The sequence below is a fragment of the Rhinatrema bivittatum genome, chromosome 6 (assembly GCF_901001135.1).
Source record: "Rhinatrema bivittatum chromosome 6, aRhiBiv1.1, whole genome shotgun sequence".
Lineage (NCBI taxonomy): Eukaryota > Metazoa > Chordata > Amphibia > Gymnophiona > Rhinatrematidae > Rhinatrema > Rhinatrema bivittatum.
Genome location: NC_042620.1, coordinates 269,921,325 through 269,993,413, shown reverse-complemented (window position 1 = coordinate 269,993,413; position 72,089 = coordinate 269,921,325). Strand labels below are relative to the sequence as shown.

General features: G+C 46.4%; 1 protein-coding gene across 2 annotated transcripts; it reads right to left on the bottom strand.

Moving 5' to 3' along the window:
- Positions 1–31,746: 31,746 nt before the first annotated feature.
- Positions 31,747–51,111, bottom strand: LOC115093292. Of its 2 annotated transcripts, none has more exons than XM_029604947.1 (5): positions 50,909–51,111; positions 40,904–41,323; positions 39,277–39,411; positions 34,777–34,820; positions 31,747–32,031 (listed from the first exon to the last, which is right to left on the bottom strand). In XM_029604947.1, the coding sequence occupies exons 1-5, from the start codon at positions 50,958–50,960 to the stop codon at positions 31,867–31,869; spliced, it is 816 nt and encodes a 271-aa protein (XP_029460807.1). In that variant the 5' UTR covers positions 50,961–51,111; the 3' UTR covers positions 31,747–31,866. The 2 variants fall into 2 exon arrangements, with proteins under 2 accessions (XP_029460807.1, XP_029460809.1); XM_029604949.1 differs by having other exon boundaries at positions 39,277–39,390.
- Positions 51,112–72,089: the final 20,978 nt, after the last annotated feature.

Below are 72,089 nucleotides of genomic sequence, written 5' to 3'. Positions count from 1 at the left end.
TGCATGGAAATAAATCTCATGCATATTCATTAGAAATATCCTGAAAACCCGACTGGCCGGGGGAGGGGGGGGGGCACACTCCAAGATCTGTTTTGAGCACCCCTGATGTAGCTGTCTGCTTACGGTTGTGTGGAAGAGATGTATGGGTAGGGGTGTGTGTGAGGTTGTGTGTCAAGTTGCTGGGGGTAGGGAACGCACAGTGTTGCAACAGGGTTTGTGGTGGCATGGGTGATTGTGGGGGTGGAGGTATGGTTGTGTTGTGCGGTGGTATCAGTGGCATGAGTGTGTAGTGTGTGGTGGTGGTGTGAGGCAGGACGAATGTTGCAATTAGCTTTCTGGAGGTGCTTGAGGGGGGAGGTTGAATGTGGGTGGGGATTTGGGGAGCTGTGTCTCACAATATGTTTTTGTAACAAGTAGATGATGTCAGTGATATGAGGCAATTTTCAAGAGGATGAATGGTGTTGAGTGGGGGAAGAGGTGTGTTGGTTGTAGTGAGGGTATGGGGCAGCGGCAGAGTCACGATGTCGGACCGGCCCGGGTATTAGCCACCCAGGCCGGACCAGGACATGTCACGTGGTCTGCCGAGCGCGGCTCTGTCACAGCCACGCACGGCAGACCACATGACTGGAGTGATCGGCCCACCGGGTGATGCCCGATCCCCCGATAGGCCAATCCGCCCCTGGTATGGGGTGTGGGGAGGAGTGCAGGAGTGTGGGCACTCTCTTTTTTTTTACTGCACTCCCCTCTTTGTCATCCTTTCTACTGTCTGTCTAATTCCTAATCCTTTCTTCCTCCCTCTTGCACACTGTCTCTGCACTTACTCTCTTGACCGTATGAGCAGCTGCTTGTGACTCAGATTTGCAGGTTGGTTCTCTGCCTGCTGCCTCTCCCCACCTCCCCCTTTCATCCCTGGCAGGAGGTCAAATGTTTTCTTTCCTTGCTTCTCATCTGCCTCTGTACAGCATGCATTTACCTCCTGTCCAGCAGTTTCCCCAGCCTTTCCTCAGCGTTTGTTTCTCCTGCTGGAGCTGCCCTCCCATACTATTTGTCAGTCGCTACTTGCATTGAAGTGTGCACACACGCAGTTGTGCTGAAATGATCACCCAGAACCCCTAATGTGCGGTTTGGCATGTTCTTATGTTCTTCTCTTTTCTTTTCATTCTCTCTCCTTATAAGTTGGTATTGGGTTACTTTAATCTATAAGTGATAAAGCTGATCAAGGGCAAGCTTTTTTACAAAAGTCATCTATGGCAGGATTATTAAGTGTTTTATTGAACAAGGTATCAACTAGGGGTGTGCATTCGTTTGCAACGTATTGGTAATCCGCAATGTATAGGGCCATATTCGTTGTATTAGTGGGGAAGCGAAACGTATCGCGATTCCCCACGAATACAATGAATCTTCACCAAATTGTTCGGCCATCTAAAGGAGCGAATTTAAACAAACCCCCCACCCTCCTGAGCCCCCCAAGACTTGTGGGGGTCAGGAGGGTCCCCCAAGACTTGCCAAAAGTCCCTGGTGGTCCAGCGGGGGTCTGGGAGCGATCTCCTGCACTTGGGCCGTCGGCTGCCAGTAATCAAAATGGCATTGATAGCCTTTCCCTTACTATGTCACAGGGGCTACCGGTGCCATTGGTCGGCCCCTGTCAATTTGGTAGGACCACAAGATGGCGCCAGCCGTCCATTGCTCCTACCATGTGACAGGGGCCGACCAATGGCACCGGTAGCCCCTGTGACATAGTAAGGGAAAGGCTATCAGTGCCATTTTGATTACTGGCAGCCGATGGCCCAAGTGCAGGAGATCGCTCCCAGACCCCCCACTGGACCACCAGGGAGTTTTGGTAAGTCTTGGGGGTGTCAGGAGGGTAGGGGGTTATAGTTAATTAAATTTTAGCCGGAAAACGAATAAGAATGAACGCATGAATGTATCGGGGGCTACCCTTGTCGAATGCAACGTATCTGCCCCCTGACGAATATGAATACCGAAAGCAACGTATGTGGTCCCTCTGCACATCCCTCGTATCAACTAAGAGATAGTAAGCACTGGATGCAAATGGAAGCGAGTCTAGAGTACTTGATTTAATTATTGTGGGTAATAGCTGATTAAGGGTAGGTCATGAAACAGAGAGATTTGGTTGTCCATGGCAGGATTATGAATTTTATTGTATTGATTTTTATTTATGTATATTCTTTATTTATTCATATTTATAGGCCACTAATGCCTTCACCTGAAGCGGCTTACAACTCAACATACACAGTCCAACATGAAGTGACGAAATATAGACACAGAGAAACAAAGAAATGACGGCAAAAAAGGACAAAATAGTTCATCCAGTCTGCCCACTAAGCTTATGGTAGTATCTGCTATGCTGTGTAGGTTACCCCATGCTTATCTGTTTCCCAGACCATAAAAGACAGGGCATTCGTTGGTTGCTGTTTGAATCCAATTCCCCATTAGTGCCATGCTTATCAATTTCCCACACTAATCCTCGTTGATTACTGTGGAATCCAATTCCCCATTATGCCTTGCTGTTGAAGCAGAGAGCAATGTCTGAATTGCATCAAAGTATCAGTCTTATTTGTTAAGGGTAGTAACTGCCACATCAGCAAGTTACCCCCATACTTGATTCCCCAGACCGTAAAATTCAGGGCCCTTAGTTGCTGAATGAATCCAATATTCCTTTTCCCCTGCCATTGAACCAGAGAGCAATGATGGAGTTGCATCAACATGGCTTATTGGTTAAGGTAGTAACTGCTGCACCATCAAGTTCCTCCATGCACTCTTTTCTTCATTTCCATACTTTAGCCTTAGGGTTCCACAGTATTTATTCCATGCCCTTTTGAATTCTTTCACTGTTTTGGTGTTATGGTTTTGTATGAATGTGAACCCTGGGCCGAGGTGAGAGCTGACTCCGCCCACAGGAAGGAGCCCTCTGGGCCTCACTGTCGGTAGGCTTGGTCTCGATTGCACAGAACACTGCTGGAGAGAGAATTTATTAAAGAGAAAGAGGCAGAGCCCGCAGAGCGGGAGAGAAGAGAGAGACACAGTTCTGAGCAGTGGGGGAATATCCCAATGATGCCGCTGATGATGGAGGTCTGGTAGTAGCCCGCACAGCGGGGTATGCCAGGATGTTCCCTTAGGCGAATGATGTACCTCAGGTTACAGATCAGGTAGTGGCCCACAGCGCGGGGTATGCCGAGGTAGTAGTGAAGACTGAGGCAAGGCAGCCCAAGGAAACTGTAGCGACGTGATAGGTTCTTGCTGTGCAGGATGTTCAGGAAGGTTAGCTGAAGTGAAGCGGTAGTGGCCCGTGGAACGGGATACGCTGCAGATGGATTCAGCAAGCAGTGATGTAGTAGTTCGAGTAGTACTCACAGATGAAAGTCCCAGATAGCTCCGAGTCAGTGAGTCGGTAGAGACACTAGCAGATAGGCCCTCTGAGGAGCGGATATCCAAGAGTGCAGGTGAGCCCCCGAGGAGCGGGTACTTGGCGTCGTAGACCCACATAGGAACAGGAAGTCCAAGGTAGAGTGGAATTAGGCAATTAGGAACTCCTTGCTAACTCATCTTAGCCAAGGGCCGATCGGTTTAAGTACAGAGGATGACTGACGTCATCGGGAGGGGACACCCCCAAGGTTCCCATCATAACGTGTACTCAGGAGGCCCTTGTGCATGTGCGCGTGTCCTAGGTAATATCAGGTTCAAGATGGCGGTCGGCAGCGCCCACACTGTTCTGGAGACACTGGGGAGTTCAGCGTTGGCTGGCGGATGCCGCCATTTGACCCAGGGTTAATGAGACAGGGAGAAAAGAGGTGAGCATCAGAGGTCACAGCCATCTGCGACTGACGGGCATAACATTTGGTTTTCACCACCTCCTCCAGAAGGGAATCCAGGCATCCACTACCCTCTCCATGAAGAAATATTTTCTGATGTTAGTTCTGAGGCGTCTTCCTTGGAGTTTCATTTTTTGACCCCTAGTTCTACTGATTTCTTTCCAACAGAAAAGGTTTGAAGTTTGCACATCATTAAAACTTTTTAGGTAACTGAAGATCTGTATCATATCATCCCTGCGCCTCCTCTCATCCAGGATATACATATTCATATCCTTCAGTCTCTCCTCATAGGTTTTTTGATACTGACCCCACACCATTTTGGTAGTCCTTCTCTGGACCGCGTCCGTCCTGCCACTATCCCTTTTGAGATAAGGGCTGTAGAACTGAATACAATACTCCAGGTGAGGCATCACCACTCCATTTTCTTACTGGTTATTTCTCTCTCTGTGTAGCCCAGCATTCTTCTGGCTTTAGCTATCGCCTTGTCACATTGTGTCACCATGTTGAGATCGCTAGAAACTATAACCCTAAGATCCCGCTCTTGGTCCTTGCACATCAGCCTTTCCCTCTCCATCTCAGATGTATGACTCTGCACTTCTTGGCATTGAATCCCAGCTGCCAAATCTTTGACCACTCTTCAAGCCTTTCATTCTCTCTTCTCCTTCAGGCGTGTCCACTCTGTTGCAGACATTGCAAACAGACAAACTTCCACAATGTCGCTAACAAAGATATTGAAGAGAACCGGTCCCAATACCGAGCCCTGTGGCACTCCACTTAACATGGCTTTCTCTTTAGAGTAGGTTCCATTTGCCATTACATGCTGTGTCCTATCAGTCAACCAGTTTGTAATCCACTCCACCACCTTGGCGCTCACTCCGAAACTTCTCATTTTGTTCACAAGCCTCCTATGTGGAACGGTATCGAAAGCTTTGCTGAAATCCAAATAGATGACATTGAGTGTTCTTCCTTGATCCATTTCTCTAGTTACCCAATCAAAAAAGTCAATCATATTTGTCTGATAGGACCTTCCTCTGGTGAATCCATGCTGCCTTGGGTCCAGCAACTTACCAGATTGTATATAGTTCAATATCATTTCTTTCAGCAGTGTCTCCATTAATTTTCCCACCACCGAAATGAGGCTAACTGGCCTGTAGTTTCCAGCCTCCTTTCTGATACCACTCTTATGAAGTGGGATCACAACCGCTCTTCTCCAATCTTGTGGCACTTCTCCTATTTCCAGGGATCTATTGAACAGTTCATTCAGCGGACCTGCTAGGAAATCTCTGATTTCTCATAGTATGCTGGGATGTATCTCATATGGCCCCATGCACTTGTACATATTCAGTTTTCCTAGCTCTTCCTATACATACTTTTCTGTATAAGGCGTTGGTCTAGCCCATTCCCATCTAAGTTCTTGTCAACTAGCAACTGTCCTTCTCCAGGGTCTTCTTTAGTGAACATAGAACTGAAATATTTGTTTAATATATCTGCCATTTCCTTGTCTGTCTTGGCATATTGCTCCTTGCCACCTTTCAATTTCACTATACCACTTCGGGCTTTTCTTCTTTCTCTTATATATTTGAAAAATGTTTTGTTACCTCTCTTTTTCTCTTGGGCAATCCTTTCTTCTGGTTGACCTTTTGCTTCTCTGATTTCTTCATTTCCCTCATTTTCACCAGGTATTGATTCCTGTGTTCCTTTTTTTGGGAACCTTTATACTTCTTGACATTGATCTTTTTGCCTTTATTTTTGCAGCCACCTCCTTCGAGAACCAAATTGGTTTCTTTCTTCTTGAATAACCATAAAATAATAAAAACTCCCCAATACAAAAACTCCCCAATACATTATAATAAATAAATATAAAATCTGTAAACTAGATCACAATTGCTCAAAAGAGTAAAAGGTTAATTCAAGCCATAAGACTTCTTGCTAAAAGATATTATCAAATTAAAAGAAGTAAAAAGCTTACTTAAAAAAATATGTTTTTAATGCAGAATTAAACAACTTTGAGCACCAATTACCCTGACTTCCAAAGGAAAGGAATTCCAAAGCCCGGGTGCTATAATGGAGAAAGCACACTCTCAAGCAGCATTAAACCTTGCCAGTTTAATGGGCAGAATATCAAGTAGTGCCCTTTTTAATGTTTTTATTCATTTTAGTTGTTGTAATGATTTTATTTTATATTCTATTTGTATTGTTGTTCTAGTTTGTCTTGTTCTATTATTTTTAGTATGTTTTTAGCTGATAATTGTTATGATTACAAATGTTACTCTGGGAAAAACCTAGAAAGGTTGATAGATGGTTTACAATGTCTAAGTAAATAAATAAATAATAATCTTATAATATAGAGGGAAGAGATATATTTATAGCTTATAAGTCAGTGAAATAAAATACTGAAATTCTCTATTGAAATATCCTCCTTTTCTTTTGCAGTAGCAAACTCTTACCACAGAGCGGCCTTGTGTGATCCGTGGTCCTCCCCATGTGCCCCGATGCACAACACCAGAATGGCACAGAGGCTATAACTGGAAGAGTAAAATACATAAAGAAGAATAAAAAAATGTGTAAACAGATTTATTGATCCCGTGTCAGAATGTTTTGTGAGTTTGGTTTGATTTACTGCTGTGGTGCACTGCCCTATGGATTCTGTGCTTGGACTTTGTGCTTTGCCCTCACATAGTAAAAGAATTTTGTAGAGATGTGAATCGTGTCCTCGATCGTCTTAACGATCGATTTCGGCTGGGAGGGGGAGGGAATCGTATTGTTGCCGTTTGGGTGTTTAAAGTATCGTGAAAATCGTGAGCCGGCACACTAAAACCCCCTAAAACCCACCCCCGATCCTTTAAATTAAATCCCCCACCCTCCCGAACCCCCCCCAAATGCCTTAAATTACCTGGGGGTCCAGCGGCGGTCCGGAATGGCAGCGGTCCGGAATGGCCTCCTGCAATTGAATCGTGTTGTCTTCAGCCGGCGCCATTTTTCAAAATGGCGGCGCAAAATGGCGGCGGCCATAGACCAACACGATTCGACTGCAGGAGGTCGTTCCGGATCCCCGCTGGATTTTTGGCAAGTCTTGTGGGGGTCAGGAGGCCCCCCCAAGCTGGCCAAAAGTCCCTGGGGGTCCAGCGGGGGTCCGGAAAACGATCTCCTGCCGCGAATCGTTTTCCGTACGGAAAATGGCGCCGGCAGGAGATCGACTGCAGGAGGTCGTTCAGCGGCGGCGCCATTTTCCGTACGGAAAACGATTCGCGGCAGGAGATCGTTTTCCGGACCCCCGCTGGACCCCCAGGGACTTTTGGCCAGCTTGGGGGGGCCTCCTGACCCCCACAAGACTTGCCAAAAGTCCAGCGGGGTCCGGAACGACCTCCTGCAGTCGAATCGTGTTGGTCTATGGCCGCCACCATTTTGCGCCGCCATTTTGAAAAATGGCGCCGGCTGAAGACAACACGATTCAATTGCAGGAGGCCGTTCCGGACCGCTGCCGTTCCGGACCGCCGCTGGACCCCCAGGTAATTTAAGGCATTTGGGGGGGGGTTCGGGAGGGTGGGGGATTTAATTTAAAGGGTCGGGGTGGGTTTTAGGGGGTTTTAGTGTGCCGGTTTTCCTGCCCTCCCCCTTCCCCCGATTTACGATTTTTTGACGATAAATCGGGAGAATTGGTATTCTATCGTGGCCCTAACGATTTTTGACGATTTAAAATATATCGGACGATATTTTAAATCGTCAAAAAACGATTCACATCCCTAGAATTTTGTATAAGTTCTCACCTAATTACTTTTTCTCTTGGGGTTTCCTGTTTTATTCTAAATACCTTGTAGAACTTAGGTTGCCAAACTAAGCGTCTTTATTGATGAATGAACTTGTTGAAGTTTTTTTGTTGACTCTGACTTAGCGGTTTATTTGGGTTTTTTTTTCCCACTACTTCCACACAATGGGTTCATTCTCACTTCTTTATTCAGTCCCTGACACAAGGTTTTAATTTTATGCCACTTCAAGAACAGAAAAAAAATATGCAAGTCAACATTTGCCCCTCAGGTCCAAATTTGAGGATCAGGCAAAACGTTCTGCCATGCACTTGCTAAAAGCTTTTGTGTGCACAATTTTTTTCTGTGGCTTTTTTTTTCCCCCTGCTGCAAGCTGCAGGAAGTAAAACCCTTGGGTAAGGAGAATGCTGTGATTGGTAAAACTATAAAAAGGGCAAGAAGACAGAGTGGCAGAAACTGCTAGCACTCACATATAATGCGCTGCACATCTTTTTCCTTATCTTTAAAATTGGGCCTAGGAGGACAGTGCATTGCTAGAAATGTTTTGTATAAAGGGAAGCTGCATACGGCTTCCTCAAGTGATGTGCAAATATTCTATATTCGTATGCAATGGCCATTGTATACATATAGAAGACAATTTTCAGTAGCCCGCCTTCATGCAAAGTACACAGGTAAATTAGTACCCCCAGGATCTCATAGCTATTTTTCAGAGGGAAAAAAGTAAACTGTTTCCCTTCCAAAATTAGCTACAAGTGCACGTCTACAAAGCACCATACACTGTGCACCTGCAATTTCTGCAGGTGGCCAATTGGGACTTAAAACAGTACATGCACATTTGAAAATGCACACACTGTTTACCCTTCCAGGCTAAACACCTCCCTCAGGAATGCATCTTTTAAATCCAGCTAAAAGCAAGAAAGTGGAAACCCATGCACACTTTTGGCCCTACTCAGAAGGATGATATTCAACCATGGTAATCTACACAGCCAGCATGGATTTACCCAAGGGAAGTCTTGCCTCACAAATCTACTTCATTTTTTTGAAGGGGTTAATAAACATGTGGACAAAGGTGAATCAGTAGATGCAGTGTATTTGGATTTTCAGAAGGCGTTTGACAAAGTCCCTCATGAGAGGCTTCTAAGAAAACTAAAAAGTCATGGGATAGGAGGCAATGTCCTTTCATGGACTGCAAGCTGGTGCCATTGGTCAGCCTCTGTCACATGCTCCTGTGACAGGGGCTGACCAATGGCACCGGTAGTCCCTGTGACATCATAAGGGCAAGGCTATCAGCGCCATTTTGAGTCATAGCAGGCCCGACAGCCCAGAGGGAGAGATCGCTCGCGGGACCCCGCTGGACCACCAGAAACTTTTAGTAAGTCTTGGGGAGGGATCAGGATGGTGGGGGGGGGGGGGTGTAAGAAAGTAAAATTGAAGGGTTGGGTGGGTTTTTTTGTTTTTTTTAAATAAATGTGCCCCTCCCCCGCACTAACCCGAAAAACAAATTTTCCCCAAAGCTTGGGGAAAATCCGTTTCTTGGTTCAGGTCCCCCCGAACCACAACGAATTAGGCAATTTCGTTGAAATTGCCTAATCCGTGATAAACGAATGCACATCTCTAACCAGGACTGGATTGACATATCCTGGAAAACTGAGTCGGCAGTGGCTCTGAAACTGGTGATGCAGTGGTGTCAACTGTGTCTTGGCATGCTCATGAGACAGTAAACCGACCCAGTACAGGTGAATAACTTCACATGCACACATTTCTCAGCTATGGAATGAGGTAGTAAAATGTCATTGAAACCTTTGTCTACCTGTACCTTTAAGCTTTAGAGCTATTTGATATTTACAGCATTTCTAGAGCTGTAGCTCTCCGTGCTCGAGGACCAGCTGGGGTGGCATCACACTTGTGGCACTATCTCATCCACAAGTGAGTGCTGGGATGGGTTCCGCAGGGGAGGGCCGGCAAGCCACACGGCACTAGCTAGGCCAAACTATGAACTCTGTGTTGGCAGTCATTCACAAACTCATGTGCCACACATGCCTCTTTTAGGGTCATTAAGAGGCAGAACACATTATGGTAGCTACATGTATTTTATGTCATCTTTACTTTCAGAACTGTTTTTCCAGTATACTGTACTGCTCCATTGTCAAGACAAATCCAGAGTAGGCATACGTGTTTTCTGTTGCACAGTGACCCAGACAGAAAAGCAGTGAAGGAAAGAAAGATGATAGCGAGGAGAGCAGTAGCTAATAGGGATGTGAATCGTGTCCTCGATCGTCTTAACGATCGATTTCGGCTGGGAGGGGGAGGGAATCGTATTGTTGCCGTTTGGGGGGGTAAAATATCGTGAAAAATCGTTAAAAATCGTTAAAAAATCGAAAAATCGAAAAATCGAAAAACCGGCACATTAAAACCCCCTAAAACCCACCCCCGACCCTTTAAATTAAATCCCCCACCCTCCCGAACCCCCCCCCAAATAACTTAAATAACCTGCGGGTCCAGCGGCGGTCCGGAACGGGCTCCTGCTCCTGAATCTTGTCGTCTTCAGCCGGCGCCATTTTCCAAAATGGCGCCGAAAAATGGCGGCGGCCATAGACGAAAAAGATTGGACGGCAGGAGGTCCTTCCGGACCCCCGCTGGACTTTTGGCAAGTCTCGTGGGGGTCAGGAGGCCCCCCACAAGCTGTCCAAAAGTTCCTGGAGGTCCAGCGGGGGTCAGGGAGCGATTTCCCGCCGCGAATCGTTTTCGTACGGAAAATGGCGCCGGCAGGAGATCGACTGCAGGAGGTCATTCAGCGAGGCGCCGGAACCCTCGCTGAACAACCTCCTGCAGTCGATCTCCTGCCGGCGCCATTTTCCGTACGGAAACGATTCGCGGCGGGAAATCGCTCCCTGACCCCCGCTGGACCTCCAGGAACTTTTGGCCAGCTTGTGGGGGGCCTCCTGACCCCCACGAGACTTGCCAAAAGTCCAGCGGGGGTCCGGAAGGACCTCCTGCCGTCCAATCTTTTTCGTCTATGGCCGCCGCCATTTTTCGGCGCCATTTTGGAAAATGGCGCCGGCTGAAGACAACACGATTCAATTGCAGGAAGCCGTTCCGGACCGCTGCCGTTCCGGACCGCCGCTGGACCCCCAGGTAATTTAAGGCATTTGGGGGGGGGGTTCGGGAGGGTGGGGGATTTAATTTAAAGGGTCGGGGTGGGTTTTAGGGGTTTTAGTGTGCCGGTTTTCCTGCCCTCCCCCTTCCCCCGATTTACGATTTTTTGACGATAAATCGGGAGAATTGGTATTCTATCGTGGCCCTAACGATTTTTGACGATTTAAAATATATCGGACGATATTTTAAATCGTCAAAAAACGATTCACATCCCTAGAATTTTGTATAAGTTCTCACCTAATTACTTTTTCTCTTGGGGTTTCCTGTTTTATTCTAAATACCTTGTAGAACTTAGGTTGCCAAACTAAGCGTCTTTATTGATGAATGAACTTGTTGAAGTTTTTTTGTTGACTCTGACTTAGCGGTTTATTTGGGGTTTTTTTTCCCACTACTTCCACACAATGGGTTCATTCTCACTTCTTTATTCAGTCCCTGACACAAGGTTTTAATTTTATGCCACTTCAAGAACAGAAAAAAAATATGCAAGTCAACATTTGCCCCTCAGGTCCAAATTTGAGGATCAGGCAAAACGTTCTGCCATGCACTTGCTAAAAGCTTTTGTGTGCACAATTTTTTTCTGTGGCTTTTTTTTTTCCCCCTGCTGCAAGCTGCAGGAAGTAAAACCCTTGGGTAAGGAGAATGCTGTGATTGGTAAAACTATAAAAAGGGCAAGAAGACAGAGTGGCAGAAACTGCTAGCACTCACATATAATGCGCTGCACATCTTTTTCCTTATCTTTAAAATTGGGCCTAGGAGGACAGTGCATTGCTAGAAATGTTTTGTATAAAGGGAAGCTGCATACGGCTTCCTCAAGTGATGTGCAAATATTCTATATTCGTATGCAATGGCCATTGTATACATATAGAAGACAATTTTCAGTAGCCCGCCTTCATGCAAAGTACACAGGTAAATTAGTACCCCCAGGATCTCATAGCTATTTTTCAGAGGGAAAAAAGTAAACTGTTTCCCTTCCAAAATTAGCTACAAGTGCACGTCTACAAAGCACCATACACTGTGCACCTGCAATTTCTGCAGGTGGCCAATTGGGACTTAAAACAGTACATGCACATTTGAAAATGCACACACTGTTTACCCTTCCAGGCTAAACACCTCCCTCAGGAATGCATCTTTTAAATCCAGCTAAAAGCAAGAAAGTGGAAACCCATGCACACTTTTGGCCCTACTCAGAAGGATGATATTCAACCATGGTAATCTACACAGCCAGCATGGATTTACCCAAGGGAAGTCTTGCCTCACAAATCTACTTCATTTTTTTGAAGGGGTTAATAAACATGTGGACAAAGGTGAATCAGTAGATGCAGTGTATTTGGATTTTCAGAAGGCGTTTGACAAAGTCCCTCATGAGAGGCTTCTAAGAAAACTAAAAAGTCATGGGATAGGAGGCAATGTCCTTTCATGGACTGCAAGCTGGTGCCATTGGTCAGCCTCTGTCACATGCTCCTGTGACAGGGGCTGACCAATGGCACCGGTAGTCCCTGTGACATCATAAGGGCAAGGCTATCAGCGCCATTTTGAGTCATAGCAGGCCCGACAGCCCAGAGGGAGAGATCGCTCGCGGGACCCCGCTGGACCACCAGAAACTTTTAGTAAGTCTTGGGGAGGGATCAGGATGGTGGGGGGGGGGGGGGGGTGTAAGAAAGTAAAATTGAAGGGTTGGGTGGGTTTTTTTGTTTTTTTAAATAAATGTGCCCCTCCCCCGCACTAACCCGAAAAACAAATTTTCCCCAAAGCTTGGGGAAAATCCGTTTCTTGGTTCAGGTCCCCCCGAACCACAACGAATTAGGCAATTTCGTTGAAATTGCCTAATCCATGATAAACGAATGCACATCTCTAACCAGGACTGGATTGACATATCCTGGAAAACTGAGTCGGCAGTGGCTCTGAAACTGGTGATGCAGTGGTGTCAACTGTGTCTTGGCATGCTCATGAGACAGTAAACCGACCCAGTACAGGTGAATAACTTCACATGCACACATTTCTCAGCTATGGAATGAGGTAGTAAAATGTCATTGAAACCTTTGTCTACCTGTACCTTTAAGCTTTAGAGCTATTTGATATTTACAGCATTTCTAGAGCTGTAGCTCTCCGTGCTCGAGGACCAGCTGGGGTGGCATCACACTTGTGGCACTATCTCATCCACAAGTGAGTGCTGGGATGGGTTCCGCAGGGGAGGGCCGGCAAGCCACACGGCACTAGCTAGGCCAAACTATGAACTCTGTGTTGGCAGTCATTCACAAACTCATGTGCCACACATGCCTCTTTTAGGGTCATTAAGAGGCAGAACACATTATGGTAGCTACATGTATTTTATGTCATCTTTACTTTCAGAACTGTTTTTCCAGTATACTGTACTGCTCCATTGTCAAGACAAATCCAGAGTAGGCATACGTGTTTTCTGTTGCACAGTGACCCAGACAGAAAAGCAGTGAAGGAAAGAAAGATGATAGCGAGGAGAGCAGTAGCTAATAGGGATGTGAATCGTGTCCTCGATCGTCTTAACGATCGATTTCGGCTGGGAGGGGGAGGGAATCGTATTGTTGCCGTTTGGGGGGGTAAAATATCGTGAAAAATCGTTAAAAATCGTTAAAAATCGAAAAATCGAAAAATCGAAAAACCGGCACATTAAAACCCCCTAAAACCCACCCCCGACCCTTTAAATTAAATCCCCCACCCTCCCGAACCCCCCCCCCCAAATAACTTAAATAACCTGCGGGTCCAGCGGCGGTCCGGAACGGGCTCCTGCTCCTGAATCTTGTCGTCTTCAGCCGGCGCCATTTTCCAAAATGGCGCCGAAAAATGGCGGCGGACATAGACGAAAAAGATTGGACGGCAGGAGGTCCTTCCGGACCCCCGCTGGACTTTTGGCAAGTCTCATGGGGGTCAGGAGGCCCCCCACAAGCTGTCCAAAAGTTCCTGGAGGTCCAGCGGGGGTCAGGGAGCGATTTCCCGCCGCGAATCGTTTTCGTACGGAAAATGGCGCCGGCAGGAGATCGACTGCAGGAGGTCGTTCAGCGAGGCGCCGGAACCCTCGCTGAACGACCTCCTGCAGTCGATCTCCTGCCGGCGCCATTTTCCGTACGGAAACGATTCGCGGCGGGAAATCGCTCCCTGACCCCCGCTGGACCTCCAGGAACTTTTGGCCAGCTTGTGGGGGGCCTCCTGACCCCCACGAGACTTGCCAAAAGTCCAGCGGGGGTCCGGAAGGACCTCCTGCCGTCAAATCTTTTTCGTCTATGGCCGCCGCCATTTTTCGGCGCCATTTTGGAAAATGGCGCCGGTTGAAGACGACAAGATTCAGGAGCAGGAGGCCGTTCCGGACCGCTGCCGTTCCGGACCGCCGCTGGACCCGCAGGTTATTTAAGTTATTTGGGGGGGGGTTCGGGAGGGTGGGGGATTTAATTTAAAGGGTCGGGGGTGGATTTTAGGGGGTTTTAGTGTGCCGGCTCACGATTCTAACGATTTATAACGATAAATCGTTAGAATCTGTATTGTATTGTGTTCCATAACGGTTTAAGACGATATTAAAATTATCGGACGATAATTTTAATCGTCCTAAAACGATTCACATCCCTAGTAGCTAACAGTCTATTGGTCTCCTTTCCCTGGAAGGGGATGTGGTGGGTGAGGCCTATCAGGCAAAGTAGCGTTGCATAAGGTTTTGGCGAAGCTGGCTGCCACTCAGCATGGTGTCCTCAGCTCGTGCAGGGACACATGGGGGATCCAGGGGGAGATCCAAAAGTATATCCAGTCATAGTCCATGGCGTAGAACGAGATTATGAAAGGCAAAACAGTGCAGCACTATATCTCCAACTTTGGGTGGGACATACATTAAATTTTCATCCATTTTGTCCAGAGAAATTGACTTTGAGTGTATTAGTTGACACAGTGGGTGGCAACGGGGGTGAGAAGCCAGGTTTTGTCCAAACAGAGAAATTGACTTTTGAGAACTGTGTATTAGTTGACACAGCGGGTGGCAACAGGGGTGAGAAGCCAGGTTTTGTCCAAACAGAGAAATTGACTTTTGAGAACTGTGTATTAGTTGACACAGTGGGTGGCAACGGGGGTGAGAAGCCAGGTCCTGCAACCGTACCCAGAATCTCTTGCGGCAAACACAGATTTAAGCCATAAATCACAGCATTGTAGGGATGTGCATCCATTTTCGACGTATTGGCGATCTGCAATGTATTTTGTCCTATCCATTAAATATGTGGGGAGGAGAAACGCATCGCGACTCCCCACATATTTAACGTATTATCTGTTTAATTCGGTGCGCCCAGCGGCGCGTGCTTTTCTTCGCCCCCAATAGCTACTAGCTACCTATGATTTGCACAAAATGGCAGCGGCCCTGCGGTATCCATGCCAACCTGTTTGACCCTTTCCTGTGAGTCACAGTGACTCACAGGAGAGGGTCGGACAGGTCGGCATGGATACCGGAATGCAGCGTATCCGCGCTGACATTTTCTGACATGCACTGAATGCAGCCAATAGCGCTGTCATTCAGTGCTCTCTGTCGATTTTACTGATGAGCCAGAACTATATAAACATCAGCACGAGGAGCCACGCACTTATTTCCAGCGATGTTGTGGGGAGGTGGGCTGGGTGGAAGAGGGAGGAGGCTGAACTAAGAGAGATAGGCTAGTTAAGCTAGTAAAGGAAAGAAAAAGTTAATTATTCTTTGTTTTGCTGCAGTGCCAGGGGCAGCTACAGCTAGTCCTGTTTCTTTCAAGCTGTTTATTTTGGGCATCTCTGACTGAGAAGAGAAGCTGGGCTAGGTCAGCTAGCACTGACCACCATTTAGGGTGTTGGGCTGGCTTGGAGAGATATATTATTTTCAATTTCATCCATTTTTCTGGAGTGACAAAAACTCCTGCTTTTTTAAACAGATTTTTTTTAATTCCAATTACTTAGTCTCTCAGTGCACTGGGCTTCACTGGGCAGTTTAACAGGCTGGGTCTGTGCAGTCAAGTGCCCAGGGAGTCTGCCTCTTTTGTGCTTACAAGCAAGCAGCTTCTGTGTACACACCACACACATTAGTGCACAGCCAGGCACCTTGATAGTGGACAGTGGGCATTTTTAACAGACTGAACCTTATTATTGAGTGGGTCTATGCAGTCAAGTGCCCAGGGAGTCTGCCTCTTTTGTGCTTACAAGCAAGCAGCTTCTGTGTGCACGCCACACACATTAGTGCACAGCCAGGCACCGTGATAGTGGACAGTATTACTACTCAGTGACATTAAATCCATAATGTCAGGGAAAGAGAGATGTAGTCGAGTGATTGGGACTGGCAGAGGAGGCACCTCAAAAGACACTAGTGCAACACCACCAGTACAGCTAAAAAGGCAACTGTCGTACTCTAAACTCTTTGTAGGGGATGGCAGTTCCATGCCAAAAAAAAAGAAATCTGACCATGATACATCGCCATCACCACCACTTGTTTCTGGCCCTGTAGTTTTGGAGGTGAGGGAAGGGGAGGCAGAGTCATGCCAGACAAAATGTAGACACCCAAAAGCAGCAGGGGGACAGAAGTCTCGACTAACACTTAGCGTTGACAAGGTAGCGCAGTCACTGTTTGCTTCTGATTCAGATGAAGAATCTTCTGTGTGGGATTCTCATCAGAAACGGAAGAAGTAATAGCTGACGAATCTTCGGTAGAATCAGTTAGTCCTGTCTTAGCCTCCACAAATGTGCAGCAGGGGAGAGATGAAAGTCATAATGAGGAGGAGGAAGAGCAGTCAGTACAGGCACAGAGGGTGACTGAGGCCCCCTCTGGCATTGCTTCTCAGGGTGCACCCACCACCTCAGCTCCAGTGCCAGCATCCACCCCCAAGGTGTTAGAGAGGGGAGGATCACGAAAGACATCTCCGATCTGGAGACACTTTAAAGTGACGGAAGACCCGCCTTATGCTCGGTGTAATTACTGTGCCAGGGATATTAGCAGAGGCAAGCAAATGGGACATCTATCTAATTTTGGCAAGAACCATCATATGAAGAGGCAACACCCAACAAGATTACTGGCATCTGGGGATGGTGGCAGTACCAGTGGGGGAACCCCTTCCAACCAGTGTGCAGTGGTAGGAAAGCAGCAGAGTCAGCCCACGCTCTCATCCCCTTCTAGCAGTCAGGTGGCAGGCCAGCAACCCCCTGACATGTGGCAGAAGCGACAATCCACCATGGAGGAAATGGGGTGGAGTGCGGTAACGCTATCCCAAGGTAGGAGGCAGGCAGCCTCAAAAGTTGTAACCAGAACCATTGGGGAAATTATTGCCCTTGATGACCAGCACTTGCAGTTAGTGGAGAATGTGGGTTTCAAGCGTTTTTTGAAGGTCGTACTTCCAAATTACAAAATCCCATGCAGAACCACATTTAGTAGAAAGGTCATCCCCAGCCTGTACAAGCAGTGTCGCAGTCGCATGCAAGCACTGCTAGCTAAGGCAGAGGGAAGAGTGCATTTCACCTGCGATATCTGGACCGCCATGAATGCTGCACACTCTTACCTCTCTCTGACAGCACACTGGTGGGACATGGCTCACTGGCTCACTGGTGGGACATGGCAGGGGCAGCCGGCAGCCCTATTACTGAAGAAGTATCAGGGTGGAGGTGGGCTTTACTGCACACCCACCTGACGGACCAGGCCCATACCGCAGCCAATATTTTAGCATGCATCAGACAGATGCTGGAGGGCTGGCAACTACACCAGCGAGACAGGAAAACGCAGACAGGGTTCTTTGTCACAGATAATGGTGCAAACATGGTTAAGGCAATAACCGAGGGGCGCTTTAAGAACATCCGATGTTTTGCACACACTCTGCACCTGGTAGTGAAGTCAGCTCTGGGCTTGGAGTCCAATGACAAAGAGAATGAATACCTGCATAGGTTAATACAGAAGTGCAGGAACATAGCAGCACATTTCCACAGAAGTGTCAAGGCGGGGCAGGTTCTCCGACAAAAGCAGACTGAATTGGATATGCCACACAAGCATCTCATTCAAGACATTGCCACCCGGTGGAATTCCACCTTTATGATGCTGGAGAGGTTACTGGAGCTGCAGACACCCCTTCATGAACTTTCTGGTACAATGGACATAGGTGTGCAGAATCCCCTAGGGCATCATGATTGGTTAGTCATGAGTCAGCTGGTAAAAATCCTGCAGCCCTTCAAGGATGTCACAGAGGAGCTGAGTTCCAGAAGTGCCACCTTGGCTGACATCATCCCTATAGTTAATTTCCTGGATGAACATTTGGAGGCCTTTAAACGGGAAGAGGGAATGACTGCTGATATGCTGCAGTGTCTGGATGTTTTGCAGCAGCAGGTGAAAGACAGATTAAGACCTTTAACAGACGACCGCACATACATGCTCGCCTCAGACTGTGATCCCCGTGTGAAAGGGAAACTCGCCCTACAGTCCAATTGTCTGTCATTTGTGAAGGAGCTGCTGTTAGCAAAAGTCCATGAACAGGAGCACCATAGGCGGAGACAGGATAGGCTTGAAACAGAGGTGGAAACAGCAGGCACGTCAGCGAGTTGTGCTGCTAGCCCAAGCAGGAGCAGCACTGTGTCAGCGATAGATAGTACCTCCTCCTCCTCCACGTCAGAACGCCCAAGGCATGTTGCCCATAAAGATTCATCAGTTGTGCAATGGGCGAGAGAGAAAGCAGCTGACATGAGTGACTCTGAGCCCGCCCAAGCAAAGGAGACACCAGCATAGCTGTCAGTGACACGGTATCTCTCAGAGCCGATAGAGAAAATGCAGACAGATCCGCTGGCATATTGGGCACACAAGTCCACTGTCTGGCCAAATCTAGCCAAAGTGGCTCAGCGAAATCTGTCATGTTCACCAATCAATGTGCCCAGTGAACGTGTCTTTTCAATGACAGGGGATATCATGAGCCCTCACCGCTCAAGGCTGGCACCAGAGTTGATGGAAATGCTAATGTTTTTGAAAGTAAACCTGCCTTTGCTTGGGTTTCCAAATGTTCCCTGTGAATGGCAAGATGAATAAAAGCAATTCAAAGCCTTGCAGCAGCTCCAATTGCCTCCTATGCTCCAGATAATATAAGCACTGCAGCACATGTACCTGACATGAAACGCTGTGCCTGACTGTCAATTGTCCAGGCCTTATGTTCCTACAAGTGTTTGACCTCGATTGCTGTGCCTGTTCATCCAGGCCTTGTGTCCCTAGGTGGGATTGACTTCTGTCCTCGACCGCTTTGCCTGTCAGTCCAGGCCTTGTGTTCCTACAAGTGTTTGACCTCAATTGCTGTGCCTGTTCATCCAGGCCTTATGTCCCTAGGTGGGATTGACCTCTGTCCTCGACTGCTTTGCCTGTCAGTCCAGGCCTTGTGTCCCTAGGTGGGATTGACCTCTGTCCTCGACCGCTTTGCCTGTCAGTCCAGGCCTTGTGTCCCTAGGTGGGATTGACCTCTGTCCTCGACTGCTTTGCCTGTCTGTTCAGGCTTTACATCCCTACAAGGGCTTGACCTCTAATGCTGTGCCTGTCCATGCAGGCCTTACTTCCCTACAAGGGCTTGACCTCTAACACTGTGCCTGTCTGGCCAGGCCTTACATCCCTACAAGGGCTTGACCTCTAACACTGTGCCTGTCTGGCCAGGCCTTACATCCCTACAAGGGCCTGACCTCTAATGCTGTGCCTGTCTGTCCAGGCCTTACGTCCCTATCAGGGCTCGACCTCTAACGCTGTGCCTGTCTGTCCAGTTGGAGCTAGGATATAGTTTTCATGATCTTCATAATACGGGCCATTTTCCCAAGATGTTTCTTAGTTGCTACATTAATGTTTCTAGTGCTATAGAAAACTGGTGGTAGTGGTACTCTAGTTCATCCTCTGTGTTCCCATTGTTTACAGAGGCACTGTACGGTACAAAGTCAACATAGGTTGATATTGTAGATTTGGACTTGAGTAGCGTTTTCTTATTTCTGAGAGCTCTTCAAGTTCCTTTGTCATCAGCTGAAGTGCGTAAGTACAGTCAGTAACTTCGGGGTATTCAACAGACACCAATGGAAACACCCCACTCTAGGGGTGAACCCGTTCTAGGGAGTCCTTTCCTGCACAAAGGAAAGGGAACTCTCTCCTGGGCCAGCCTGTCTTTCCCCTATCAAAACCACAAGGACCAGACTACCTCCACTCTGCCAGCCTGTCTTGCCCCTATCAGCTTTCTGCCACTCTGCTTTGCTGCCATACACAAGATGACTCACTTAACTCCTTGTGGTGCTCTTGCCATTCTCAAGGTTCCTCAGTGTGTTGGTGCTAGTCTTTCTGCTTGCTATGTTCCCCCTTCATTGTGCTGTAGGATGTCAGTGCCACTTGTCTTGCCGCTTTGCCTGTCGTGCTGCCTTTGATGGTTCATGCATCTGTTATCGGTGCTCTCTTTTGAAGCTGTGGTGTGTTTTTGATACTCTCACTGCTGCTTTGTGCCTCTGTTAAAGCACTCTTGCCACTTCTGGTACCCCTTTGCACCTTTACAGTGCCTTAGGCTATTCATGCCACTTTGCCACAGTCTAAGTACTTTGGAGCTGTTTTCCTGTTCTGATGATTGCTCCCCAGAAGTTTCATCAAAATTGATAATAAAACCCCAATTCTGCAGCCAAAAATAGGCTGGAAATCCTTCCCCCATTGACTTTAATGGGAACCAGAAAACGAATTCACATATCAACATATCGGATGCGCCATACGTCCGAATGCAACGGAAATGACCCCCGACGAAAACGTATCCCGAATGCAACGAAATTTTTTGGCTGCACATCCCTACAGCATTGTCACTTGCAGAACTGGCTTGCAAGCCACAGCATGCTGTATAAGGTAGCCTGTAACTTTCCCCTGAGTCTTAAAGGCTGATTTGCCTAACCTAAGTGCATATCACATTGTTCTGGGCCAGGATATGAGCATGCTATTAGTAGCCAAAAGTATCTCAGCTCTTCTGGACTACTTAATCGCATCTGGATATTCCAACAAAAGTGTGCCATGCCCTCGCAACTGAGCTAAGACTACTGGTGTGTAGCAGTCTGCCAACCTTAAAGCAATACATAAGAGCTGCCACACCTGTGTTAGCTGAAAAACAGGTACCTCATGGTGTGATTGCGAATGTCCCTACCTGCTCTGCGGTATGTTCTCTATAGAAACCAATTTGTGAGCCCAGACACAAAGAATATGCCAAGCTACAAACATGCACAGGACGCTGCTTCTGGTTCAGCTGTGTGAGAATCAAGACAAACTGTGGCCGACAATCCGGATGACTCATCGCTTACCAGCCACATGTGATCGTGCAGTGCCAGCAGTGTGTACACTTCAAGCTTGTGAATAACCAGTGAGATTTAAATAGCTCCCAATGGGACGATAGGAACAGGGCCATTTTGAAAATGAACACATTGAAAGTGTATAGTGCCTGCCCACACTCCAAGCTTCAGGGCAGGTGCATTATTTGCCCTCAGAAGATTAGCAGGCCTGTACAACATGGTGAGAAAAAGCCAGGCCCTAGGGCAATAGCCTGCAGACCTAACTGTACAAGCCACTTGTCATGGCAGCGATGCTGTTATCTGCCCCCAGCCAATCCCCATGTCTGTGCCTTTTGCCACAAACACATAGCCAGAGATGTAATATAGAAAGAAGCATCTCTCTCTTACCTATGAGCCAACTGTCACTGTCCAGGCCATCTTCAAAATTTTCACACAGGCCCGATTGCCTAAATATAAGGGAATCATGCGCGGCTCCAGGGTAACTGGCCCCCACGTCGAGGATGCACAGTCAAGCGTCACAGACCACTTGCACGCTGATGGAGTGGAAGAGCTTTCTGTTGCAGTACATGTACTCCCTGTCACGGGGTGCAATGATGGCCACATGAGTGCAGTCGATAGCTCCCAGAATATTGGGAAAGTTTGCGAAGGCATAAAAGCCTCTCTTCAAGTCAATCAAGTCCTGCCTGTAGCGATTAATAAAGTCAGAGACTGCTGTGATGGCCTGGTCCAGACAGCGGGGAAAAGTGGTTTGAGTCATTCCCCCCCATGACACCTCCACTTATTTGAAAGGATCCAGTTGCCATGAAATGCAGGTGGCCAGCAGTTTGGTGAGGCCAGGCACAGCGTGGGACCTTTCAGTGACCAGATCCAAATCCCCTGGGATTTATTCATATGATGCCAGGATAGCCCGAGAGCGGAGACGATACCTGCAAACCACATAGTCCTCTGGCATGCCCAGCAAGGATGTTCATGGAGGAAAGATGCGCTCCCTGTACCTCCTCCGCCGTGGCCACCTGCGTGCCAGGCGCTGCTTTGGGCCATGACCCTGCTGGGCCTGTGGCTTGGCTTCCAGTGCAGGGACTTCCCCAGGAGGGTTGGAACTGCCCTTGCCTGTTCTTGAGGTTGTTGTTGTTGTTCTGCTTGTTGCTGTCTGCGGCGAGCCTGCCGACGCTTCCAGTAATCCCCAACAATTAAACTTACCACAAACATTATGGCTTTCAGAAGCTAGACCAGGTAAGAACAGGTGTTTTCATTGGGGCAGGTAGGCCTGGTCTATTCCTCTTTTCATCGTAATTGATAATCGCCCCGATAATACCCACGATCCCTTTTCAGGGATATAGTGGTATGTTTAAAACATTATTAAAGTCTACTCTCATGGACTTTTTCAGGAAATTAAACCTTAGAACAATTCTGAATCTACTGAATAGTTTTATTTCCCTACCATTGTTTCAGTCTATTATAGATTTTAATCTAGGTTAATAAACAGCTAAATAAACTTTGAATGCCTTTCTGTGCTCTGTTAGGCTTAGCCACTGTCCAAACCTCGGCAGCATTTAACAGGCTCTTGGATTGTGCCAAACCAAACATATGAACAAAGCTTGTAGATTTAAAAAAAAAAAAAAAGATATTGCATTTAGCAATTTCATAAAAGCTGGAACATAAAAACAAGAACACAAGAAATTGTCATACTGGGTCAGGGTCCATCAAGCCCAGCATCCTGTTTCCAGCACCAATCCAGGATACAAGTATCTTGCAAATATCCAAACATTAAATAGATCCCATGCTACAAATAGCAGTGGCTATTCCTTAAGTCAACAAGATTAATAGCAGTTTATGGACTTCTCCAGGAACTTATCCAAACTTTTCTTAAACCCAGCTACACTAACTGCCCTAATCACATCCACCAGAGGACCCCCGTAAGCCCGGCTCTGAACTGGTCTCCAGCATTCTCTGGCTGCTGTCCTCAGCCTGTGCTTTTGCCTCCAGCAGGGGGCCTCCACAATTTCATTTCCCTGGCTGACCATCCCCCTTCTCTCCTGCCTGTATCCTACCAGACTCCAGCCCTACTTAACTCTGTCTTTCCCATGCCTCAATGCTTCAACATCGAGTCCTCCTTGGCTCCCTGCTCTAACACTCTCTGCCTTGTGACTTTCTCAAGCTATTCCTAACTTTGCCTTGTGGCCTCTGGGCCTTCTGACTCCAGCCTTGCTTTTCCCTATCCCCTGGCCTCCATGATTTCTGTTCTCAACTTGCCTTGATCTTGTCTTGTGATCATCCAGGCTTCTGTTCCAAGCCTTGCTCTGTGTCCTGCGGACCTTCTGACACTTTCTTGCTTGGTGGCCTGCCCTTGGCCTCTCTCCCTTTCTCTAGGCCTCTTTCTGTCTTGCCCCTCTGGGCTTCCTTGCCTATGCTTCTTTTGGGCACTCTATATGTTAAATAAATAAATAAATAAATAAATGTTCCGTGTAGTCCTTGTCCAGATTTGTTCTGTCTTGTCCTAGTCTATCTTAGAACATAAGAACATGCCATACTGGGTCAGACCAAGGGTCCATCAAGCCCAGCATCCTGTTTCCAACAGTGGCCAATCCAGGTTACAAGTACCTGGCAAATACCCCAAAACTAAGTCTATCCCATGCCAGTTATAGCAGTGGCTATTTTCTAAGTCAGTGGTTTTCAACCTTTTTTTGGCCGGGACACACCTGTCAGATGGTTCTCACATGCGGGACTCACTGAACATGTGACCATCACGGGGCTAAATATAAACATGCACTCTGCATCCACAGGAATCCTCTCAACCCCCAGCAATGAGTACAGAGCAGATCTAGGGCATTACCCTGTACAACTTGCCATACAAAAAAGATATTCTGGTTCTGATGACATCCCAGTAAAAGCAAATCAAACTCCTTTTACTACCAGGCAAAATAGCCTTCCTTATGAAAAGACAGTAATTTACCACTAATGCATATCCTATTGAGAAAACACAACAAATAAGATTGATACAAATGCCTACATGCTAGTTAAATACCTCACCTCGGTCACACACCCTTCACCAAGTACAGAAAAACCACAAATTATAAATATGGAGACAGAAACTGGAATGGAAAACCAAAAAAGCCACTCTGCATGCAGTGCGAACCTGAGAAATGGAAAGAGAAATATAGCACCTAACAGACTCTCAGGATTTGCAATAATGCACACAAACTAACCCGCACAAAGTTACACCTGTATTATGGAACACACTCAAACAGCAACAACCCTATCTAAGAAATGCAACTATTAAACCAGGCCCTAAACACTAATACATTTCCTATTGTGAAAACAGAATAAGCCAAGCTGCTATAGAGCCCCACACTGAAATAATTGTAAAGCTATACTAAAAATGTTACAAAACAGCTGCTGAACAGAATAATATCCAACAATTAAAAACTCATAAAAATTATTAAAACATGACCAAATATCAATAAAATATTTCAAAACAGCAGACATCGCATAATACCCAATAATTAAAATGGCAGTCAATCAAGAAAAATAACCTTAAAAAGCCACCTTTACTTACCCTCTCCAGCAACTCTCCTACTCCTTTCCCTTCCAGGCCAATAGCACTCACCAGAAGCAGCAAGGGCTGCTGAAGCTCTGTCCTCACAGTCCTCTTCCTTAGCACCCACAACCAGTCACACCATCCCCAATTAGACCCCACGACCAGTCTCGGTCTCTCTCTCACACCAGTCATCTTCCTGACCAGTCTCTCTCACATACGCACATTAATCATCTTCCTGACCAGTCTCTCTCTCTCACACAGAAACACATCACCACCCTGACCAGTCTCTCTCTCAATCACACTCATGGTCTCTTATATACAAGCTCTCAATCACACACAAATGCTTTCGCACCCATTCACACCAGCTCTCAGCCAGGCACTCATTCACACACAGACGCACCAGCTCTCAGCCAGGCACTCATTCAAACACAAATGTTCTGGCACCCATTCACACCAGCTCTTACCCAGGCTTCCCTTCACACCCACAGACACAAGCTCTCACCCATGCATCCATTCACACTCACACACACAAGCTCTCAAGCAGGCTTCCATTCACACCCACAAGCTCTCACCCAAGCACCCATTCACACCAGCTCTCAGCCAGGCACTCATTCACACACAGACGCACCAGCACTCAGCCAGGCACTCATTCACACACAAATGCTCTGGCACCCATTCACACCAGTTCTTACCCAGGCTTTCATTCACACCCACAGACACAAGCTCTCACCCAGGCATCTATTCACACCCACAAGCTCTCACCCAGGCACCCATCCACACCCACACCCACAAGCTCTCACCCAGGTACCCATTCACACCAACTCTCAGCCATGCATCCATTCACACCCACAGACACAAACTCTCACCCAGGCATCCATTCACACCCACACACATAAGCTCTCACCCAGGCTTCCATTCACACCCACAAGCTCTCACCCAAGCACCCATTCACACCCACACACACAAGCTCTCACCCTGGCATCCATTCACACCCACACCCACAAGCTCTCACCCTGGCACCCATTCACACCCACAAGCTCTCACCCAGGCACCCATTCACACCAACTCTCACCCATGCATCCATTCACACCTACAGACACAAGCTCTCACCCAGGCTTCCATTCACACACACACACACACACACACACACACACACACTCAAGCTCTCACCCAAGCACCCATTCACACTTGCTCTCACTCTGGCACCCATTCACACCAGTTCTCACCCAGGCACCCATTCACACCCGCAAGCTCTAACCCAGGCATCCATTCACACCCACACACACAAGCTCTCACCCAAGCACCCATTCACACCCACACATACAAAGCTCTCACCCAGGCACCCATTCACACCCACACATACAAGCTCTCACCCAGGCACCCATTCACACCCACACATACAAGCTCTCACCCAGGCATCCATTCACACCCACACACACAAGCTCTCACCCAAGCATCCATTCACACCCACACACCCCAGCTCTCACCCACTCACACCAGCAGTTCTCACTCTGGCACCCATTCACACCAGGTATCACCCAGGCACCCATTCACACCCACAAGCTCTCACCCAGGCATCCAGTCACACCCACACACACAAGCTCTCACCCATGCATCCATTCACACCCACACACCCCAGCTCTCACCCACTCACACCAGCTCTCACTCTGGCACCCATTCACACCTACAAGCTCTCAGCCAGGCATCCATTCACACCCTCCCACACCAGCTCTCAGCCAGGCACTCATTCACACACAGACGCACCAGCTCTCAGCCAGGCACTCATTCGCACAGAGACATACCAGCTCTCAGCCAGGCACTCATTCACACACAGATGCTCCAGCTTTCACCAAAACCTCTTCCTTCACTGCAGGGATGGGCTCCAATTCCGCCGCGGCTTTACTCCGGCGGGCCTTCTTTTTTTGCCACACCACGGGAATGGGCTCCCGTGGTGGTCTCGGTCGGGGTCAGGTTTCCCTGAAGAGGAAAACTCTCACCGAAGCACCCATTCACACCATCTCTCAGCCAGGCACTCATTCACACACAGACGCACCAGCTCTCACCCTTGCTTGGCCGGGGTCGAGTTTCCTCTTCGCCGCCATGGGAATGGGGCTCCCATGGCAGCTTTGCTTCGTCAGTGGTCGGTGTTTCCTCTTCACTGCGTGGCCTTGCTTCGTCGGAGTTCAAAAACTTCTATTCCTCCCCACCCCACCCCGGGTATTCTGATACCTGCTTCACCAGCCAATCAAAGGCTTCCACCCTTCTTCCTACTCCCACTGGTAGGGAGGAGGCTTCCAACTGGCCTGCGCGGGGGCAGGCAGAATGAAGGAGGCTTCCCATTGGGCAATGAGGGTAATAAGAAAGGAGGCTTCCAATTGGCCCGCTGGGGCAATCAAAAGGAAAGTAGAACGGGGTCGTGGGACACCGGGAGACGTGACACACCTGCCGGTGTTTGGCGACACACTAGGGTGTCAATACACACCGGTTGAGAAGCGCTGCAATAAACACATAATAAAATGCACACAAGGCATATATACTATATCCCTTATTATTCTAAAGGAGTGGATCCATCTCCATTGGTTCCTAAGTCCAGCATAGGGTAGCCCTAGAATTCAAAAGTTTAAGTAAATACCACACCGGTAAATAAATCACTATTAGCACAGCACAATGATAACACACAACACTACATAACTCAGGTTCATTTTTGACCAACATTAATTGCTGGTGCTCTGAGAGAAATTCCAGAACTTAGAGAAATGTTCAAGACATAATCATCCTTAAAGGTTCTGAGAGTGATCTCAAAACATCATACTAAGAATTGAGTTCTGATTGATGTGCCGTGAGTGCGCAGAAGAGAGCGGCTCTGACCGACGTGCTGATTTTACTCCCCAAGGCAGAGAGATCGGACTGACAACCGCTTCAGAACAGCAGAGAAAGACGGTGCAACTCTTGCGCAGACTGCAGCACAAGCGCTGCCACTTCCTGGCTCATGTCACAACAAAAGGGCCCATAATCCTGCCCTGTCCCAGGAAAGTCCCGAGCAATAGACACCGTCGTGAGCAAACTCGCAACCCCTCCCGCCCCTCCCCCGAGAAGCCCACGGTAACGGCAACTACAGGAAAGGGCAGAAGAGCCACCGCTCCGACATGGTCGCTATTTCCCACAGCCTGAGCCCGTCCCTCCGCTGCTGGGGAAGGGGGGGAGGGAGTAGGGACGGCCAGACCATCACGCAAGGGGACAGCAGTGAGAAGCCACAGTAGACAAGGAGGGAGGTACGGAGAGGGGCAGGTCCCCGTAGCGGCACCCCTTTGCCCTCTGCATCTCATAGGTTCAGCAGGGTCGAGCCGGGCTGGAGGGAGACTCCACCACCGCAGCCTCTGAATCTCACACTTACCCTGCCACAACGGGCGCCATCTTCTACAAACTCTCACCCAAACTCCAAGCCTCTTGAGATCCCCCTCGGCCGCCACCACAGATCCTGCCACCACCACCGCCGCCACCTCAGGCCCTTCGCGGTGCTGGAGGTGTGGGTGGGGGAGGAGCAGAGTGTTTTCGTCACTCTCCCAGACACAGCAGGCGTGGGAACTTTGCGAACTCTCGCGAGAGCAGAGCAAAGACTTAGGCGGAGAGGGGACAAAAATCTCGCCCGTTTTAACGGGCTCAGCGGCTTGCACTGAATATATTAGAACATAATAACTTTTGGTACTTAACCTCTGTCTACAATGATATCGGCAGTACTGCTGCCTGGACTCAAGGGAACAATAAAGCAATTTGCTTTCAGTAGTCAATTGGAAGAATATCCTCCACTGATCCTTCTGGGCATCAGCAGGTAACCTTGTAAACATCCACTGCTTGGCACAAGGGTCAGCATCCAACAATCCTTGGGGAATTGACAGGGATCATCCAAGTTAAACAGTAAATACACTATTCCCTTGGGAGAAGAAAGTGTTAAAATATTTAATAGAACAAAAGTACATTCTCAAGCACAGAGAATACCCACAATGGTGCTAGCTCCCGGGGAGAGCCACTTCTCCTACTCAGCCCTGCAAGAAATAGTTAAATGGCCTTCCTGAGAAGGAAAACAAATATTAATAAAAGGAGAAACATGAGACCAAGAGGCTAAAGAATCAGACTTCCTGGAACCTAATGTAGATTTTATATTGTTTTTTCCAGTTTTCACAATTTTTTTCAAATACACCATATAGTAACCAGAAACGTTTAACTTTCCGGATAATATTCTCTGGCAAGGTCACCAATGAACACTAACGTCCCCATACTTCATGTCTTCTGGCTCACAGGCTCCTGAGGCAGCCATCTTCTTCGGGATAAACTATGAAGAGTTCCATAATAATAAACCTTTTGCAGATATTCAGGTCTATTTTTTTTTAATGCCTGCAATAGAACAAAGAAAACTTAGCAATAGAGATATACTATTCCTTGCTCTTTCTTTTTTTTTTAACTAACTAATCTCATAAAAGAGCAACTGGTATAATGAGAAAGAGCAAAACAGTTACTACTCAGCTATAAGCAATTACAGTCCCTGGAGCAGCCCCAGACTAGGGAATGTACCATGCAGGATCTGGCACTTGTACCGTGATGCCTCCAGGCAGAATCCTAGACATTGAGAGTCTACAGCAGTGGCCACCTGGACCGACTATTGCTACTGCAGCAGCCCACCTTCCACTGCTGACATTACACTCGGATGGTTTCTTGTACCATTGGGTGGTTTTACTCCAGACCCAGGTCTCGCTAGATCTTGTAGTAGATCTCATCTGCCACACAGACTTCCGTCTCCAATTCAATGACCCTGTTGTGCTCGGGAGTGGACCCTTGTCCTGGAGCAGTGGAGAATGGCTTCCTGGTAGGGACCAGGAAGTAACTGTCCTCAGGGGGCGGAGCACTGGAGGAAACAGAGGCTAGGATGAGCTTCACCACTGGAAGCCCGAGGTCCCCCCGTGAGGAGCCTGTAGGGACCCGGGCCGCTTGGACTTAGGTGGGTCTCGCAGGGTCTCCTGGAAGGATGGAAGTCCAGCTTGCCCACAGACAGAAGGGGAGTGCGGTCAGGTTCGAGACTGGAGTTCAGGTGGAACAAGGATGACCAGAATAGCGTAGGTGACGTCAAGGCTAGGAACAGAGCCAGAATCTAGAGACATGGCCAAGCAGGCAGAGGTCAGAGTCCAAGGGTCAGTCCAAGGAGTAGTCAGCAAAGCAGAGGTCAGGTTCCGGAGGTCAGACGAGGTCACAGGCAGGCCAAGGTCAGAAGGCAGGCAGCTGGCAGACGAGTCTAGGATCAGGCTGAGGTCAGAAGGCAGGCGGCAGGCAGACAGATCGAGGAACAGGCTGGAGTCAGAAGGCAGGCGGCAGGCAGGCAGGTCAAGGAACAGACTGGAGTCAGAAGGCAGGCGGCAGGCAGGCAGGTCAAGGAACAAACCAAGGTCAGTACCAGAGAGACAGTCCGGAGGTACTACCTGGGGAGACGGACAGATGAACAGGAACAGAAGAACACTGGAGTACTAGGATGCAGGAACAAGGCAGGAACAGAACTGGAACAGAAGGATCCTGGAACGAGACTTGGAACAAGACTGGAACAAGGTACACACAGTGACAATCTAGCATACAAGCCGACCCGATTGCCAAGACAAGGAAGTACAGGCAGGGACTTCCTTAGATCAGGGAATCAATCAGGGCATACTGCGGAGCTAAGACCCGCCCTTGGCCCTACAAGAGGCTGGGTGGTCCACGCGCCTGTGTAATCGGCATGGCCAACACAGCCAAGGACACCGAGCTCCGGCATGAGGCGTGGTGCGCAGTGGAAGGCCCAGCAACCGCAGGACACCGAGGCCTGGAAGCACTTGTAGCTGTCGCTAGGGAGGCCGACCCAGGACCTGCCATGGACCATGGAGATGAGCAGGCCCGTGCATGGGCCGGGCCTGCTCATCTCCAGACACTCATTACAGTCAACAGAATGTATGGGTAAGACATTCCCCCAGTAATCTGCCACATTGCTTCTCACTCATTGTTCCTCTCAGGAAAAGTTAGGCAACTTCCGGCAGTCAGGATGCCCAGACACCAACCAGGATTCACTGAGCAACTCAGAGAGAATTGGCATTTTGGATAAATCCAGTCAGGGAATTTCAGAGTGCCCCAGGCCTCCATGGCCTTGGCCATGGTTCCCCCCCCCCCCCCCCCCCCCCCCCCCCCCACCACCCCCCCCCCCCCCCAGTGTCCTCTACACCGAGCTTCTGTCGGGCTCTGGGCTGATGACTGACCAAGGATATATCATTGTTTTGTTCAAAAATAAGTAACTTTCCATGAAATGCTAAATTATGTTAAATTCTAATATCTTTCATTCCAGCAATGTCCACTAGATGTCAGTGTAATCTGGTAAACAATACAGCACTAGCTTCCAGTCAAAGCACCCCTTTAATATCAAAGGGAAATGTAAATGTCCCTCACAATCAGACCGATGAAATTTTGAATGCTAAAAATGTGTATCCAAACTGAATCCACTTTTTTTTAACGCGCACACAATCTCCTTTCCTGGGCGCTCGATGCAATAGGCAAATGAGCCACCACTCTATAAAGGACATACTAAGGATAAATTGTGCATCCCTAGTGCATCCATGGCATTGGGTGCCCAGGAGAAGTGGCTATGGCGGGTTAGGAAAACGGACGCACAATTTTACGAGCGTCCATATTCCTAACCCGTGTACAGCCACAGGTTAGAAAATTAACGAGAGCTCTGTGGCTGGCATTCATTTTTGAGGTAAAAATATACTAGCTAGTAGCCTTATCAACATAGCATTTACATGTGATGAGCACTGTTAGCTATGCACTGGTTTGGACGCACATTTTGGATGTGCTAATACCCTTGTTGCCTAAGGTGTTATGGATGCACGTCTAAAGCACGCATCTAACCATGGGTTAACCTGTACAGTAGCCTGAGTGCATGGTATTACATTGGCCTGAATGTCGGGTGAATGATTTCTGTTGGCTTCAAAGGAACCATCTTCCATTAGCATTCCTCTATAACTAGTAAAGTGAACACGGGCTACCTCCTTTGAAATTTAATTCACTTTAGATGGGCACTGGATGAAATATTTTGGAAGTTGTGGAATATAAGATTTCTTAAAATAAATAAATAAATGAATATACAAAGAAAGGAACAATTTAATAGACCACCGGCTTTACAATAGTAATATTATGTACCAGAATTGCATCCATTGAGCCATTTGTGATATAGGAATTAATATATATAAATATTAGGAATTTCCAACTTGGGCATATTTGTACTTCTGTAACAGGTTTAGCAAGGATCTGGGTTTGCTACCCTTGCTGTAAAATCTAAGGTTGCATATGTGGTCAGTGGCTCTAATCTGGAGCCTGTGGTTCCTGTGGCTTCACTTGTATTTAAGTAGATTGTTCCTGGTTTTACAATAATCCTCATAAATTGTTCTTCAGGATTCTGGACCTAGATTCATCACAAAAATAAAGGAAAAAAATAAGATTGCTTCTATACAAATGGAAAAAAAAATCTCAAGTACCATGGAAAAGCAGAGCAATTATTGCTGGAGGCCCCTTGCTGTTCTTAGTGTAATTGACTTATTCCACTACTTGTTATTGTATGAGCAGAACAATTAGTATGAGGCTACTGCTGATATCTAGGGACCTTTGTTTCTAGGTTTTGTTTTATTTTTCCCTGGAAATAATCAGTGTTTATTATAACTAATATGGCTCTTTTTTCCCACTGAAGTTTTTCTGTTTTTATTCTTTATTATAAACACTGATAAATTCATGGAAAGAATAAAATAAAAACTGAAAATGAAGGTCCCTAGATATCACAGAATCAAATCGGATTGTACACTCCATTGTAGTATTTATTTATTTCTTTACTTTAAAATGTTTGGATACCGCTTTTACAATTGGAAATTAATCAAAACTGTTAACAAATAAAACATACATAGTCGAAATTTAAAACATTAATAATTAAAAATCATAAGTAAAAGACATTGTAAAACATACTCAAAAACATAAAATTCAAAAACAAATAAAGTGCCTTCAAGATATGGGATGAGGGAGATATGAATGAGCGTGAAAATGATAAAAATAAAAATAATCAGTGGGAATGAAAGAAGAAGGATGATTTATGGTTGAGTATTGATCAGGGAACTAAATGCTTTCTAAAACAAATACGTTTTTAACGTTTTCTTAAATTGTTGTGTTGATGGTATGAGACGTAAAGAGTCAGGCAATGAATTCCACAAAATGGGGCCTGCTACCGAGAAAGCTCTTTTACGAGTTATTAGGATGAATGGATGTCCACTCTGCCCCTCGTAGGAAGAAAACACTCATTATGGAGTCTGTTACAGGGAACATTTTCTAATATGTCATAGGGATGTGTATTTGTTTAAAACAAAATTGCAAAACACGCAACAAATAAAGCTAATTTGTTTCATTTGGGGGGCCCCAAACATTTTCCTGATCATTTTGTTTTAAACTAATGATTTGGAGGCCATTTCCTGACACCGGGGCCTTGGCCTAGGCCAGGGCTTGAACCCATACCAGATGCTGCAACTCGGCCCAGACGCTGGGTCCAGACACCACGGCCTAGGCCCAGACCCAGGCCCAACACTGTGACCCAATCCAGAGGCGGAGCCCAATGCCAGGGCCTAGACCCAGAAACGATACTGTGACACAGCCTGGAGACCAAGTCCCGATGCCGGAGCCCAGGCCCGGATTCAGGCCCAACACTACAACCAAACCCAGTTGCAGGTCCCGAAGCCGGGGCCTAGGCCCAGACCCAGGCAAGACCCCGGGGCCTCGGCCTAGGGTCAGGCCCAGGCCTGGAAGCCTCTTCTTGGTCCTCTTCTTTCTTCGGCACTTGCATGCCAAATGATAGTGTCCACTGGGGTTGTGCCAGAGTTTTATTTATTTATCGAGTTTTATATACCGTCCGGTTTCACCATCACAATGATTTACAATAACTCTGGCTCATTCACCCCAGCGGATGACACCATTTTGATGTACATACATCAGAATTTTCCATACATCAAAATTGCGCCATCTGCTGGGATGAATGCGCCGAAGTTAATTAACTCTGGCGCAATCCCAGCAGATGGCATCACTGTGCTGCAGGCTGAAGAAAGAAGACACCTGAAGAGGAACTCCCAGGCCTGGGCCTGCCCTAGGCCAAGGACGCGGTATTAGGGCCCAGCCTCCTGGCCGAGCCCCCATTCAGCCATGTGTCCAGTCCTAGGCTCTGGTGTCGGGACCTGGCCTCCAGGTCAGGTCATGGCATTCAGCCTGGGCCTGAGCCAAAGCCTCAGTGTTGGGACCTGGCCTCTGGATTGGGTTGCGGTGTTGGACCTGGACCTGGGTCAAGGTTCTGGCATTGGGACCCAGCCTCCAGGTCGGGTTGTGGCGTCAGGCCTGGTCCAGGCCAAGACCTTGGTATCGGGACATGGCCTCCAGGTTGGGTCGCGCCTTCAAGCTTGGGTCAGAGCCGAGGCTCCAGCATTGCAACTCGGCTTTCAGGTCTGGTTGAAGCCTCAGGCCTGGGTCCAGGCTGAGACCACGGCATCAGGACCCGGCCTCTGGATCAGTCATGTTATTGGGCCTAGTCCGGGCACCAGCCTAGGCTGAAGCCTGAGCATTGGGCTTAGTGTTAGGCTGAGGTTTAGGCTTCGTCTGAGTCAATGGATCCCCTCTGGACCGGGTAAGTAGGGACTGGGGGGGGGGGGGGGGCAGGTGTAGGATCCTATCCCCAGCATTTTTCTGGGAGGGTTTATTTTTGGGTTTTGGCCATTTGTTTTTTCTTTTAGTTAATTGCTTGATTTGTTTTTTTCACATGAATGAAACAAATGAAACAATCCACGAACCAAAATTCGTGTGAAAAAAACTTCTGAAAATGAACTAAAAATAAAAATGAACTTTTTTTCCCTGCACATCCCTAATATGTGATACCGGGAAATTAAATAAATAAAGGGGATTTAGGTAATCTTAATTTGTGTGGATTTGAGCCCCTTTAAAATTCTTTAACTAAGAACTGAAGCACTGTGCAGAATGCTGAACATACTGTATTTGGATGAATCTGTTATATTCACAGCTTAGCTTGATAGAATTTACATTTCCACATTATCCCTAGTTCTCCACAGAAAACCCACATTAATTTGTGAAGTGCTATACTTTTGTAATATATATCTTTGCTGCTGCTCACCATTTCCTGCTTTATGATTCTTGACCTTTTTGATCCACATGCACCTGTAAAGTTGATTCAATTAGTTAATGCAATTAATATTTAAAGTGTGAAAGATTTATTTTAATACACTGTACATTGTATTTCAGATCTGTTTCTCAAAAGATCCGGTGTATGCAGGGAAAAAAGCTTTGAGTTCTAATCACCCCAGTGAGACACTGAAGTCTGTGTAAGAGAGATGTGAAAGAGCAGCCATATCTGGGGAGAAATTCAGTAATAATGACATAAAGCACTAGTACATCACATCATGGGGCTAACTGCGGTAAGGGGTTTCTTCATTCTGCCTTGGTGAAACTGCTTAGTCTGTCATCCTCAGAATCTTCCCCTACCAATCTCCCCTTTTTCTTCAGCATTTGCCCCCTGCCTCCCTTATTAGCATTTGCCCAGTCCCTTCCTCCAGCATCCAATCGCCCTCTCTTTTGCTTCTCTTCTCCCAGCATCTTCCCCCTGCTTCTCCCCCTTCTTCCCCTACATCTGTTTTCCTTCTCTAGCATCTGACTCTGTCCCTTTTTTTTTCATGCATCTTCCTCAGCATCTGATCCTTGCACCCTTTTCCCTGGTATCTGCCCCCAGCTTCTTCCTCAGAACCTGTCACTTGTTCCCTGATTTCTGCCTCTGCCCCTTAACCCTTTCTCCAACATCTGCCCCCTGGGTTCCCACTCCTCCAATATCCACTCTCCCATGCCCCTTGCCCCCTCTTCTGTACCATTTGCTCCCCCCTGCCTCCTACCCCCCTTCTCAAGCATCCACTTCCCCTGGCTTCTTGTCAACCCTCCAAAATCTGCTTCTTTTACCTCATTCTCCCATTCTTCAGCATCTGCTACCCCTGCCTCTGGACCCCTGCTTTTCCCAAAATTCACACAGGTCTCTTGCACCCTCCTTCCCCAGAATTCACTCCGTCCTCACTACATTAGCTAATTGAGAAGCAGCATCCCACTTTGTTTCATCTGTGCCAAAACCGTGAACAACTTCAAAACTCACAGGCTGGCACTTCCTTCCAGCTGATCTCATGATGCACAAGCAAAAAGTGCCATCCTGTGAATTATGAGGTTGCTCACAGCGCCAATGCAGACAGAACAAGGAGGTCAGCTCTCAGCATTCATGGGACAGGCCCCGTCACTCCTACTGCCAGCTCTTGTGCGGTTTGATGTGTGTCATTGGCTGCTGCATAGCTGTTCTGTCTTGGATTTCTGCATCCCCAAAATGCAGAACATTGAATCTTAACTGCCTGAATTTTAACTTCCATCCTACACTACCCCTGCTCATATCTGAACCACTAAGGAGGTGAGATACAACACTAACTAAGGGAGAGGAGTAGTGATAAATAAGAAAAAAATATATTGAAGGCTGTACTGAGACCTGCATGTTTAAGAACCAATTTAGCTTTTAGAGGAGAAGCTAGAAAGCTTCATTCTAGTTTAAAAAAAAAATTGTACTTATTTCCTAGCCCCCGTTCACCATTTTTAAGATAGTTAAATTCTGAATTCTTAGAAAAAATGTACAAAGGAAGAGTAGCTAACATTGAAAACACTGGTAGTAGGGTTTAAGTTTTAAACATGTGAGCAGTAACTCCAACTTAAAACTGCTAATTCAACCCCTCTGTGTGTGTATGCCACCATGTGTCCAATATCTTTTTGCATATTTTTCTGTATATCCCAATCAAGAGAGTAGAACCAAACATGAAATGGACAAGGGTAATAATATTCTAGAGAAAGCTCTAATCTGAATCAGAAAAAAATGAAGCAAGTCATTATAATCACAAACTACTACAATCCACAATAAAATGAAAACAAATGTTAAAAAATGACAGGTAGCATAAAATGAAACTAATAAGGAAAACAATTTTCAAAGGGATCTAGGTATCTAACCATGGAGTTGGGCACCTGGATTCATAGATTTGAAATTTGTCCTGGACAGAGTATTTAAATGTATAAGTTCACAATGTGGCTGTATTTAGCTGATCCGATTAAAGAAGAGATTCCTGCTGGCATGGGGTGGTTGAGGGAGTAAATTAAGTGCATATATTTGATTTTCAAACTGTGTGGGCTCAGATTACCTGTTTAGACTTGCACCATCTCTCAAGCTGGTGCAAACCTGTCCTTGGACTTTTTTCTGGACCCTTCCCCCATATGAACCCTGATGATTACATACAGGTGAATTTTAAAAGCCCAATGCGCGCATCACTTAGGGGATGCTAGAATATGTCAGGCCGGGTTACGCCGAGTGGATTTTACAAGCCCAGATCTGTGTGGACCTGCCGCTTGGCACACAAATAAAAAGTTTTGAAAAAGGGTGGGGGCGTGGGTGTGGTCTGAGCGGGACCTGTGTGTTCCTGGATTTTAACTTGAAATTAGCGCGTACATATTTACGCACACTGGTGTGCGCCAGGGTCCCCTGCCAAGTAACTTTACTTCTGCTATGGGTGATATGTAACTTATAAAACAAAAAAACCAGCGGGGTTTTTAAAGGTCAGGGTTAACAGGGGGTAAGAAAGGCTATTTGGAAGTCCTAGTCCTTAATCTGGGGGAGCTGGGAACGAATTGGGAAATGGGGCAATGACATCGGCAAACATGTCTTTTAAAATGCCCCTACTTACCCGGTAGAAGCAGCATTTACGTCACAGGCGCATGCCCAGGCTATTTTATAACATGCACGCATATACACGCGTATGTAATAAAATGGCCATGTCAATGGGCATGGGCCAGCAAACGTGCGCCCATGTGTACCCACATGCCGCTATGAAACTTACCATCATAATCTCTCCACCCCACACACATGCACACAACCCTCCCCCCGCCCAACACCACACTAACTCAATGATGTCTTCCCCCACTTCCAGAAAGGGGCAAGATGGCTTAGTATCTCTCTTCCACCTGCTGCACCTCATCTGGTCTTTAGATGAAATCCTCCCTTCAGCCTCTCTCACACCAAGCTTTTACCAGTTGATGTTCACCACAGAAATGACAGTGTCCCTCCTGCCCTGGCCATATCTTATTTATTTATAGCAATTTGTATTCCACCAATCCACATATCTTGGTGCATAACCATGTTACATACATAATCATAAGTAAACATTTTATTTATTTAGATTTTTATAAATTATAAGCCTTAAAACATTAACGGCCCAATTTTTAATGGCCTGTGCATGTAAAACACAGGGGTTACGCGCACATTTTAAAAGGGGCCCGGCCACGTGCATAACCCCTGTTACGCGCACAAGAGCCAAGCTTTGGCAGAGGGGCGGGGAGGGGCGGTCTGGGAGGCGGGGCTAAGGGAGCCCGGTATAGCGGCCATTTGCAGCTTGCTACAGCTCCTTTGCAGGAGCAAAATGTAAGTTTAAAAAATGGGGGGGGACCTAGGATAGGGATAGGGGGCAGGTAGGAGAGGGGAATGGGAAGGGAGGTTAGGGTAGGGGATAGGAAAGTTCCCTCTCCGTCTGCTCCTTAATTGGAGCGTAATGGGATGGAACTGGGGAAGCCTGACAATGCGTCGCCGTGCGAATTAGCAAAATTCTAACCCCCTTCGTGCACACTGGGATTTTATAACAGGCGCGTACCAGCGCATGCATGTTATAAAATCGCGCGTCCATGTGTGCGTGCGTACCAGACGCTCACACATAGACGCTCACACATAGACGCGCACACGTTTTAAAAAAAATCTACCCCTAAATGCATAATAAAGAGCATCCCCGCAATTTTAGCAAACAAATCATCTAGCCGTACATAACAGCCTGATTATTTTTTCCCATGACCACTAGGCTCAGGGAACCCAGGGTTAAAACTCCACTGTCGCTCCTTATGACCTTGGGCAAGTCACTTTACCCTCCATGGCCTCAAATACAAAATTAGATTGTAAGCCCTGTGGGGATAGGGAAATATCTATCAGGGCCGGTGCTAGTTTTTTAGCTGCCCTGTGCGAACAATTACTGTGCTACTCTCCTCCCACCCCTGATTCATTCAGTCTCTATCCCAGGCCTGTCACAAAAGCCCAGCTCCCTCTAGCAATCTATATTTTTAAAACTGACACCTGACCCCCCCCCCTTAGAACCCATGGTCAAGAGAAGGATATTAGGTAACCTATGCAAATCTTACAGCCTTGCACACATGCCACACTGCTCACCTGTGAGAAACCTAAGATTCAGGAACCCATAGGAGCTCATAGCGCCCATGAAGCTGCATATGAAAAATATATATAGCCAGGAAAGTTTGAATCAAATCCAAAATGATTGAAATTCTTTAAAACTTGACTGCTGTGGTACTGTATGTACCTTTTTTCTTCTTTTTTGCATTAACTAATAACTATGTATAAAGAAACAAAAACAGGTAAAAGATACCAGAACATAATAAATACTAATAGACATCCACCTTCATCCAGTTCCATTGGGAAAAAATGGATATCCCAAGTCTGGATGCCACAGAAGCAGTGCAAGGCATTACCAAGCAGATTTAGAAGACAACTCACCCCTCTGCCATTTATAACATAGCACAATGAGAAGCAGAAGTAAACAGGCGCAACATCCTCCAGCAACAGGGCCTGCTCGGAACCATGGAGAGCGATGCTGGGGTTCATTGGGTCCTTTAAGTAACACAATGTTATCTACAGGATACATTAGAGTTCAACAAGTTGGTATAGGAATATATTAGTGTGCAGAATCTCTTCTAGTGCAATGTAATGGCACAAAAGTTTGTACATGTACTGTAACTTACTTTTAAGAAATAACAAACTTATTACAAAATATTTCCTAAAGGAACAAATATATTGTTATCAATGTAAACCATTCTGATCATATCTCACAGAAGTAGACAGACAAATTAGTCTAAAACCTTTTCTTCACACACATTCCTCCTGGCTGCACATGGGAAATACATAGAGGCTGAAAATATCTGAATATATCCTGCAATGAATGCAGCTAAACTGATGGCACTGTCAAGTTACTTATCATTGCTATAGTGCCACTAGCCAATCTGTTCTATCATACAAACTGATTTATAAAGAGATAATACATTTTTTTCAGTTTTGAGGATTCACACAGTAGTGTCTCAATTGAAAGCGATTCCTTAAAAGCATAAACAATTTTACTGTAGTACCATATTTCTCATAATACGTCAGGTACAGTGTTTCTCTCATTCCTAGCCCCATTGCTAGGGCTGGATTTGTATTTCTAGCACCCATAGGCAGTGCCAGGTGAAGAGAGATGGAAGACCTCCCCCTGAGTTGGGGGGGGGGTGTCCCTTCCCAGCTGCTTATTATAAAGTATCAGTGACTTTATCCTGTGGCAGCAGCGACAGCAGCAATTTACAAAAAGAAATTCAGTGAAGGGCCTGCAGCCGTCCATCACACACTCAAAGCCTTGCCCCCCACACCGGTCTCCTTAGTAACAGGAAGCCCATCTGGGAGGAGGGGGCAGGACCTTTAGTGTGCAGCTGCAGACCCTGCACTGAATTTCTTAAGTTGCTGCTGCTGCTGCGGGATCAGATCAGCACTGCTTTAGGTAAGCTGCTAGGAGACAGGTTCCTTTTGGACAGAGGCATAGCAGCAGCTGTAACTCTCCTGCACCTATCAAAATCTGGCACTGGAGACGGTTGCCTACGTTGCCCATATCTAAATGTGGGTCTTCCCACTGGTTGGGAGCTTAGGAGCAGACACAGCACACTATATATCACATTGCAACTTAGAAGCCATTCTAAAGTATCATGCATGTCGGATAATAGATTTTGAACAGTTACTGCACAAATGGCCGTATTATGGGGAAGGCAAAAGTTGGAGTCTTTTGTGTTATTTATCACCATGCTTTTAATGTAGTTATTGCTTCTGCTTCCTTCCTTTCCATAACAACAATTATTTCAATATCTGTCTCTGATTTCTAGAGTTTCAACAAACCTTTGGTAACAGTTCAAGTTAGTAATGAAACCATAAAAGCTCAATTATAGAAGGAAACAGAGAGAGATTTCTACCTATATCTGTCCCAGATTACTTTAAGGATTCATTACTTTGCAAGAGCAAAGATGCTAGATTTTTTTAAATATATGGTCTACTTTTAGAATATATGGTCCACTACCTCTTGTAATTCTGCATATTCTGTACATACCTGTACTCTCAGTACTGTGATTACGTTGGTGTATAGTTTGGGGAATTACCGATAAAGTAACATTTCTGCTTTGCTTGAATTCTCTGAAGGTGACAATATAAACTCCACTGTCAATGAGCTGCAGGTTCTGAAGTAAGAGAGAAGCATTTTCTGGGAAAAAAACAACTCGGCATTGATAGTCAGGATGTGTAAAAGTATTATTTCCAGAAACCCTGGTGGGAATCCCATCACTTTTGACAGAGGACTTATTGATAGAATAGATGATAATAGCATCGCTGATGTTCATTACATTCCACTGAATGAATAGTTGTTCAATAAATGTTCCCTGCAATCTGTAGGAGACAGGCAGCAGGACAGATTGACCGACAGTTCCAATGATGGATTCCTGAGGCACCTCAATGAGAATATTATGAGACAAATCTGAAATAAATAAATATTGTTTATTTACCTGTTCTCATTGAGATCTACATTAAGCATTCATTGAGTCTTTTATTTTTTTAAAGATAAAGGAAAACTGACAATAGTACTGACAACAAATGCGGGGAAAATGCAAAGTCTACAATATTCTCTGATTATACTGTAATTCTGAATTTGTAGAATCATATCAACACTACAGAGGTTTTTCAACATTATTTGTAGAATTCTTACTATAAACCAGATGCAAGAAACAAGGTAGCAAAATTGCAAGGTCATTTACAGAGAGAGAGAGAGAGAGAAAGAAAGACTCTCTACATAGAAATCACTATGTCATTCTCTATTTATACCACTGTAAAAGGGGGTACTTTTAACTCAGTATAGGTTTTTGGGGTTGGTAGAGATTGGGGGGGCTGATACAGCAATTTTGACATCACTGAAGATTTTCTGTTGTTTGAATCAATGAAAGATACAAGAAGAGTGGATTCGTACAATGTACTCTCGACCTAGTGTTAAGACTATCCATATCCTAAAATACCCCCAAATTTCTTATCTTACCATTTGCTCCTGCTTCCGAGCAGGGGCAAGTTGCGCGCGCCAGCTGTAGGGCTGTAGAATGGTGGCGGTGGCAACATGGGGGTTGCGGGCCCAACTGAGGCCCTCCCATGCAGCACAGTGCCATCTCAGGGCTCTGTTGCCCTCTCACCCAGGGATTTTTGGAATGGCACAGAGGCACATCTCAGCTGGAGGCTAGGAAAATATAGCGATGCAGGGAGCTATACGGTGGCCATATTATAAGGACAGGAAAGAAGAAGCTGATTAGGGAGGTGGCCATGTTGGGGAGGGCAAAAAGAGGAAGCAGAGCAGGGCAGCAGCCATCTTCAAGAGAGCAAAGGGGAAGTTACACATGGTGACCATTTTGAGAAGGCTTGATTATGGAGACAGCCATCTTGGGGAAGGCAAAAAAAATATTAATCAATATTTAGGACTAGCAACTGAACTGGGCTATCACTAAATAATTTGGGCAAGTATTCATTCCAAGAGTTCTAATGACTCACTACGCTTACTATCTCCCCTTGCAGTAATCTATTTCACAGGTAGAAACCACAGGATGGCTCCATGGAAAACAAACAAAGCCAAGCCTTCGGCCAAGAAAAAATGAACACAAGGAAGAATCAAGCCCCAAGTGTGAGAGCAATCAAGCAAACCCCTACCGACAGACTGCGCTGATGGGCTCCGACAACTGCAAGAAAACAGTGAGAACTGGAAGAGCTTATGTTGGAAATCCAACAACAGGCGCAAGAATGGGGCACAGAGTGGTTAAGGTAGTGCATGTTGACTGGCGGCGACAGTTCTCCAAGCCTGGCCCAAAAAAGGAGCTCAAGAACTAGCAGCAACATGGACAGGGGCAGCATGCCCCTCTCCATGCCAGACACCAACAACACAGGTCATAACACATGAAGGCCAAGCTTGGGTAAGTCGATAAAAAGTACACCCTCGCTATTGCTATCTTCCGACTCCGAATCGGTCTGCAGTGACAGTGACAAGGAGCTAACACTGGCCACAATAATGCAAAGTGCGCTAAAAATCTTTAAGAGAAAAATGTCAGCCTGCAAGGAGGCATCTCCAGCCAGGGCCTGGGGTCAGAGAAAATAGTCCACCACAACTGAGCAGCCAGAACCTTCAGCCTTGCCAGTAGATACCTCAGCCCTGGCAAAGAGAGACAGAATTAGGCATGAGGATGAGCTCTGGGGTGTTAGCACGCTAGCGAGGGGCGAATCCAGAAAAATGAAAAAGAGAATATGGAGGAGAGAATTAATCAACATTTTCTCACTGCTCTTACCAGATCAAGAAGAAGAGCAAAACGATAGCAAGGAAAGATATTCCACTGCCAAAGGAAAAGACAAAAAACCAAGGGTAGCCAAAATGCTTAGCAACTGGGTTTCGGCCTTCCACATATTCATGAGTGTGATAGTAGAGAGGGAGCCCGACCAATCACCCTACCTCATACAATATCTTGATTCAATCATGAAGGCACACAAAAGCTATGGTGGTTGTGTATGGCTTAACTACGATATCAAATTCAGAAAAGCTATGGCAGATAGCTCCATATCCTGGTGCCAAAGGGTCTTCGACCTGTGGCTGGATGAGATGACATCCCAAAAGCATGACGGACACGAGTGCTCTTACTACCATTCCACATTCAGAGACAGGTCCCTGAGTACACAGGCAGGGAAGCATGATACGTGCAGGCAGTTTAATGCCAGGCACTGCACCTGGGCATGCTGTAAGTTTGGGCACACATGTGCTAATTGCGGAGGGATACACCCTGCAGGACACTGTACAATGCCAAAAGACAGACGTCAATCTCCACCATACCAGCACAACGGTGATGGATCTGGCCCTGTCCAAAATCAAAATTAAAGCAATGACCCCTTGATTTAAGCGTTACCCATGCAGCGCACAAGGAAATGAAATAACACAAGGATTCACAGTAGGCTATCCAATTCCCTGCTCGGAAGATCTGCTGCTATCGCATCGCATGGCTCGAAATGCCTCATTTAGAAAACATCACGAGGACGTAGCATGGGAAAAGATTAAGCAAGAACTAGCACTAGGCAGGGTAGGGGGCCCATTTAAGGAACCCCCCTTTGATAACTTATTTATTTCCCCTTGGGTGTGATACCAAAAAAAGACAACAAAGAAATAATGTGTGGCAAACTATTTACTGGTCAATATCATTTACAGTACATTTTTTAGTAAGTGCATACAATCACAGATATGTCACAAGTTTTTTGTATTGGATATACATTTATAAAACAATGGTACACACAAGGACCCCAACACAGCCGTGTTTCGTGTCAGGGGTTGTGTCAAGGGGACCACAACTTCTAAGAATCTGTGAAAACAACAAAGATAAAATAAATACTGAGCAGGTAAGCGAACACAGTCACAAAGCAACTGATATTTCTACAAGGGAAGTCTAGGGAGGAAAATGCTAAACAAGAAGGACAAAGGAAGGGGGGGGGAAGGAAGGGGGAAAGGGGAAAGGAGAGAAGAAGGGGAGGGGGAGAGGAGGAAGGAAATGGAGGAAGGGGGAAGGGGGAAGGGGAAGGAGAGAAGGGGATGAAAGAAGGAGGAGAAGGGAGAGTAGGAAAAAATGAAAAAAATCTATAAAGGTAATGACCTGTGAATGAAGGGCAGTTTAGTACGAGGAAATGTGGATGGATCATATGTAGTTAGAAAGAATGTCAGGCTTGCAGGCCAGTGAATCTGAAAATAAAGGGGAAATGGTAAGGGCTGAACGACAGAAAGCCATTCAAAGCTGTGCTCAAAACAATGGCCCCTCCAGGCCGGCCCATTGTTTCAGGAATCGGTTCTCTTTTAGAATCTCTTTCTAAATTTGTTGACAAATTTACGCCCCTTTGTTCCCCTGTGTTCTTCCTATATCCGTGATTCAGACCACTTTATCTCTTTGCTTTTGCAGCTTTCTTTTTCCTCTGAACTTTTTCTGCTGATCACATTGGACAGAGTCTCACTGTTTTCTAACATTCCCCAAGAGGAAGCCATCTCAGTTGTAGAATCCATGCTCTCGACATGTAGTTCCCATGAAAGGATTCTCTCTTCTTTTTTTGTTTCTTTAACCCGAATAGTTCTCACACAAAACTTTTTTCAGTTTTTAGGTCAATTTATTCAGCAGATCAAAGGTACCGCTATGGGGGCCACCATGGCTCCTTCTATAGCATGTTTATACGTTGCCCATTTTGAATCTACATGTCTTGCTAATTCACCATATAAACCTTTTCATCATGTATGGCTTAGATACATCGACGATGTTTTTTTTTAATATGGATAGGAACCGAGATCCAGTTTTTCCTTTTTTATGACTGGCTTAACTCTTGTAATCCTCACCTACAGTTTGATTTTCAAATTCACTGTGAAGCAATCCCTTTTCTTGACATCATGATTAAGGTCCAGGATTCAGCTTTCAGTACTTCACTCTACCACAAACCAACTGATCATAATACCCTCCTTTAATATGTCAGCCATCATCCCCGTCCATTACGGGACAATATTCCAGTAGGCCAATTTCTTCGCCTCTGGAGAATCTGCTCTACCCGACAGGATTACATTACAAAAGCAAAAATTATGTCTCTGCATTTTCAAGAACGTGGTTACCCTAAACGTACTGTTAAACGAGCCTACAAACGTGCCCTTTACATTAACCGGGATCTCTTCTTTATACCAAGTCATCAGGACTCTACTTCTCAGCTTACTTGCATTTTGCCTTTCTCGCCACATAGTCATGACATTTCCATCATTAGAGAACGTTGGGACATCCTTCACCCATATACCATTTTTCAAGATTCTCCATGCTTTTCATTTACACAGGTACATAATCTATGAGACTTTCTTATCTCATCTGAACTTCAACTGTTGGCTTCTACTGATCATGTTGCCTCCGGGGGTCACTCCCCGTGTGGCCAATGCTCAGTATGTGTACATTCCATGAACATTAGTGGTCACTTTACTTATCCCCTATCTTCTAAGCATTATACCATGAAACATGTACAACCTGTGCATCAAGTGGCGTAATTTACATCATCCTGTACCCATGTCCCTTGATTTATGTGGGTAAAACTACTCGCCAAGTACGATCCAGAATTATAGAACACCGGTCTTGCCTTAAGTCAAGCTGCCTTGAGGCCCCCTTGGTTGATCACTGGCAGTCTCTCCATCACAGTATTGAAGATCTAAAATATTTCATCCTTGAGCAACCATGGCTATCCACACGAGGTGATAATGTTTCTCTTGCTCTCACTCGAACAGAACACCATTGGATCTTTGAATTTAATTCTCTTACCCCTCTGGGCCTTAACCGTGAGGTTGAGTGGTTATCTTTCTTTTAAGCTCTTCCCCTCCTTGCTACCTCCTCTTCCCCTTCCTCCCTTTTTTTCCCTCTCCCTCCTTTTTTCCCCCTTTTTCTCTCCTCCTCCCTATCTTCCCTTCCCCCTCCTCTCCCAAATGTCTCCCTTTCCCCTCTTCCTTTTTTTATTTCCCTTTTCCCCTTCTTTTTTACACCCCCTTCTTTCCCCTCCTTCCCCTCTCTCCCCCTTTTTTCCTTTCCCCTCTTCCCTCCATACTTCTCTCCACCCTTTCCCCCTTCCCCCTTTTTCTGCTTATAGCTCCTACTGACATACTGCACCTTTGCTCTATTTCTGCTAGTTAAATCTTTAAATGCAATTTTTGTAGGTTTAACAGCCTCTGTACGTTGTTCCTGAGGCTGCCATGTTGTGTATTTCTAAACTTTTTTCCATCCTTTGGAATCAATATGTATACCCCACTACTAAGCGTTTTTTGGTCCCAGCTGGACTTTTCTTAATTTCTATATTCTTGATTTTTTAAACTTTTTGGAATGTACACCATAAGCCTACACTTTGTGTATACAGTTTTTATTTCTATTTTTCTTTATGTTTACTTTTGTTGAATAATATTGTGTATACCCCGATTGGTTACTCCCGATCACGTGTCCATTTTTTGGCGCGATATTTTCTTCTATTTAATCTAGCCACGGACAGTTCTATAGTGAATTGCTACATCTCTGTTCAGACCGTCAAAAATTTTCTACTAAAAGAATGTTTACAATGAGGTCAGTTTGTTTGGTTTTCTTTGAGTTACCTTCATTTTTTGCTGCGGCTTAACTTTCTACTTTCCTTGCTTGCTTTTATTCTAGCTTTAGCATGTATGCCTTCAAACCTTAATATATACTTCTTGTGACAAATGTTCCGGTTGATGCCTGTAAGGTGAGCAAGATTGTGTTTCATTTTTTAGAATCGGCTTTTTCGTTTCGCTTCTTCTCAGTCTTTTTGTTCAGTTGACAATATGTTGCAATTTGTTGCTTTTGTTGTTTTGGAAATGATCCTTTCACATCACTTCATCTGTTTTGTAGTGCACATGTTTGACTACTGTATTTCCGCGGATGGGTTCGCCCAACCCGCGGCAAAAGCTAAAAAAGAAAAGTTAAGCAAGCAATTTCCACGACAGTTTTGGGTACCATTTTAAAACTTTCTCAGGTACCTTTTTTTATTTCTCCTTGTTTTGAGCACTGCTTTGAATGGCTTTCTGGCATTTCCCCTTTATTTTCAGATTCACTGGCCTGCAAGCCTGACATTCTTTCTAACTGCATACGATCCATCTACATTTCCTCGTACTGAATTGCCCTTCATTCACAGGTCATTACCTTTATAGATTTTTTCATTTTTTCCTACTCTCCCTTCTCCTTTCATCCCCTTCTCGCCTCCCCATTTCCTCCCCCCTCTCCTCTCCTTTCCCGCCTCCCCCTCCTTCCCTTGTCCTTCTTGTTTAGCATTTTCCTCCCTGGATTTCCCTTGTACAAATGATATTAGTTACTTTGTGACTGTGTTTGCTTACCTGCTCAGTATTTACTTTATCTTTGTTGTTTTCATAGACTCTTAGAAGTTGTGGTCCCCCTGATGCAGCCCCTGATGTGAAACTCGGCCGTGTCGGGGTCTTTGTGTGTACCATTGTTTTATAAATGTATATCCAATACAAAAACCTTGTGACATATCTGTGATTATTAGAGATGTGAATCGTGTGATCGATCATCTTAACGATCGATTTTGGCTGGGGGGGAGGGAATCGGATCGTCGCGGTTTTGTTTTGTTTTTTAAATCATGTAAATCGTAAATCGGGGGAGGGCGGGAAAACCGGCACACTAAAACAACCGTAAAACCCACCCCAACCCTTTAAAATAAATCCCCCACCCTCCCGAATCCCCCCAAAATGTCTTAAATTACCTGGGGTCCAGTGGGGGGGGGGGGGGGGGTCCCGGTGTGATCTTCCACTCTCGGGCCACGGATGCGTTAATAGAAATGGTGCCGGCGCTACCTTTGCCCTGTCATATTGGTTGTTTTAGTGTGCCGGTTTTCCCGCCCTCCCCCTTCCCCTCCCCCTTCCCCCGATTTACGATTTTTGACGATAAATCGGGGGAATTCCTATTGTATCGCGCCTCTAACGATTTTTGACGATTTAAAATATATCGGACGATATTTTAAATCGTCAAAAAACGATTCACATCCCTAGTGATTATATGCACTTACTAAAACATTTACTGTAAGTGATATTAACCAGTAAATAGTTTGCCACATTATACTTCTTTGTTGTATATTTAATTTATGTGTGTGCTGTTTACACTGCCTGTTTTGCGTGCTTATATCAAAAAAAGAACCAGGAAAATTCAGGTTGATGCACAACCTTTCTTTCCCAGCAGGCGGCTTGATAAATGATATGATCAACCCTCACTTATGTGCAGTCAAATATGCCTCGCTAGACAAGGCCATAAAGATCCTGCAAGGCCTGGACAGTCGGGCTTTCCTGGCAAAAGCAGATATCGAATCCGCTTTCAGATTGCTCTCGGTACACCCAGCATGATTCCACCTATTAGGTTTCAAATTCAGGGAGGGAATACTTCTTCGATAAGTGCATTCCCATGAGATGTTTGATATCGTGTGCCTAGTTTGAAATTTTTAGTTCCTTTGTACACTGGGTAATGGAACAAGTGGCAGGATCCAAGGGACTAATTCATTTCCTAGACGGTTTCCTCCTTATAGGTATTGCGATGCTACTTGTGGGATAGGCCCAGAAGCAGCCTCTTACCTTGCAGCGGGGCCCGGAGGCTGCTGCTGTCGACACTCCACCTCCTCCACCGCCTGGAGTCCGCCGCTGTCCGCAGCAGGTCAGCCGCCGCAGACACCTCCGCCTTCCATGCGGCCTGGGAGCCACCCCTGCTAATCCCTCTTTGTGGCCAGGAGGCCACTGCCGAAGTTGCCACACTCATGGCAGGAAGAGCCGCTGGCCAGGTCCTCTTCTGCGGCTGGAGGCTGCTGTGGAGCTCCTCTTCTATGCAGCCTTGGAGCCGCCATCTTCTCCTCTCTTCATGGCAGGGAGCCGCTGACATTGGGGCCTGCTCCTTCTTCGTAGCATGGATTCCACTCTCATTGGTCCTGCCTCTTCCTAGGCGCATGGCCAGGCCTCTCTTCTGGATTTTAAGGGCCCATGGTGGGCAGGACCCTGTGACTCCACCTAATGATGTTCCAGAGGAATCTCCTCTTCAGCCCTATAAAAAGGGCCTTCCTTCAGTCTGTCGTGGCCTTTGCAAGGATTTGGTTTAGCTCCTGGATTCTCCGTGGTTCCAGCTCATCATTCCAGGAGTCTTCTCTGATCCATGTTTGCTTCTTCTAGGCACTCTATTCTTCGTGGGAATTCCCTTTTCTTCTGTGGTTCCTGATCCTTCGTCTCCATCTTTGTTTGCTTGTCCTGGGAAGAGTCATACCCATGTGTAGGGCTTTCCTAAGGAGGCTAGTCCTGGCAACAGTTTTGAGTCCCACTACATGTAATACATGCTTTACATTTTCCTTTATCTAAGAAGTGGAAGCAAGTTTATCTCTTTTAGCTGTTCTGACAGTGAAAAGTACAAAAAGATATGTTACATCATCCTGCACCTGAGCAAAGATTATTACTGACGGTTACTGAAAAACACCCACTATACATGGTAGAATTCCAAACTTGGTCCTGCTGAAAATCAAACCTCTAACCGCAGATATTAAATATAAGGAAAAGATCATCAACAATCTACATTGATTGTTCTACTTCCTGTGAATCTCTGTCACATACTCATGAACGTATATGGAACTCCTGAAAATGATGTAGTCCCTAGATTAGGTCATTGGATGTTTTATTTGTTGTTTGTTTTATGATGTTTGAAGTTGGGCTGCTGGTGGAGGCCTATATGTCATTGCACTCTGTCTTAGAGAGCTCACTGGAAAGGTGCTCATAAATTGATTAATTTTAACACTGGCGGCCAAACAAAACTATGGCAAAATAATGAAAAATCTTCCTAATGTGTTAGAAAAGGAAGAAACATAATAAGCTCATGTATCTCTGCTTCAACACATAAACTCTCCTTTCAGAGGCACAAGATGACATGAGGTCAATTATCAAAGCCATTTTCACAGGTAAAAAAAGCATTTTATCTGCAGAAAACAGGGTCTGAGAATTAACCAAATTGTTGATTGTGCCTGCATTGCTTTTAGGGGATGGGAGAAGGCGACTAAGCTACTACATGCAAGATTTTGTATAATCAAAATTACATGCATTGTTTCTGATGGAAAAATTACCTGCAGAGAAAACAGGAGTATATTTCTGTGGAAAATATCTTAGGGGCAATAATCAAAGCAAAAGTACCGGCGTAGTTCTTACTTTGATTATTGTTGCAAAACCAGTGGATAAAATGTATCAACGGGATTTGCACCAATGTGGGCAGTTTGTTTATTGCACCCTATATTTTAATATTTTTATATGTGCCCACAAGATTTTTCATTATCACGCAAATCAAAATGAAATGCGAATGTAATACGAGTGCATATTACTGCCAGTTGCTGGTAGCCCAGCTGAGTGTCCTTAGATGAAAAATAAGCAGAGAAAAGTTATTTTGGATTTTGAATTATAACGCATATTGCACTGTGCCTCAGCTAAGATATTGTCAGTTGCCGATTTTCCATAAAAACTTACCAAGCAGCATCAGTAGGCAGCAGATGCTCCCACCTTTCCCACAGGATTTCATGTTCTTGCCGGCTCTTCTCACTTGACTGCTTGCAGCGATGTAGGAAGGGAAAGTTTTTGCTCACAGTATAAGAGCAGGTCTTCTGAATGTTTGCTTAAGCCAGGAAGGAAGTTCTTACTGATCTGTCACTGTCCCGTCAATTTCACTTCTAGTCTTCTAGGGCTTGTTTCATCAAAATTGTTTTAGGCATCAGAAGAATATAACCGAAAAATTACAATGAGATCTTATTTCTTTTATTTTTTTGCCAATTATGTCTTGTATATTTATCATGGGCTGAAAAAAGACATTATCATATCAACCCACACATGCCTCATGGTCATTACAAAGGCATCTCTTGGATGTTCTGTCTATTCAGCAGGCGCAACTATCTGCACCAGAGACTGTTCATCATTCTCCATAGCTGCTCCAAATTTATGGGACTCTTTGACAGACATGCTTCATAGCATAGAGTATATAAACTTTCTAAATGCCTAGGTATACGTGATTAAGAAATTTTAATAAAAGATAAAGATTACTATTTTATTTTATGCTTATCTGGGTTTAGAGAAATGGGAGACTGATGGAATAATTTGTTCAAATTAAGGAACAATCTCATTGAAATCTTAAAGGCTCATTCACTAAGCCACAGGAAAAGCTGCAAGTAAAGTAAATCCTGACAGTAAAGTAAATCCTGACATAATACATGATATTCATGTTAATGTGCACCATTTTGGTATTTAGCATATGAAGCATCATTTGCAAAATTTTGCACATCCACAGAGCACAAAATTGTATTCAGATTCAAAATTAATGAACTACTGCAATGCAATATCATGCAAAGCAGTTCATTTATAAATTTAGTGAAACCCTGCACACAAAAAAGGCTTCACAGGCCAGATTTTGCAGAAAAGATAATTACATTTCATTAAGCTGTAGTAATCTTTTTTGCAAAATTTTTAATTGGCAATTTCAGATGAAATGTTGTTTTGCATAGAGATGTGCTTCGAGTCTAAATATCATGTTGGGCTTTGTTTTGCCCCGCCCCCCCCCCCCCCCCCCCCCCCCGCGGGAAATTCGTTTTTCCCGTGGTTTGGGGATTTTTCTTTCGGGGGCCATGATTTTCGGGTTAGCGCGCACTAATTCCCGATAGTGCACACTAACTCTACCACGTTAGTGTGCACTATCGGGAGTTAGTGTGCGCTAACCCGAAAATGAATTTTTTTCGAAATTTCGGAAAAATTTCGATCGTTTTTCGGTTCTCCTGAACCATTCCAAATTAGGCAATTTCGTTGTGTTTATTGATATGGTCTAGTCTTATAAAGGATATTTGTTTTAAGTTGTCTTGTTTCATTCATCTATATAAATGAGGGAGTTATGGATATTTACTGTTCATTAGTATATTAGATCATGGTCTTCTGGGTTCAAAGGAATGGATGATTAATACAATGATTTATTCAAATTAAGGAATAATACCACTGATGTTTTTCAGCCTCTAATGATGTAGTCTATCAGCTGGAGTTCTTTTTAAAAAATAGAAATAGAGGATTTAATTAATTAGCTTCTACATTTGTTGTCTTGTTTTCATTCATAAAGATGACTTAAGACTGAAGCCCACAACTATAATTAATAATCTGCATAGCACTACCAGACGTACTTACCATTAGGAGACAGTCCCTGCTCCATGGAGCTAAGAGTCAAGACCTATAGACAAGGCACACAGACAGGACTGGTGCTAGCTTTTTTGCTGTCATGTTTGAAAAATTATTGTGGCGCTCCCACCTCCTCTCACATACACATTTCATTCACTATCTCAGGCCTGCCACAAAAGCCCAGTTCCTGACATAATGGGGTAGATTTTCAAAAACCGCGAATTGGCCTACTTTTGATGGCGCATCAGGCGCAAGCAAAAGTAAGCTGGATTTTAGTAGATACGCGCGGAGCCGCGCGTATCTGCTAAAAACCTGGATCGGCGCGCGCAAGGCTATTGATTTTGTATAGCTGGCACGCGCCAAGCCGCGCAGCCTACCCCCGTTCCCTCCGAGGCCGCTCCGAAATCGGAGCGGCCTCGGAGGGAACTTCCTTTTGCCCTCCCCTCACCTTCCCCTACCTAACCCACCCACCCGGCCCTGTCTAAGCCCCCCCCTTACCTTTGTCGGGGGATTTACGCCTCCCTCTGGGAGGCGTAAATCCCCGCGCGCCAGCGGGCCTCTTGCGCGCCGGGACACGACCTGGGGGCGGGTACGGAGGGCGCGGCCACGCCCCCGGACCGCGCCGGGACGCGACCTGGGGGCAGGTACGGAGGGCGCGGCCACGCCCCCGGACCGCCCCGGGCCGTAGCCACGCCCCCGTACCTGCCCCCAAACCGCTGCCGACATGCCCCGAAAACGCCGCTGCGCTCAGTCCCGCCCCCGACACGCCCCCGACATGCCCCCCTCCGAAAACCCCGGGACTTACGCGAGTCCCGGGGCTCTGCGCGCGCCAGTAGGCCTATGTAAAATAGGCTCACCAGCGCGCAGGGCCCTGCTCGCCTAAATCCGCCCGGATTTGGGTGGATTTAGGCGAGCAGGGCTCTGAAAATCCGCCCCAATATGTGATATTCATGATAATGGGCCGGATTTTAAAAAGGTTACGCACGTGCCAGGCCTATTTTCCAAAGGCCCAGGGATGTGCGTAAAGCCCTGGGACTCGTGTAAGTCCCGGGGTGGGGAATGGGCGAGGCGTGAGTGGGGTATGGATGGGGCTGTCCGGGGTGGGGTCAGGCTCCCGACATATTGGCCATATTTGCTGCTGTGCCAGGAATGATGTGCTGGCAGTCGGCTGGCAGGCACAAAAGGTAAAATAAAGGTCAGGGGTGGTTAGAATAGGGCTAGGGGGGGGGAAAGGTTAGGGGAAGGGGTGGGAAGGTCAGGCTAGGTGGAAGGGAATGGGAGAAGGCAGCGCGGCTTGGCGTGCGCAAGGTGCACAATTGTGCACACCCTTGAGCGCGCTGACCTGGGATTTTATAACATGCGCACGCTTGCGCGCGCATGTTATAAAATCAGGTGTACATGTGCGTGCGCCGGGTAGCACGCGCACATACACGCCTGCGTGCATCCTTTTAAAATCTACCCCAATGTGTCAGTTTCTTCCAGCGACCTAAACTTTAAACACTCTCACCTCTCTACCCTCCAGGTCTTCACCCCATCCCCTGGAACTTATTGTTGGTGCCCTAGGCAAATCTTATACCCTTGCACCCCACCTCCTGTTCTCACCATATACACAATTAAAAATGATGCATGTATAATAGATTTTACTTGAAAAAAAATATTCAAAGTATAGTCTTCTGAGGTAAAAAAATATCACAAGTATTTGCATGCACTTCTTTAGTGCCAACCAGAAAACCTTACAAAAAAAGACACTTGGAACCCTTATAGCATTAAGGCTACTGTAATGCGTGTTTAGGTGTGGACTTGTCCCTCAGAAAGCCATGAGTAAATTACAATTAAAATGTAATAAACCTCCCACATCAAAACAGCTCTAACCGTCAGCACTTAAAAATGTAACTACCCTACCTATGAAAAGGCAGCACTACAAATATTACACCAGGCCCTAAAACACCAATACACCTCATATTAGAAAACAGAACAAACCAAGTTGTTATAAATTCCTGCATGCTAGCAGAATCTCTCATCTCAGTCACACATGCAGAACACAGACAGACCCTCACCAAATACAGGAAAAAGAAACCATAACGTATAAATAGAAACATGCAGGTAAAAATTAATAGGAAAACTGCAATAAGTCAGTCTCTATGCAGTGTAATAATGGAAAAACAGAAAACATCACGAATCTTCAGACATTAAACAATAAAATCAAGAGATATAATAACTACATTAATCATAATAGAATAAACATACTAATAAGAAGAACATTTCAAAACAGCTGGTGAATGGAAGATCCAATAATTAAAAACTCATAAACAATTTGTTTTAAAATTCTCAAATACCAATAAAATATTTCAAAACAGCAGACACAAATAGAATCCAAAAATGAAAACTAATAAGGATAAAATAATTCACGCTTGCCATATGTGGAAACTTTTGATTTCCAGTCAATCAGATTATTGTGGATCAGTGAGAGAGGGATGCATAAACTTTCTCCTCTCTCATACATAGGCATACATATGCTCTCTCCCTCATACATACACATGCTCACATGCACATGCTCCCTCTCTCTCAAACACATTCTCACTCACACACATGATCCTTCCTACATAGATACACATGCTCTCTCTCTCTCTCTTATGCACGCCCTCCCTCTCCTAATCACACACATGCTCTCTCTCTCTCTCTCTCTTCTGCACTCCCTCCTATTCACGTACATGTTCTCCCTCAAGCACTATCACCCTCTCTCTCCTGCATTCTCTCCTGCACTCCCTCCTCTCTTATACACACACACACATGTTGCCTCACCAGGGTTATCTCTCTCTCACCTTCCTTCTGCTACCAGCTGGACGGGATTTATTTATTTGGCTGCCAGCCCTCCCTCTCTCCCCCGCCCCTTCTTCCTTTGGCTGTGATGCCCCCTACCAGATCTCTCCCTCTCTTTCATGCCAGGCCTAAGTCTGTCCTTCCTACTCACCCACTCACCTTCTTTCCCTTTCCTTCCCCCCAACTCATCCAATATTCTTCCTCTTCTTAGGTTGTCTTTCTGCTGGGGGATGAGAGAGCCTTGCTAGCACCCATCTTCTTTTTGTTCTCTCCCTCCACTCACCTCTCATGTTCCCTCCTACACATTCACTTCCTTCCCACCTTTCCCTCTCATCTCTCACCACTCTTCATTTAAGCCTCATATTCCATACCTTCTGCCTTCTTTTCCCTTTCTCATTCACTCCACTCATTCTCTCAACCTTCTCACTCCCTTCACCTCGCTTCTTTTCTCATCCTGTCCCTTCCCTTCTTCCTTAATTCAGTTGTCTTTCGCTGGGGGGGGGGGGATGACCAGGGCCTGGCCTTCTTACCAGCAACTCTTCTTTGGAGCAGCCCAAGTCCCAGCACTGTTCTTCCCTGTCGGGGCCTGACCTTCTTACCAGCGGCTTTTCCTTGGAGAGGCCCCAGTCCCCGCACTCTACTTCCTTGTCGAGGCCTGGCCTTCCTCCCAGCAGCTCTTCCTTGCAGCGGCCCGAGTCCCGGCACTCTTCTTTTTTGTTGGGGCCTGGCCTTCCCCCCAACGGCTCTTCCTTGCAGCGACCTCCAGTCCCAGCACTTTTCTTCGCTGGCAGGGCCTCACTTCCAGGGGGGAGTACTGAAACTACTGCATCTGGGCTGAAATCTGCTGTTGTTTTGGCTGCCCAGATTCAAGAAAGGGGCTTTGAGCAAAGAAGCATCTTAAGAGTTAGAAGTAAGCTCTAGGGTCTAATGTTGAAAATACCTGGGCAAAGAGAGGCTCCCCGGCAGAGATTAAGGAGAGGCTTCCTGCAGCTGAGAAGAGAGAGGGTGTTTCCTGCCACCACGGTGCAGAGGGAAGGAGGGAGGTTAATTGCATAGCAAAGGCAGGCCCCTGTAGCCACAGCTGCAGGGAGGGGAGACAAAGGTGGAGACGAAACTCCAGCTGCACAAAAAGCAAATGTAATACACACACTCACAAATACGGCCCTGCAACTTACTCTTCTTTGCCGCGTGGCGGACAGTGAACCACTAGACAGTGGCACTAGCAGCTCACGTGGTCTTGGCATCAGGCTGCCACTCCCTCTAGACCGCCGCCCTGTGCATGTACACAGCTTTCACAGTGGTTTGCGCCAGCCCTGCACTCAGACAATTAAAATTAGAGGCTTCTGCTTAAAATCAATAAGGCCATGTTTGTGATATTTTTTTCCAGTTTGGAATTAAGGAAGAGACCACTTATGTAACTGTAAAGGTGCAGGAAATAAGATCCCTGTGCAGCTAAAAGTATATAAAAGACAAGCAGTAAGTGGGTTGAGTATCTAAGATAAATTTGCTCTTCAAAGAATCCACCTTTTATTGCTTGACTATTTCACGTCAGCTTCCTATAGCAAAACAGCTATTAAACAGAAAATGACACAGCAATTAAACCCAGTCTTATTGTAATGTTTAACTGATTCTCCAAGTTAACTTTATTAAAGTATTTTCCGTATGCATAAAATCTAATTTTTGGTGTAAAGACCGTGGCAAATCTTTTAATTGTTTAAGCCTTATAAGAACAATCAGTGGCCCTGGAATTTCACAAAAAGCATTTTGGAACATTTTGTGTCTCAGATAACAAATGGTGTTTGACTCTTTTTTTTGTTAAAATTATCTGGGTGCCCCACCACCATAGCAGTCAGATTGCTGGAACTCCGATGTTGAATCCTTTTCAACCTTAATGAAAACATTTTGAAAGTGAATGTAGAAAATATTTTAACATGCACTGTACATACAAGAAGTGAAATGTTTTCTTTTTTCTGGTTCCATTGAAGATAAGTAATTAAATGTGTGTGGGTGGGTGTGGGGGGAGATTTCCTGCTTCACTAGAGATGACTTTCATGCTTAGCACATAAAAGAGAAGGTATTGCTGCTGACCACATTTTTATATAGAGACTTTGCAATGCAAATGTATAATATTCTTTAAAAAGTGAAAAATAAAACTTTCTTCGTTTAAGAGGTATATTAATTACTATTGATAAGTATACTTTGGCAGTACTTGGCTTTAGTCAATTATATGATACCCTTTCTTACAACATACAAAATGATATGTTAGAATTTATTGTTTCATACTTAAAAGAAAACGTTCTTTACATAGGATTCTTTACACACATTTCATCCTTTTTTGGCTATTTTCTAGTTTAGTTTTTGCTTCTATGCTTTGTTATTTTTCTTCTTATCTTAAAGCTTATACTGAAGGCCAATGCTCTTAAAGCATATTTTATCCAACAGGAGCAAAAGCGAGATGGTCCTTTTTGGAAATTAGAAGTTAATTTCTTTCTGGTTTGGGACTTTTTTTGCACATATGATGTTCTTAGGGGCAATTTTTAAACTTTGTGCTTGGATTCAAGTGTCCGTGCATATTTTCTCCCTATGCACTGTGTATTCACACACTTTCCCTTTGAAAACTGACACAGGTACTACAAAGTACACATGGCCATGTATTCCTCCTTTTTTGTATGGAGGAAATTCTGCTGGAAGAGTTTGCAGAGTTGAGAGTGCAATCTATGCATGTACTTTCCCAATCTCATCCAAAACCTGCTCCCAGGAACAGTTTCCTCATTGCGGGTGAAAGTACCTGTGTAGTGAGACTATGCACAGAGTTTTACCCACACTGAGGTGGGAAATTTTGAGAAAGTAAACAGGGCTGCTGCCCTAGGCCTTGCATGGCAGGGGGCCCATAAATCAGAGCGGTAAAGTGCTACTCTTCTCCCTAATCCAGCCTTCCCTTCTGCTCCTGTGTACAGGGAACAGGAAGGGTAAAGGAGAGGCTGAAGCAGACCTAGCAGGGCAAGAAGAGCTATCCTGCTCCCTAATCAAGCACCTATCCTCCTGTCATTCCCCACACCCACTCTCAACACACACACTGCTGCCTTTCACCTGAGAGCAGAAGGGGAGTGACTGGAGCAAACACAGCTGTAGGCCCACAACCTCTGAGTTCCTCATACTCAGGACTCAGCTGCTGACAGGAGAGGACAAAAAAGGAGATGAAGACTGAAATTGGATGAATGCCCTGGTGGTATGAGAGAGGAGGTGAATATTGGGGAAGTGAAGAAGGGATGAAGGCTGAGTGGAGATGAGGAGCAGGTTGATTGATTGAAGTACAAGGAGAGGGTGAATGCCATATCAAACCCCATATACCAAGTCAGCAATGCAAACTTGGGTAGTCTGGTACCTTTTTTCCTCTCCATGGTGCCATGTATTTATTTGAAATCATTTAATACCTGCCTTTCCTATGTTCAGAACAGGGTACAATATGAACATACACAATCAAATGAACACGACAGAACTCAATATTACATAACTCTTCAGTAAGGGGGGGGGGGCGGGGGAATTCACTCTGTCTTGACAGAGGGGCCTGTAGTGTGGCCTAGAGACAGCTACGTAGCATTCCCTGAGGAGGGATATGTCAGAGGCAATCCGTTATCTCTTAGGTTTGGGAAAGCTTTTTTAAAGAGGTATGTTTTTAGGGTTTTTTAAAAGAATATTCTCTCTCTGAGACATCTTCCTTCCTTTGGGAGGCTGCTCCATAGGAGAGGACCTGCAGCAAAAAAAGCACTTTCTCTGGTTTCATCAAGGTGACTGAGTAAGCATCTAATAGCATTAGTTTCCCTGACCTGAGGAGACATGAGGGAGTGTGGATTTTTATTATTGAGGAAATCCAGGGGCAGTGTAAATTGTAAATAGAGGAGTGCGTGATGATGGCGAGTTTGTACTGTATATGGGAAGAGATTGGGAGCCAGTAGAGTGATCTGAGTACAGGGGTGATATGTTCGTGAGTGAGAGTGCTAGTTAAGAGTCTTGCTGCCGAGTTATGTATGATCTGCAGAGGATGGGTCACATGCAATGGTAGACCTGCTAAAAGAGTTACAGTAGTCCATACCAGAGAATAGTAGGGATTGAAGGACCAACCGGAAATCAGAGAACCGGACCAACCGGAAATCAGAGAATTCAAGAAGGGGCTTAAGGTGACGGAGTAGATATAGCTTGTAGAAGGAGGAGTTGGAAATGGTTCTTACAGGGTTGAGCACAGAGAGAGAGGGCTCAATGCTGACTCCCAAATTGCATACACTTTGGGAGATAGTGATAGAATGGGTATCGAAAGAGAAATTGTTGGGTGTGTTTTCAAAAGATAAATGTGATAGTACAATTATTTCCATTTTAGAGATGTTGAGGGCTAATTTATTGCTGTGGAGTCATTTTTGGATGGTTGTAAGACAGTGGGTGAGGAAAGATTCTGTAAGGTCCCATGTTTCTTTCAGAGGAAAAAAGAATTGGATATCATCAGCATAGATCTTATAGTGAACTCCAAGTTCAGCAAGGGTGTGGAATATTGGTGTAAGCTAGAGGTTAAATAATGCAGCAGAGAGATCAGACCCCTGGGGTACCCCAGAGCTCAGCGACGTCATGGAGGAAGTAACAGAGTCAATATGGACCTGTTGGATCCTGTTATTGAGGTTTAAAGAGAACCAGGCCAGGGCAGAGCTAGTTATACCAACTGAATGTAACCTGGAAAGTAGGATGGGATGATTTGTAGTGTCAAATGCAGAGGAGATGTCAAGGAGCCATAGGAGGAAAACTGAACCCTGTTCAAAACCCCATCTCACCATGTCAAAGCTGGAAAGCAACAGTTTTAGTAGTTTGGGAATGACCCCTGTTGTAGTGATGAATTAATGAAGTTAGTAATAAAAGGAGCAATATCAAGTTTAATTAGTTTAAACAGTGTAGTATGGCACAAGTTCAGGGGATTAAACAATGGTTTCAAGTTATTGATATTCTCAGTAGTGTCAGATGTACTGATGAGGTCAAAACGTTTCCAGGCTGGGCCATCAGTGGTCAATTCATCAGTTTCTTCAATATGGGGATTATTAAAGGTACTGTTCACAGTTGCTGTCTTAATATTAAAATGAGATGCAAATGTTTCCGTGATATTCATCCCAGGTAGTGTGGGTGGTAGAGTTGCAAGTGCTGAGCTGGGGTTAATGACTTTCGTTACAGAAGCATATAATTCTATGGGGTTGTTTTGCATAGATGTCAGTTTTGTGTAGACATAAGTTTTCTTAGCAGAACTGATGGCCTCTTGATAAGATGCAAATTTACCATCATAGAGTGATTTGTTTGTGTGGGTAGGGTCTTTTTGCCATTTCTTCTCGTATTTCCTCAACTCACATTTTTTGGCTTGGAGTGTGGTACTGCTCCACGGGGCTGATTTAATTGTCTTGGTTGAAAATGGTTTCAAAGGGGACAAGTTTATCAAGGGTGGATGTTAGGCAAGTGTTCCAGAATTCTAAAAATTCTTCAGGCGAGTTATGGGAGTTATTCTCCAGAATAGGTGTGAGATTGGATGCAGGGCTGGTGCAAGGGGATTTGGCGCCCTAGGTGAGCCTTCTCTCTTGTGCCACGCCCCCCCCCCAGGTCATTCCACCACCCCCCGGTCTCGGCCCCGACTCCTACCTCATTCTCGATTACACCCGCCGACTGTGTGGTTTTCTGGGTCGCGAGCAGGTTGGGCACTGCTTGCGGCCCGCCAAATCTCCACTCCTCTTTGCCACCGCTTGCGGCCCCATATGGCTTGCACCCAGAGGCGCACCAAGGCTCTCCAGCGCCCGGGGGCCAATACATTTGTGTGTCTCTCCAGCATCCCCCCCTTAATCCTTCTTGTACTAATGCTTAAGGTCACAGAAAATCAGTGGCGTCTCTAGACAGAAGAATTTTTTTGAAGGGAGCCAAAATGACATTTCTTCATCATATCCACCTCTATAGCATGGATCCTGCTTTAAAATTGGTTATAAAAAAAAATGTTAATAAAAAAGTCCAAAGGGTCTTCTGCATAATTTTAAAAAGCTGGCCAGTTTCACACTTCTAGTAAACCTACTATAAAATTATTTGATAGCCTCATTCAACTAATTCTATATGGCTATGAGAATAAAGACTGGAATTTATAGGAAGGGACAGAATGTCAATATAAATCCTGCACCTCCAGTTCTCTAACTCTGTGCATCCTCTGAAATTCCCCCAAACATTGGAGCTTGGATATTTCCCTTACAGCTCATCATACTAAAAGATATTTTCAAATTCTGGTGTCACCTCACAGTAACAGCAGCACAAACACGTTCCACTACCAGACACATTGTGAACTAACACAAAACCCCGCAAAAAAGACACTCAAAATCTATACTGCAATCCCATTGTAACATAACAGTAATAACACCAAGGACTCAAACAACAATAACCCTACCTGTGAAAATGCAAGAAAAAATATTACACTGAGTCCTAGAATACCAATACACTACCTACTGAGGAAACAAAACAAACCTGATTGCTATAGATCCCTATACAGACACTACATGCTAGCAGAATCCCTCATCATGGTCACACACACAGAGCAGAGACAGACCCTCACCAAATACAGAATACAAAGTAAAGGAGCACAAATTAGACAAAAACTGAAATGGAAACCCCAAGAAGCCAGACTCTGTGTATTAACAATGGAAAAACAGAACCACCATTCCTCATAAAACAAATAAAATCAAGAAACATAAAGCATCAGTTATAATAGTAAATCATACAAATAAAAGAATATTTTAAAACTACTGATAAATAGAATTTCTATTAATTAAAATCATATACATTTTTTACAATTTCCCAAACACCAATAAAATATTTCAAAACAGCACATATATCAAATAACACCCAATAATTAAAACTAATAAGGATTTTAAAAAGCCCCTTTTGTTAAGCTCGGGTTGTGAACCCTTGGGCCGATGGGAGGATGGAATTCCTTAGGAGGGAGGTCCAAAGGTTCTCCCGTTGGATGGCAAGGCTGAGCAGAAGATGTGACCAGCTGACCCTTGGCACTGGAGACTGTGACGACGGTGGAAGCGGAGGAAAGTCAAGAAGAGGAGCTGTGTCTTCACCCCTAGAAGTCCGCGGTTCCCCCAGGAGGAGCCCGTAGGAAACCAAACCGCTGGGACTTAGGTGGACCTTTGAGAGGTCAGGTGACAGTGCAAGGGCTGACTGGAGCTTCGCCCTGGAAGCCCACGGTCCCCTCGGGAGGAGCCCGTAGGGACCCAGGCCGCTGGGACTTAGGTGGGCCCTTGGAGATGGTAGTCTTGAAGGAGTCCTAGGTTGAGTGCCAGAGAGTCGTCGCTCACCAGTCCGAAGTCGTACACCAGAGAATCACCGCTTGCCGATCCGAAGTCGTACACCAGAGAATCACCACTTGCCAATCCGAAGTCAGGAACCAGAGAATCACCGTAAGCCAATCCGAAGTCAGGAACCAGGAACACCAAGACAAAACAGGAACCAGAATCCAAGCTCAAGGAACTCACCGAAGCAAGCAGACTAGACAGCGTTGGAGGATGTTGCCAAGTCAGGGAATGAGCAAAGGAAGATTCCCTTTATACTTCCCCTGCTCAGGCTGATCAAGGACAGGTGAGGCTTGTTAAAAGGATCAGGTCCCTTTAAATCTCTGAAGGGGGCGCGGCCTCGCGCCTAAGGATGGCGGCGGCCATCTTGAATTTCCTCTGCGGAGGAAAGACTGCAGGAACGGTGCGGGGGCAGAGCAGGGATGGCTCTCCCCTGACGGTCAGGCCGGGGAGCCGCACCGGGGCGATGAGCACCCAGTCAGGGGTTTCTCCCAGGACTGCCACGGCGGATCACCGCCACGGACGAGGTAGGGGACCGCGGTCGTGGCCTGCCACGGCCGCGGGACACAACAGTACCCCCCTCTTTAGGGCACCTCCCTGGAGGCCTGGGTTTAGCCAGGTGGTCTCTGTGGAACTGGTCCAATAGGCTCCGGTCCAGGATGTTAGCCAATGGCTCCCAGGAGTTTTCTTCGGGGCCAAAGCCCTCCCATGCCAACAGATATTCCCACTTCTTGCTATGTTTTCTCACATCCAGGACCTCCCGAACCTGGTAGGTGAGGTCATCTTCGGAGGCGACAGGTTGGGGAGTTGGAGGCGTGCTGGACGGCCATGACAATACCAGAGGTTTCAGGAGAGAGACGTGGAAAGTATTATGTATCTTAAGAGACGGAGGGAGGCGAAGTTGATATGAGACTGCACCCACTTGCCAGATGATGGGAAACGGCCCAATGAATCACAGAGCCAGTTGTGATGATGGCAGCTTCAGACGGATAAATTGCGTACTTAACCAAACCTTTTGGCCCGGTCGGAGAGGCAGGTATGGTCTCCTGCGCTGGTCCGCATACTTCTTAGCTGCCTGACTGGCCTTGATCAGGGCGTGCTGCGTGGATAACCATAGGCGATGCAGCTCTTCAGCCGAGAGCTGGGCTACTGGAGACGTCACTGTGGTGGGGACAGGCAGTGGCGGTCGTGGCTGTTTTCCATAAACTATCTGAAACGGGAGGATCCCATTGCTGCGGAGATATGGGAATTTAGCGCGAATTCGGCCCAGGGTAACAGGCTAGCCCAGTCGTCTTGTTTTTCGTTGATGTACAGTCGGAGGAATTGTTTCAACGTCTGGTTAGTTCTCTCAGCGAGGCCATTGGTCTGAGGATGGTAACCGGACGTATAGTCTAACATGACGTCGAACTTCAAATAAAGGGCCCTCCAAAACTTGGCAGTGAATTGTGGCCCACGATCCGAGAGGATGCTTTTAGGGAGGCCATGTAGCCTGAAGACGTGTTGGACAAACAGCTGAGCCAATTGCGGAGTAGACGGCAACCCTGGCAACGGCACGAAGTGCGCCATTTTACTAAAACGGTCGATGACCACCCAAATTGCTGTGTTGCCGCTGGATGGTGGCAGGTCTACTACAAAGTCGGTGGCCACATGAGTCCATGGTTCAGATGGCGCAGGTAGCGGCTGAAGTAGGCCTGGGGTCGAACCAAATATTGTCTTATGGCGGGTGCAGGACTGACAGGACTCCACATACGCCCGGACGTTTTTGTTGACCTTTGGCCACCAGTCGTAGCGGCGCAGGTTTTGTAGGGTCCGGGATTGTCCTGGGTGACCGGAGCAATGGGAGTCGTGAGCCCATGCCAATACTTGTTTCCGCAAGCCCGGCGGAACCAGAGTCGTCCCAGGAGGGACGGCAGTGGTAGCAGACAAGAGGATGTGGGCTGGGTTGATAATGAATCGCGGTTCCTCTGAATCCTCCACTGATTCAAATACCCGTGATAGGGCATCGGCCTTGGCATTCTTCTCTGCCAGTCTGTAGCGGAGTACAAAATTAAACCGGGTAAAAGACAGAGCCCAGTGTGCTTGTCGTGGGTTGAGTCATTGTGCCCGGTGCAGGTATTGAGATTCTTGTGGTCCGTGTAGATGGTGAATTGATGCTGTGCCCTCTCTAGCCAGGGGCGCCATTCCTCGAGGGCGACCTTGATCACCAACAATTCTTTATCGCCTATGGCGTAGTTTCTCTCCACCGGGGAGAACTGGCGCGAGAGGAAGGCACACAGACGATGTTTGTGAGTATCAGACATCTGACTCAAGACGGCACCTATGCCTTCCGATCAGGCATCTACCTCAATGAAGAATGGCCGTTGTGGATCTGGATGCCGAAGGCATGGTTGTTGCAGGAACGCCTCCTTGAGGCGATGAAAGGCGGTCTCTGCGCCCGGAGGCCACTTCTTGGGATCCGCGCCTCTCCAGGTCAGGGCCGTCATTGGGGCCTCTAAGGTCACATAGTGGGGGATGAATGATCGATAATAATTTGCGAACCCCAAGAATCGGAGTGCCTTCAGTCCGGACGGCTGGGGCCATTCCCGAATGGCTTGCAGCTTTTGAGGGTCCATACGGAAGCCTTTGTTGGAGATGATGTATCCCAGGAAGGGAAGGGACTCCTTCTCAAAGAGGCACTTTTCCAATTTTGCGTACAGCTGGTGTTCTCGGAGACGTTGTAACACCTGGTTGACGTGTTGCTGGTGCACAGTCAGGGAATCCGAGAATACTAAAATGTCATCCAGGTACACTACTATGCACTTGTAAAGGAGATCATGGAATATTTATTTATTTTATTTAGAAACTTTTATATACCGGCATTAGTGGGTACATCATACCGGTTCACATAATAACTGAAAGTTTGGAAAATACATTTCAACAGGGAGACAGTTGAAAATTTGAACAAAAGTTGAAAATACATTTCAACAGGGAGACACCATGAATATCTCATTCATGGTGTTCTGGAACACCGCAGGAGCATTACAGAGCCCGAACAGCATCATTAAATACTTGTAGTGGCCATCTTGGGTATTGAAGGCCATCTTCCACTCATCACCTTCTTTAATTTGGATGAGGTTGTAGGTCCCTCGGAGGTCTAATTTGGAAAAGATCCTTGCACCTTGTAGCCGGTCAAAGAGCTCCGAGATAAGAGGTAAAGGGTAACGATCCTTGACCATAATGGCATTTAAACCTCGCTAGTCGATACAGGGATGAAGACTCCCATCCTTCTTTGCGACAAAGAAAAAGCCAGCCCCGGCTGGGGATTTGGATTTCCGGATGAAGCCCCTCTCCAGGTTCTCCTTGATATACTCGCTCATAGCCTGCGTCTCTGCGGGTGAGAGGGCGTAGGTGCGACCCCGGGGAGGTTCAGTGCCAGGAAGGAGATGGATGGCACAATCGAACGATCGATGAGGTGGAAGTATTTCTGCCTTCTGCTTAGAAAACACATCTGCGTATGAGGCATATGGAGCTGGCAGGCCTGGAAGGTTGATGGAGGCAATAGGGCAGGATACTGGAACCACAGCTTGGAGGCAATTGCCATGGCAATTTACCCCCAAACAAGCCAGCTGCAAGATCTTCCAATCGAACTGGGGCTCGTGCTCCTGGAGCCAGGGGAGTCCTAGGACAATTGGATGGATGGAGTACTCCAGGACATAGAACGACATCTGTTCTTGATGCAGGACCCCAGCCCTCAGCTGGACAGGAATAGTGGTGTGTGTCACCCATTCCGGAAGAGGCTTCCCTTGGATTGAGGAGATGACCAAGGGATGAGACAGCGGAACTTGAGAAATCTTTAAATGTTCTACCAGGCCTTTCATGATAAAGTTCCTGCCGGTGCCGGAGTCCACCAAGGCCAGCGTGTGGAACTCTCCATCCGCTGCGGTTAATGCCACTGGCAGGATTAGTGGAGGTGCAGGAGTGGTACGGCCCAGGAAGAGACCTCCTTCAGGTCCTATGGTCCCGAGAGTTTCCCGCCCTTGTCGGGCAAGCAGAAATCTGATGGCCCGCTGCACCGCAGTAAAAACAGAGCCCCTCCCTCATTCGCTGTCGACGCTCCTGTGGAGAGACTCTCCCGCGACCCAACTCCATGGGTTCCTTGGCGGGGGCTCGGAGGATGGTTGAAGAGTTCCTAGGGGAGGGCGAGGGCCTTCTCGCTGCCTTTACCTCTGGAAGGCAAAACCGCATGCGACGGTCCACTCGGTTGGCTAATTCTATCATGCCATTGAGGTCGTCCGGCAGTTCCTTCGTGGCTAGTTCATTTTGTAGGCATGAGGATAGCCCTTCCAAGAAGACCCCATGGAGGCAATCTTCTCTCCAATTTAGCTCTGCAGCTAGAGTGCAGAATTCTGTTGCATATTCAGCCACTGTCCGAGTTCCCTGTCTCAACCGAAGCAATTCCGAAACGGCAGTGGGTTTACGGATCGGCTCATCAAATATCTGTCGGAAAGCGGATAGGAACTACTCAAGTTTTCGAAGACAGGGTCTCTTCTCTCCCACAGATGAGAGGCTCAGATCAGGGGCTTTCCGTCGAGTAGGGACATAATGTAGCTGGTTTTGACCAGGTTGCTGGGAAACTGTGCAGGCAGCAAGGAAAAACGGACCTGGCACTGGCTGAGGAATCCTTGACACAACTTCACATTTCCGGCGTATCGAGAGGGTGCCGGGAGTTGAGTGGGACTTCCTTGCCCCAGGTCGCGCCCAGAGGCGTGGACGGCATGCGGCTGAGTAGGGCAGCCTCCTTGAGCCCCAGGTGGAGATGGCAGTGTAGGGTTCATGGGCCCTAATGCCTCGAGGCGTTGGGTCAGGCCCTGCACTGTAGAGACCAAGGCATCGAGGGTCTGATGCTGATCCTTCAGGCGCTGGGCCATTCCCGGAATGGCCTGGTGGGCGAATGCCTCTGCCAGGTCCATGGATTGGCAATCTGTTAAGCTCGGGTTGTGAACCCTTGGGCCGACGGGAGGATGGAATTCCTTTGGAGGGTGGTCCGAAGGTTCTCCCGTCGGGTGGCGAGGCTGAGCAGAAGATGTGACCAGCTGACCCTTGGCACTGGAGACTGTGGCGACAGTGGAAGCAGAGGAAGAGTCGAGAAAAGGAGCTGTGTCTTCACCCCTGGAAGTCCACGGTTCCCCCAGGAGGAGCCCGTAGGAACCCAGACCGCTGGGACTTCAGTGGATCTTTGAGAGGTCAGGTGACGGTGCAAGAGCTGTCTGGAGCTTTGCCCTGGAAGCCCACGGTCCCCCGGGAGGAGCCCGTAGGGACCCAGGCCGCTGGGACATAGGTGGGCCCTTGGAGACGGTAGTCTTGAAGGAGTCCTAGGTCGAGTGCCAGAGGGTTGTCGCTCACCAGTCCGAAGTCGTACACCAGAGAATCACTGCTTGCCGATCCGAAGTCGTACACCAGAGAATCACCACTTGCCAATCCGAAGTCAGGAACCAGAGAATCACCGTAAGCCAATCTGAAGTCAGGAACCAGGAACACCAAGATGAAACAGGAACCAGAATCCAAGCTCAAGGAACTCACTGAAGCAAGCAAACTAGACAGCGTTGGAGGACGTTGCCAAGTCAGGGAATGAGCAGAGGAAGCTTCCCTTTATACTTCCCCTGCTCAGGCTGATCAAGAGCAGGTGAGGCTTGTTAAAGGGATCAATTCCCTTTAAATCTCTCAAGGGCGCACGGACTCGCGCCTAAGGATGGCAGCGGCCATCTTGAATTTCCTCCGCGGAGGAAAGACTGCAGGAACGGCATGGGGGCAGAGCAAGAACGGCTCTCCCCCCAATGGTCAGGCCGGGGAGCCGCGCCGGGGCGACGAGCACCCGGTCAGGGGTTTCCCCCGGGACTGCTGCGGCAGGTCGCTGCCGTGGACGAGGTAGGGGACTGCGGTTGTGGCCTGCCACGGCCGCGGGACACAACACCTGCTGTCCATACATGGGAGCTCTTGATTTCCAGTCACCCTGATATTGTCGAGGATTAGGAGGTTATCCTCTCTCTCTCACACATACTCACATGTCCATTCTCTCTCACACATACACTGTCATATACATACACATTCGTGCTCTTATACCCACCATAACCTCTTGCTCTCACAGACACTGACACACTTAGGCTCTAAGGTACTCTCTCCCCCTCCACACACCCCCCTCCACACACAAACCCTTACTCCCTGGATTTTCTCATACACACTCATGCTCTCACTCTCACTGGCTCCCTCACATACATACAAACACACACACACCCAGGCAAGCTCCCAATAATTATCACACAAACACACACACCCAGGCAAGCTCCCAGTCAATCTCTCTCTCTCTCACACACACACACACACACACACACACACACACACACATACACACACTGACCCCCAGGCAGGCTCCCATTCATTTTCACACCACTCCCTCCCCATTCCCCCAGGCATGCACACATTCATTCTCACACACACAGAGCCCCAGGCAGGCACCAATTCATTTTCACACACACACATACAGCGCACACACAGGCAGGCACCTATTCTCACACATACAAACCCCAGGAAGACACCCATTCATTCTCATACACAGACACATCCTCAGGCAGGCACCCATGCATTCACACACATACACCGCCAGGCAGAGTCCCATTCATTCACATGCACACACTAAAGGCAGACCCCCTCTCTTTCTTTTGCCAGCAACTTCAGAGTCTCTCTCATTCCTCTGCTGCTACTGTCACTGCTGTGCATGGCTACTGGGGAGGTGCTGATTGCTGTTACTGACATTGAAGCCCATTCATCTTTTTATTTTTTATTTTGTATTTATGCAATTTTACAAACTTATAGACAGCAATTTAAACTTGTCAATGAACAGGTCTTTACAATACAATAAAACAGAAATATTACAATAATCATATTAGGCTCATCTTAAATTAGAAGTAAGATAGCATCTCTATACTCAAAAAGAAAATTTTATAAGATGAGACCTCTACATATCATAGTATAAGACCATTTATAAGGAATTAAGGAAGATCCAAGGTGTACAATTTGGAGCAAAAAATTAGGAAATGTTGTTAAGGAAATTAGAAGGAACTAAGAGCTTCTACTATCAAATCCCATGATTCAATTGATAAATCAAATTTATTTAGGAGCATGATCATCTAGAAATTTCCTGAGCTCTAATTGTTCTAGAAACACATATCTTTCATTCATATATTTAAGTATACATTTACAGGGGTAATACAAGGTCATCAGAGCCCCTAGGTTTTTAACCTCTTGGCTCATCAACAGGAAATTCCTTCTCCTAGTCTGCATAGGCCTTGCAATATCCGGAAACATCCACATTTTCTGTGATAAATACAAGCCCATTCTGCTGCCTCCTCTGTGCAGGCCCTGTGGGTTTCCACTTCCTCCATGCTGATCTCGTACATTGTGAGATCCGCATAGAGAAAGTGCTACTCTTGCACATTACCAAAGATTACATGTGCCGATCAGTAAAAAGTAATTTATTTATTTTTTTTTTTACCTTTGCTGTCTGATCTTAGTTTTTCTAATTGGTTGGTCACAGGCTTTTTTGTTCCACCTTCCCTTTCTTATTTTTTTGCCAATTCCTTTTATATTGTCTTTATTTCTATTTCTTTTCTCTCCATCTATCTTCTTCCCTCAAATACACAATCAGGTTCTCATTCTCACATGCTTTTTCTCTCTCACACACACATACAGGCTCTCACTGTCACATGCTCTCTCTCATACAATCATTCATACACACAGTCTCTCTCTTGCACATGCTGCCTGACTCTCACTCCCACATGCTGTCTTGCTCAAGCACAGGCTCTCACTGTCACATGCTCTCTCTCATACAATCATTCATACACACAGTCTCTCACTGGCACATGTTGTCTGACTCACACACACAGGTTCTCTCTCTCCCACATGCTGTCTTGCTCAAGCACAGGCTCTCACTGTCACATGCTTTCTCTCTCTCACACACACAGGCTCTCACATGCTATCTCTACAAACATTCAGGTCCTCACTCCCACATACAGTCTCTCAACTCACTCTCACATACACACAATCTCTCAACTCATCTCATACACACACACACACACACACACACTACAGGCCCTCAGCCTCTCTCTTGCCTCTGGGCCTCTTCTTCACGGGTCGCCGCAGGATAGACTCTGCAGCGGCCCTGATCTTCTCAGGCCGCCCGCCATGTGGGATCCATGGCGGCGGCCCTGCTACTGGGCCTCCTCCTCATCCCGCTGCGACTTGAGATTTGCGGATGACTATAAATGCTGCTCCTCTTCTGCACGCGGCTGATGCTCCTCCTCCTTCCTGACTGCGCGGCTCCGGCAACGTTTTCTTCCGGGACTGCTTGGGCAGGAAGGAGGAGGAGCACTTGCAGGTTTGGACGTGACCTTTTTCTTCGGGCCATGGTGACATGAGCTCCACCATGGCCCTGCTGATCTTCCTGCTGTTTGTGTCCGGCACACAGCACAGCGGTAGTTCACTGCTCAGCCACCAGTGGGATGAGGTCCACCGGCGGCCGCATTGGCTACCCCTGACCTCCCCTCGGTATAACACTGCTTGGCACCCCTAATGCTCTAGGCTTAGGCCCAGGCCTAGTTCGCCTAGTGCTTCCACCGGCCATGGTTGGATGCAAGGGTCTCAGGATCGAAATGTCCTTGTCTGATGGCAGTGATATTGTTTTTGTGGGAGATTTGCACTCTAGATTTGGATCTGAGAGCAAAGGAGATGAGGAAGTGGTCACTGCAAGGAATTTCAGTTATGGCTACATTTACTTCATTTCTGTGGAAACCAGAGGGGTTAACAAATACCATGTCTAGGCAGTTGCCTTTCTTATGGGTGGAAGCAAAGATGATTTGCTTCCAGCCACAGGAGAGTAGGGGATCAAACAGGATATTGGTAGGGGATGCTATAGAGGAGGTCAAAGAATGGAAGTTATAGTCACCAAGAATTATGGTCATCGAGGGATCTAAATTGAGATTAAGGATGGATTCGCACAGGGGAGATGCATTCTTGGCAAGAAGCCCAGGAGGGCAGTAGGTCAAGCTAAGGTTAATATGTTTGGATTTTAGGCATAACAGCTCATATGGAGTAGGAATAGAGACATCTCTCATAGAAAATTTCAAGTGAAATTTAAAGAACACAGCTAGACCTCCTCCTCTTCGCCCTAGTCTGGATTTATGAAAGTATGAGAAGCTTGGAGGGCAGCAGCGGTTAAGAATCGGAATGACATAGACTGTCAACCAGGTTTCAATAACACATATACAGTCATATGTTCCAGAGTCCAGAAG

What these genes read in the sequence shown, in the direction of transcription:
- LOC115093292 (XM_029604947.1), bottom strand. Translation starts at nt 50,960, where the DNA reads ATGAAATCCTGTGGGAAAGGTGGGAGCATCTGCTGCCTACTGATGCTG. An exon ending in CTGCCTACTGATGCTGCTTG is followed by an intron (nt 41,324 to 50,908) that starts GTAAGTTTTTAT and finishes TATTTATTTCAG; the next exon opens with ATTTGTCTCATAATATTCTC. An exon ending in ATGTTATAAATGGCAGAGGG is followed by an intron (nt 34,821 to 39,276) that starts GTGAGTTGTCTT and finishes TCAACTTTACAG; the next exon opens with GTGCATGTGGATCAAAAAGG.